This window comes from Osmia lignaria, unplaced genomic scaffold (assembly GCF_051020975.1).
Source record: "Osmia lignaria lignaria isolate PbOS001 unplaced genomic scaffold, iyOsmLign1 scaffold0005, whole genome shotgun sequence".
NCBI classification, from domain to species: Eukaryota; Metazoa; Arthropoda; class Insecta; order Hymenoptera; family Megachilidae; genus Osmia; species Osmia lignaria.
Genome location: NW_027478162.1, coordinates 23,880,102 through 23,952,190, shown reverse-complemented (window position 1 = coordinate 23,952,190; position 72,089 = coordinate 23,880,102).

Below are 72,089 nucleotides of genomic sequence, written 5' to 3'. Positions count from 1 at the left end.
TGCAGAGTTATCTCGAAGAAAGGGGCCACGGTGTTTCTGTATCTCTATTATGTTGGTGCGGCTTCGGAACTTTTAAATATCTCGATACATCTCGAGAACTACGCATCTGATCAAATAATATCATAGAACATAAAAAGTAGGAAACTTAATTCTCTACAAATAAGGTCTCTTAACATTTTGCCATAGCTCGCTTCGTTTCCGAGATATTTGCAGATTTATCTCAAGGGAAGGGGTCTGACGGACATATTTCGAGATATTTCTTCTTCTTGTTGTTCTTCTTCTGCACAGCTAAGCTGGAAGTGGCATTTGCAGCTCGCAATAGTGCAGAGCTATCTCAAAGGAAGGGGCCACGGTGTTTCTGTATCTCTATTATGTTGGTGCGGCTTCGGAACTTTTAAATATCTTGATATATCTCGAGAACTACGCATCTGATCAAATAATATCATAGAACATAAAAAGTAGGAAACTTAATTCTCTACAAGAAAGGTCTCTTAACATTTTGCCATAGCTCGCTTCGTTTCCGAGATATTTGCAGATATATCTCAAGGGAAGGGGCCTGACGGACATATTTCGAGATATTTCTTCTTCTTGTTGTTCTTCTTCTGCACAGCTAAACTGGAAGTGGCATTTCCAGCTCGCAATAGTGCAGAGTTATCTGAAAGAAAGGGGCCACGGTGTTTCTGTATCTCTATTATGTTGGTGCGGCTTCGGAACTTTTAAATATCTTGATATATCTCGAGAACTACCCATCTGATCAAAAAATATCATAGAACATAAAAAGTAGGAAACTTAATTCTCTACAAATAAGGTCTCTTAACATTTTGCCATAGCTCGCTTCGTTTCCGAGATATTTGCAGATTTATCTCAAGGGAAGGGGCCTGACGGACATATTTCGAGATATTTCTTCTTCTTGTTGTTCTTCTTCTGCACAGCTAAGCTGGAAGTGGCATTTGCAGCTCGCAATAGTGCAGAGTTATCTGAAAGAAAGGGGCCACGGTGTTTCTGTATCTCTATTATGTTGGTGCGGCTTCGGAACTTTTAAATATCTTGATATATCTCGAGAACTACGCATCTGATCAAAAAATAGCATAGAACATAAAAAGTAGGAAACTTAATTCTCTACAAAAAAGGTCTCTTAACATTTTGCCATAGCTCGCTTCGTTTCCGAGATATTTGCAGATTTATCTCGAGGGAAGGGGCCTGACGGACATATTTCGAGATATTTCTTCTTCTTGTTGTTCTTCTTCTGCACAGCTAAGCTGGAAGTGGCATTTGCAGCTCGCAATAGTGCAGAGTTATCTCAAAGAAAGGGGCCACGGTGTTTCTGTATCTCTATTATGTTGGTGCGGCTTCGGAACTTTTAAATATCTTGATATATCTCGAGAACTACGCATCTGCTCAAAAAATATCATAGAACATAAAAAGTAGGAAACTTAATTCTCTACAAAAAAGGTCTCTTAACATTTTGCCATAGCTCGCTTCGTTTCCGAGATATTTGCAGATTTATCTCGAGGGAAGGGGCCTGACGGACATATTTCGGGATATTTCTTCTTCTTGTTGTTCTTCTTCTGCACAGCTAAACTGGAAGTGGCATTTCCAGCTCGCAATAGTGCAGAGTTATCTCAAAGAAAGGGGCCACGGTGTTTCTGTACCTCTATTATGTTGGTGCGGCTTCGGAACTTTTAAATATCTTGATATATCTCGAGAACTACGCATCTGATCAAAAAATATCATAGAACATAAAAAGTAGGAAACTTAATTCTCTACAAAAAAGGTCTCTTAACATTTTGCCATAGCTCGCTTCGTTTCCGAGATATTTGCAGATTTATCTCAAGGGAAGGGGCCTGACGGACATATTTCGAGATATTTCTTCTTCTTGTTGTTCTTCTTCTGCACAGCTAAGCTGGAAGTGGCATTTGCAGCTCGCAATAGTGCAGAGTTATATGAAAGAAAGGGGCCACGGTGTTTCTGTATCTCTATTATGTTGGTGCGGCTTCGGAACTTTTAAATATCTTGATATATCTCGAGAACTACGCATCTGATCAAAAAATAGCATAGAACATAAAAAGTAGGACACTTAATTCTCTACAAAAAAGGTCTCTTAACATTTTGCCATAGCTCGCTTCGTTTCCGAGATATGTGCAGATTTATCTCGAGGGAAGGGGCCTGACGGACATATTTCGAGATATTTCTTCTTCTTGTTGTTCTTCTTCTGCACAGCTAAGCTGGAAGTGGCATTTGCGGCTCGCACTAGTGCAGAGTTATCTCAAAGAAAGGGGCCACGGTGTTTCTGTATCTCTATTATGTTGGTGCGGCTTCGGAACTTTTAAATATCTCGATATATCTCGAAAACTACGCTTCTGATCAAAAAATATCATAGAACATAAATTGTAGGAAACATAATTTTCTACAAAAAAGGTCTCTTAAGATTTTGCCATAGCTCGTTTGGTTTCCGAGATATTTGCAGATATATCTCAAGGGAAGGGGCCTGACGGACATATTTCGAGATATTTCTTCTTCTTGTTGTTCTTCTTCTGCACAGCCAAACTGGAAGTGGCATTTCCAGCTCGCAATAGTGCAGAGTTATCTCAAAGAAAGGGGCCACGGTGTTTCTGTATCTCTATTATGTTGGTGCGGCTTCGGAACTTTTAAATATCTTGATATATCTCGAGAACTACGCATCTGATCAAAAAGTATCATAGAACATAAAAAGTAGGAAACTTAATTCTCTACAAAAAAGGTCTCTTAACATTTTGCCATAGCTCGCTTCGTTTCCGAGATATTTGCAGATATATCTCAAGGGAAGGGGCCTGACGGACATATTTCGAGATATTTCTTCTTCTTGTTGTTCTTCTTCTGCACAGCTAAACTGGAAGTGGCATTTCCAGCTCGCAATAGTGCAGAGTTATCTCAAAGAAAGGGGCCACGGTGTTTCTGTATCTCTATTATGTTGGTGCGGCTTCGGAACTTTTAAATATCTTGATATATCTCGAGAACTACGCATCTGATCAAAAAGTATCATAGAACATAAAAAGTAGGAAACTTAATTCTCTACAAAAAAGGTCTCTTAACATTTTGCCATAGCTCGCTTCGTTTCCGAGATATTTGCAGATATATCTCAAGGGAAGGGGCCTGACGGACATATTTCGAGATATTTCTTCTTCTTGTTGTTCTTCTTCTGCACAGCTATACTGGAAGTGGCATTTCCAGCTCGCAATAGTGCAGAGTTATCTGAAAGGAAGGGGCCACGGTGTTTCTGTATCTCTATTATGTTGGTGCGGCTTCGTAACTTTTAAATATCTTGATATATCTCGAGAACTACGCATCTGATCAAAAAATATCCTAGAACATAAAAAGCAGGAAACTTAATTCTCTACAAATAAGGTCTCTTAAGATTTTGCCATAGCTCGTTTCGTTTCCGAGATATTTGCAGATATATCTCAAGGGAAGGGGCCTGACGGACATATTTCGATATATTTCTTCTTCTTGTTGTTCTTCTTCTGCACAGCTAAACTGGAAGTGGCATTTCCAGCTCGCAATAGTGCAGAGTTATCTCAAAGAAAGGGGCCATGGTGTTTCTGTATCTCTATTATGTTGGTGCGGCTTCGGAACTTTTAAATATCTTGATATATCTCGAGAACTACGCATCTGATCAAAAAATATCATAGAACATAAAAGGTAGGAAACTTAATTCTGTACAAAAAAGGTCTCTCAACATTTTGCCATAGCTCGCTTCGTTTCCGAGATATTTGCAGATTTATCTCAAGGGAAGGGGCCTGACGGACATATTTCGAGATATTTCTTCTTCTTGTTGTTCTTCTTCTGCACAGCTAAGCTGGAAGTGGCATTTGCAGCGCGCAATAGTGCAGAGTTATCTCAAAGAAAGGGGCCACGGTGTTTCTGTATCTCTATTATGTTGGTGCGGCTTCGGAACTTTTAAATATCTTGATATATCTCGAGAACTACGCGTCTGATCAAAAAATATCATAGAACATAAAAAGTAGGAAACCTAATTTTCTACAAAAAAGGTCTCTTAACATTTTGCCGTAACTCGCTTCGTTTCCGAGATATTTGCAGATTTATCTCAAAGGAAGGGGCCTGACGGACATATTTCGAAATACTTCTTCTTCTTGTTGTTCTTCTTCTGCACAGCTAAGCTGGAAGTGGCATTTGCAGCTCGCAATAGAGCAGAGTGATCTCAAAGAAAGGGGCCACGGTGTTTCTGTATCTCTATTATGTTGGTGCGGCTTCGGATCTTTTAAATATCTCGATATATCTCGAAAACTACGCTTCTGATCAAAAAATATCATAGAACGTAAATTGTAGGGAACATAATTCTCTACAAAAAAGGTCTCTTAACATTTTGCCATAGCTCGCTTCGTTTCCGAGATATTTGCAGATTTATCTCAAGGGAAGGGGCCTGACGGACATATTTCGAGATATTTCTTCTTCTTGTTGTTCTTCTTCTGCACAGCTAAACTGGAAGTGGCATTTGCAGCTCGCAATAGTGCAGAGTTATCTCAAAGAAAGGGGCCGCGGTGTTTCTGTATCTCTATTATGTTGGTGCGGCTTCGGAACTTTTAAATATCTTGATACATCTCGAGAACTCCGCATCTGATCAAAAAATATCATAGAACATAAAAAGTAGGAAACTTAATTCTCTACAAAAAAGGTCTCTTCACATTTTGCCATAGCTCGCTTCGTTTCCGAGATATTTGCAGATTTATCTCAAGGGAAGGGGCCTGACGGACATATTTCGAGATATTTCTTCTTCTTGTTGTTCTTCTTCTGCACAGCTAAGCTGGACGTGGCATTTACAGCTCGCAATAGTGCAGAGTTATCTCAAAGAAAGGGGCCACGGTGTTTCTGTATCTCTATTATGTTGGTGCGGCTTCGGAACTTTTAAATATCTCGATATATCTCGAAAACTACGCTTCTGATCAAAAAATATCATAGAGCATAACATGTAGGAAACATAATTCTCTACAAAAAAGGTCTCTTAACATTTTACCATAGCTCGCTTCGTTTCCGAGATATTTGCCGATATATCTCAAGGGAAGGGGCCTGACGGACATATTTCGAGATATTTCTGCTTCTTGTTGTTCTTCTTCTGCACAGCTAAACTGGAAGTGGCATTTCCAGCTCGCAATAGTGCAGAGTTATCTGAAAGAAAGGGGCCGCGGTGTTTCTGTATCTCTATTATGTTGGTGCGGCTTCGGAACTTTTAAATATCTTGATATATCTCGAGAACTACGCATCTGATCAAAAAATATCATAGAACATAAAAAGTAGGAAACTTAATTCTCTACAAAAAAGGTCTCTTAACATTTTAACATAGCTCGCTTCGTTTCCGAGATATTTGCAGATATATCTCAAGGGAAGGGGCCTGACGGACATATTTCGAGATATTTCTTCTTCTTGTTGTTCTTCTTCTGCACAGCTAAGCTGGAAGTGGCATTTGCAGCTCGCAATAGTGCAGAGTTATATCAAAGAAAGGGGCCACGCTGTTTCTGTATCTCTATTATGTTGGTGCGGCTTCGGAACTTTTAAATATCTCGATATATCTCGAAAACTGCGATACTGATCAAAAAATATCATAGAACGTAAATTGTAGGAAACATAATTCTCTACAAAAAAGGTCTCTTAACATTTTGCCATAGCTCGCTTCGTTTCCGAGATATTTGCAGATTTATCTCAAGGGAAGGGGCCTGACGGACATATTTCGAGATATTTCTTCTTCTTGTTGTTCTTCTTCTGCACAGCTAAGCTGGACGTGGCATTTACAGCTCGCAATAGTGCAGAGTTATCTCAAAGAAAGGGGCCACGGTGTTTCTGTATCTCTATTATGTTGGTGCGGCTTCGGAACTTTTAAATATCTTGATATATCTCGAGAACTACGCATCTGATCGAAAAATATCATAGAACATAAAAAGTAGGAAACTTAATTCTCTACAAAAAAGGTCTCTTAACATTTTAACATAGCTCGCTTCGTTTCCGAGATATTTGCAGATATATCTCAAGGGAAGGGGCCTGACGGACATATTTCGAGATATTTCTTCTTCTTGTTGTTCTTCTTCTGCACAGCTAAGCTGGACGTGGCATTTACAGCTCGCAATAGTGCAGAGTTATCTCAAAGAAAGGGGCCACGGTGTTTCTGTATTTCTATTATGTTGGTGCGGCTTCGGAACTTTTAAATATCTTGATATATCTCGAGAACTACGCATCTGATCAAATAATATCATAGAACATAAAAAGTAGGAAACTTAATTCTCTACAAATAAAGTCTCTTAACATTTTGCCATAGCTCGCTTCGTTTCCGAGATATTTGCAGATTTATCTCAAGGGAAGGGGCCTGACGGACATATTTCGAGATATTTCTTCTTCTTGTTGTTCTTCTTCTGCACAGCTAAGCTGGAAGTGGCATTTGCAGCTCGCAATAGTGCAGAGTTATCTCAAAGAAAGGGGCCACGGTGTTTCTGTATCTCTATTATGTTGGTGCGGCTTCGGAACTTTTAAATATCTTGATATATCTCGAGAACTACGCATCTGATCAAAAAATATCATAGAACATAAAAAGTAGGAAACTTAATTCTCTACAAAAAAGGTCTCTTAACATTTTGCCATAGCTCGCTTCGTTTCCGAGATATTTGCAGATATATCTCAAGGGAAGGGGCCTGACGGACATATTTCGAGACATTTCTTCCTCTTGTTGTTCTTCTTCTGCACAGCTAAACTGGAAGTGGCATTTCCAGCTCGCAATAGTGCAGAGTTATCTCAAAGAAAGGGGCCACGGTGTTTCTGTATCTCTATTATGTTGGTGCGGCTTCGGAACTTTTAAATATCTTGATATATCTCGAGAACTACGCATCTGATCAAAAAATATCATAGAACATAAAAAGTAGGAAATTTAATTCTCTACAAAAAAGGTCTCTCAACATTTTGCCATAGCTCGCTTCGTTTCCGAGATATTTGCAGATATATCTCAAGGGAAGGGGCCTGACGGACATATTTCGAGATATTTCTTCTTCTTGTTGTTCTTCTTCTGCACAGCTAAGCTAGAAGTGGCATTTGCAGCTCGCAATAGTGCAGAGTTATCTCAAAGAAAGGGGCCACGGTGTTTCTGTACCTCTATTATATTTGTGCAGCTTCGGAACTTTTAAATATCTTGATATATCTCGAGAACTACGCATCTGATCAAAAAATATCATAGAACATAAAAAGTAGGAAACTTAATTCTCTACAAAAAAGGTCTCCTAACATTTTGCCGTAGCTCGCTTCGTTTCCGAGATATTTGCAGATTTATCTCAAGGGAAGGGGCCTGACGGACATATTTCGAGATATTTCTTCTTCTTGTTGTTCTTCTTCTGCACAGCTAAACTGGAAGTGGCATTTCCAGCTCTCAATAGTGCAGAGTTATCTCAAAGAAAGGGGCCACGGTGTTTCTGTATCTCTATTATGTTGGTGCGGCTTCGGAACCTTTAAATATCTTGATATATCTCGAGAACTACGCATCTGATCAAAAAATATCGTAGAACATAAAAAGTAGGAAACTTAATTCTCTACAAAAAAGGTCTCTCAACATTTTGCCATAGCTCGCTTCGTTTCCGAGATATTTGCAGATATATCTCAAGGGAAGGGGCCTGACGGACATATTTCGAGATATTTCTTCTTCTTGTTGTTCTTCTTCTGCACAGCTAAGCTAGAAGTGGCATTTGCAGCTCGCAATAGTGCAGAGTTATCTCAAAGAAAGGGGCCACGGTGTTTCTGTATCTCTATTATGTTGGTGCGGCTTCGGAACTTTTAAATATCTTGATATATCTCGAGAACTACGCATCTGATCAAAAAATATCATAGAACATAAAAAGTAGGAAACTTAATTCTCTACAATAAAGTCTCTTAACATTTTGCCATAGCTCGCTTCGTTTCCGAGATATTTGCAGATTTATCTCAAGGGAAGGGGCCTGACGGACATATTTCGAGACATTTCTTCCTCTTGTTGTTCTTCTTCTGCACAGCTAAACTGGAAGTGGCATTTCCAGCTCGCAATAGTGCAGAGTTATCTCAAAGAAAGGGGCCACGGTGTTTCTGTATCTCTATTATGTTGGTGCGGCTTCGGAACTTTTAAATATCTTGATATATCTCGAGAACTACGCATCTGATCAAAAAATATCATAGAACATAAAAAGTAGGAAATTTAATTCTCTACAAAAAAGGTCTCTCAACATTTTGCCATAGCTCGCTTCGTTTCCGAGATATTTGCAGATATATCTCAAGGGAAGGGGCCTGACGGACATATTTCGAGATATTTCTTCTTCTTGTTGTTCTTCTTCTGCACAGCTAAGCTAGAAGTGGCATTTGCAGCTCGCAATAGTGCAGAGTTATCTCAAAGAAAGGGGCCACGGTGTTTCTGTACCTCTATTATATTTGTGCAGCTTCGGAACTTTTAAATATCTTGATATATCTCGAGAACTACGCATCTGATCAAAAAATATCATAGAACATAAAAAGTAGGAAACTTAATTCTCTACAAAAAAGGTCTCCTAACATTTTGCCGTAGCTCGCTTCGTTTCCGAGATATTTGCAGATTTATCTCAAGGGAAGGGGCCTGACGGACATATTTCGAGATATTTCTTCTTCTTGTTGTTCTTCTTCTGCACAGCTAAACTGGAAGTGGCATTTCCAGCTCTCAATAGTGCAGAGTTATCTCAAAGAAAGGGGCCACGGTGTTTCTGTATCTCTATTATGTTGGTGCGGCTTCGGAACCTTTAAATATCTTGATATATCTCGAGAACTACGCATCTGATCAAAAAATATCGTAGAACATAAAAAGTAGGAAACTTAATTCTCTACAAAAAAGGTCTCTCAACATTTTGCCATAGCTCGCTTCGTTTCCGAGATATTTGCAGATATATCTCAAGGGAAGGGGCCTGACGGACATATTTCGAGATATTTCTTCTTCTTGTTGTTCTTCTTCTGCACAGCTAAGCTAGAAGTGGCATTTGCAGCTCGCAATAGTGCAGAGTTATCTCAAAGAAAGGGGCCACGGTGTTTCTGTATCTCTATTATGTTGGTGCGGCTTCGGAACTTTTAAATATCTTGATATATCTCGAGAACTACGCATCTGATCAAAAAATATCATAGAACATAAAAAGTAGGAAACTTAATTCTCTACAAATAAAGTCTCTTAACATTTTGCCATAGCTCGCTTCGTTTCCGAGATATTTGCAGATTTATCTCAAGGGAAGGGGCCTGACGGACATATTTCGAGATATTTCTTCTTCTTGTTGTTCTTCTTCTGCACAGCTAAGCTGGAAGTGGCATTTGCAGCTCGCAATAGTGCAGAGTTATCTCAAAGAAAGGGGCCACGGTGTTTCTGTATCTCTATTATGTTGGTGCGGCTTCGGAACTTTTAAATATCTTGATATATCTCGAGAACTACGCATCTGATCAAAAAATATCATAGAACATAAAAAGTAGGAAACTTAATTCTCTACAAAAAAGGTCTCTTAACATTTTGCCATAGCTCGCTTCGTTTCCGAGATATTTGCAGATATATCTCAAGGGAAGGGGCCTGACGGACATATTTCGAGATATTTCTTCTTCTAGTTGTTCTTCTTCTGCACAGCTAAGCTGGAAGTGGCATTTCCAGCTCGCAATAGTGCAGAGTTATCTCAAAGAAAGGGGCCACAGTGTTTCTGAATCTCTATTATGTTGGTGCGGCTTCGGAACTTTTAAATATCTCTATATATCTCGAAAACTACGCTTCTGATCAAAAAATATCATAGTACATAAATTGTAGGAAACATAATTCTCTACAAAAAACGTCTCTTAACATTTTGCCATAGCTCGCTTCGTTTCCGAGATATTTGCAGATTCAGCTCAAAGGAACGGGCCTGACGGACATATTTCGAGATATTTCTTCTTCTTGTTGTTCTTCTTCTGCACAGCTAAGCTAGAAGTGGCATTTGCAGCTCGCAATAGTGCAGAGTTATCTCAAAGAAAGGGGCCACGGTGTTTCTGTATCTCTATTATGTTGGTGCGGCTTCGGAACTTTTAAATATCTTGATATATCTCGAGAACTACGCATCTGATCAAAAAATATCGTAGAACATAAAAAGTAGGAAACTTAATTCTTTACAAAAAAGGTCTCTTAACATTTTGCCATAGCTCGCTTCGTTTCCGAGATATTTGCAGATATATCTCAAGGGAAGGGGCCTGACGGACATATTTCGAGATATTTCTTCTTCTTGTTGTTCTTCTTCTGCACAGCTAAACTGGAAGTGGCATTTCCAGCTCTCAATAGTGCAGAGTTATCTCAAAGAAAGGGGCCACGGTGTTTCTGTATCTCTATTATGTTGGTGCGGCTTCGGAACCTTTAAATATCTTGATATATCTCGAGAACTACGCATCTGATCAAAAAATATCGTAGAACATAAAAAGTAGGAAACTTAATTCTCTACAAAAAAGGTCTCTCAACATTTTGCCATAGCTCGCTTCGTTTCCGAGATATTTGCAGATATATCTCAAGGGAAGGGGCCTGACGGACATATTTCGAGATATTTCTTCTTCTTGTTGTTCTTCTTCTGCACAGCTAAGCTAGAAGTGGCATTTGCAGCTCGCAATAGTGCAGAGTTATCTCAAAGAAAGGGGCCACGGTGTTTCTGTATCTCTATTATGTTGGTGCGGCTTCGGAACTTTTAAATATCTTGATATATCTCGAGAACTACGCATCTGATCAAAAAATATCATAGAACATAAAAAGTAGGAAACTTAATTCTCTACAAAAAAGGTCTCTTAACATTTTGCCATAGCTCGCTTCGTTTCCGAGATATTTGCAGATATATCTCAAGGGAAGGGGCCTGACGGACATATTTCGAGATATTTCTTCTTCTTGTTGTTCTTCTTCTGCACAGCTAAGCTAGAAGTGGCATTTGCAGCTCGCAATAGTGCAGAGTTATCTCAAAGAAAGGGGCCACGGTGTTTCTGTATCTCTATTATGTTGGTGCGGCTTCGGAACTTTTAAATATCTTGATATATCTCGAGAACTACGCATCTGATCAAAAAATATCGTAGAACATAAAAAGTAGGAAACTTAATTCTTTACAAAAAAGGTCTCTTAACATTTTGCCATAGCTCGCTTCGTTTCCGAGATATTTGCAGATATATCTCAAGGGAAGGGGCCTGACGGACATATTTCGAGATATTTCTTCTTCTTGTTGTTCTTCTTCTGCACAGCTAAGCTAGAAGTGGCATTTGCAGCTCGCAATAGTGCAGAGTTATGTCAAAGAAAGGGGCCACGGTGTTTCTGTATCTCTATTATGTTGGTGCGGCTTCGGAACTTTTAAATATCTTGATATATCTCGAGAACTACGCATCTGATCAAAAAATATCATAGAACAGAAAAAGTAGGAAACTTAATTCTCTACAAAAAAGGTCTCCTAACATTTTGCCATAGCTCGCTTCGTTTCCGAGATATTTGCAGATTTATCTCAAGGGAAGGGGCCTGACGGACATATTTCGAGATATTTCTTCTTCTTGTTGTTCTTCTTCTGCACAGCTAAACTGGAAGTGGCATTTCCAGCTCTCAATAGTGCAGAGTTATCTCAAAGAAAGGGGCCACGGTGTTTCTGTATCTCTATTATGTTGGTGCGGCTTCGGAACTTTTAAATATCTTGATATATCTCGAGAACTACGCATCTGATCAAAAAATATCATAGAACATAAAAAGTAGGAAACTTAATTCTCTACAAAAAAGGTCTCTTAACATTTTGCCATAGCTCGCTTCGTTTCCGAGATATTTGCAGATATATCTCAAGGGAAGGGGCCTGACGGACATATTTCGAGATATTTCTTCTTCTTGTTGTTCTTCTTCTGCACAGCTAAGCTAGAAGTGGCATTTGCAGCTCGCAATAGTGCAGAGTTATCTCAAAGAAAGGGGCCACGGTGTTTCTGTATCTCTATTATGTTGGTGCGGCTTCGGAACTTTTACATATCTTGATATATCTCGAGAACTACGCATCTGATCAAAAAATATCATAGAACATAAAAAGTAGGAAACTTAATTCTCTACAAAAAAGGTCTCTTAACATTTTGCCATAGCTCGCTTCGTTTCCGAGATATTTGCAGATATATCTCAAGGGAAGGGGCCTGACGGACATATTTCGAGATATTTCTTCTTCTTGTTGTTCTTCTTCTGCACAGCTAAGCTGGAAGTGGCATTTGCAGCTCGCAATAGTGCAGAGTTATCTCAAAGAAAGGGGCCACGGTGTTTCTGTATTTCTATTATGTTGGTGCGGCTTCGGAACTTTTAAATATCTTGATATATCTCGAGAACTACGCATCTGATCAAAAAATATCATAGAACATAAAAAGTAGGAAACTTAATTCTCTACAAAAAACGTCTCTTAACATTTTGCCATAGCTCGCTTCGTTTCCGAGATATTTGCAGATTTATCTCAAGGGAAGGGGCCTGACGGACATATTTCGAGATATTTCTTCTTCTTGTTGTTCTTCTTCTGCACAGCTAAACTGGAAGTGGCATTTCCAGCTCGCAATAGTGCAGAGTTATCTCAAAGAAAGGGGCCACGGTGTTTCTGTATCTCTATTATGTTGGTGCGGCTTCGGAACTTTTAAATATCTTGATATATCTCGAGAACTACGCATCTGATCAAAAAATATCATAGAACATAAAAAGTAGGAAACTTAATTCTCTACAAAAAAGGTCTGTCAACATTTTGCCATAGCTCGCTTCGTTTCCGAGATATTTGCAGATTTATCTCAAGGGAAGGGGCCTGACGGACATATTTCGAGATATTTCTTCTTCTTGTTGTTCTTCTTCTGCACAGCTAAACTGGAAGTGGCATTTCCAGCTCTCAATAGTGCAGAGTTATCTCAAAGAAAGGGGCCACGGTGTTTCTGTATCTCTATTATGTTGGTGCGGCTTCGGAACTTTTAAATATCTTGATATATCTCGAGAACTACGCATCTGATCAAAGAATATCGTAGAACATAAAAAGTAGGAAACTTAATTCTCTACAAAAAAGGTCTCTTAACATTTTGCCATAGCTCGCTTCGTTTCCGAGATATTTGCAGATATATCTCAAGGGAAGGGGCCTGACGGACATATTTCGAGATATTTCTTCTTCTTGTTGTTCTTCTTTTGCACAGCTAAGCTGGAAGTGGCATTTGCAGCTCGCAGTAGTGCAGAGTTATCTCAAAGAAAGGGGCCACGGTGTTTCTGTATCTCTATTATGTTGGTGCGGCTTCGGAACTTTTAAATATCTTGATATATCTCGAGAACTACGCATCTGATCAAAAAATATCGTAGAACATAAAAAGTAGGAAACTTAATTCTCTACAAAAAAGGTCTCTTAACATTTTGCCATAGCTCGCTTCGTTTCCGAGATATTTGCAGATTTATCTCAAGGGAAGGGGCCTGACGGACATATTTCGAGATATTTCTTCTTCTTGTTGTTCTTCTTCTGCACAGCTAAACTGGAAGTGGCATTTCCAGCTCGCAATAGTGCAGAGTTATCTCAAAGAAAGGGGCCACGGTGTTTCTGTATCTCTATTATGTTGGTGCGGCTTCGGAACTTTTAAATATCTTGATATATCTCGAGAACTACGCATCTGATCAAAAAATATCATAGAACATAAAAAGTAGGAAACTTAATTCTCTACAAAAAAGGTCTGTCAACATTTTGCCATAGCTCGCTTCGTTTCCGAGATATTTGCAGATTTATCTCAAGGGAAGGGGCCTGACGGACATATTTCGAGATATTTCTTCTTCTTGTTGTTCTTCTTCTGCACAGCTAAACTGGAAGTGGCATTTCCAGCTCTCAATAGTGCAGAGTTATCTCAAAGAAAGGGGCCACGGTGTTTCTGTATCTCTATTATGTTGGTGCGGCTTCGGAACTTTTAAATATCTTGATATATCTCGAGAACTACGCATCTGATCAAAGAATATCGTAGAACATAAAAAGTAGGAAACTTAATTCTCTACAAAAAAGGTCTCTTAACATTTTGCCATAGCTCGCTTCGTTTCCGAGATATTTGCAGATATATCTCAAGGGAAGGGGCCTGACGGACATATTTCGAGATATTTCTTCTTCTTGTTGTTCTTCTTTTGCACAGCTAAGCTGGAAGTGGCATTTGCAGCTCGCAGTAGTGCAGAGTTATCTCAAAGAAAGGGGCCACGGTGTTTCTGTATCTCTATTATGTTGGTGCGGCTTCGGAACTTTTAAATATCTTGATATATCTCGAGAACTACGCATCTGATCAAAAAATATCGTAGAACATAAAAAGTAGGAAACTTAATTCTCTACAAAAAAGGTCTCTTAACATTTTGCCATAGCTCGCTTCGTTTCCGAGATATTTGCAGATTTATCTCAAGGGAAGGGGCCTGACGGACATATTTCGAGATATTTCTTCTTCTTGTTGTTCTTCTTCTGCACAGCTAAACTGGAAGTGGCATTTCCAGCTCGCAATAGTGCAGAGTTATCTCAAAGAAAGGGGCCACGGTGTTTCTGTATCTCTATTATGTTGGTGCGGCTTCGGAACTTTTAAATATCTCGATATATCTCGAAAACAACACTTCTGATCAAAAAATATCATAGAACATGAATTGTAGGAGACATAATTCTCTACAAAAAAGGTCTCTTAACATTTTGCCATAGCTCGCTTCGTTTCCGAGATATTTGCAGATACATCTCAAGGGACGGGGCCTGACGGACATATTTCGAGATATTTCTTCTTCTTGTTGTTCTTCTTTTGCACAGCTAAGCTGGAAGTGGCATTTGCAGCTCGCAGTAGTGCAGAGTTATCTCAAAGAAAGGGGCCACGGTGTTTCTGTATCTCTATTATGTTGGTGCGGCTTCGGAACTTTTAAATATCTTGATATATCTCGAGAACTACGCATCTGATCAAAAAATATCGTAGAAAATAAAAAGTAGGAAACTTAATTCTCTACAAAAAAGGTCTCTTAACATTTTGCCATAGCTCGCTTCGTTTCCGAGATATTTGCAGATTTATCTCAAGGGAAGGGGCCTGACGGACATATTTCGAGATATTTCTTCTTCTTGTTGTTCTTCTTCTGCACAGCTAAACAGGAAGTGGCATTTCCAGCTCGCAATAGTGCAGAGTTATCTCAAAGAAAGGGGCCACGGTGTTTCTGTATCTCTATTATGTTGGTGCGGCTTCGGAACTTTTAAATATCTTGATATATCTCGAGAACTACGCATCTGATCAAAAAATATCATAGAACATAAAAAGTAGGAAACTTAATTCTCTACAAAAAAGGTCTCTCAACATTTTGCCATAGCTCGCTTCCTTTCCGAGATATATGCAGATTTATCTCAAGGGAAGGGGCCTGACGGACATATTTCGAGATATTTCTTCTTCTTGTTGTTCTTCTTCTGCACAGCTAAGCTGGAAGTGGCATTTGCAGCTCGCAATAGTGCAGAGTTATCTCAAAGAAAGGGGCCACGGTGTTTCTGTATCTCTATTATGTTGGTGCGGCTTCGGAACTTTTAAATATCTCGATATATCTCGAAAACTACGCTTCTGATCAAAAAATATCATACAACATAAAAAGTAGAATACTTAATTCTCTACAAAAAAGGTCTCTTAACATTTTGCCATAGCTCGCTTCGTTTCCGAGATATTTGCAGATTTATCTCAAGGGAAGGGGCCTGACGGACATATTTCGAGATATTTCTTCTTCTTGTTGTTCTTCTTCTGCACAGCTAAACTGGAAGTGGCATTTCCAGCTCTCAATAGTGCAGAGTTATCTCAAAGAAAGGGGCCACGGTGTTTCTGTATCTCTATTATGTTGGTGCGGCTACGGAACTTTTAAATATCTTGATATATCTCGAGAACTACGCATCTGATCAAAAAATATCGTAGAACATAAAAAGTAGGAAACTTAATTCTCTACAAAAAAGGTCTCTTAACATTTTGCCATAGCTCGCTTCGTTTCCGAGATATTTGCAGATATATCTCAAGGGACGGGGCCTGACGGACATATTTCGAGATATTTCTTCTTCTTGTTGTTCTTCTTTTGCACAGCTAAGCTGGAAGTGGCATTTGCAGCTCGCAGTAGTGCAGAGTTATCTCAAAGAAAGGGGCCACGGTGTTTCTGTATCTCTATTATGTTGGTGCGGCTTCGGAACTTTTAAATATCTTGATATATCTCGAGAACTACGCATCTGATCAAAAAATATCGTAGAACATAAAAAGTAGGAAACTTAATTCTCTACAAAAAAGGTCTCTTAACATTTTGCCATAGCTCGCTTCGTTTCCGAGATATTTGCAGGTATATCTCAAGGGAAGGGGCCTGACGGACATATTTCGAGATATTTCTTCTTCTTGTTGTTCTTCTTCTGCACAGCTAAGCTGGAAGTGGCATTTGCAGCTCGCAATAGTGCAGAGTTATCTCAAAGAAAGGGGCCACGGTGTTTCTGTATCTCTATTATGTTGGTGCGGCTTCGGAACATTTAAATATCTTGATATATCTCCCGAACTACGCATCTGATCAAAAAATATCATAGAACATAAAAAGTAGGAAACTTAATTCTCTACAAAAAACGTCTCTTAACATTTTGCCATAGCTCGCTTCGTTTCCGAGATATTTGCAGATTTATCTCAAGGGAAGGGGCCTGACGGACATATTTCGAGATATTTCTTCTTCTTGTTGTTCTCCTTCTGCACAGCTAAGCTGGAAGTGGCATTTGCAGCTCGCAATAGTGCAGAGTTATCTCAAAGAAAGGGGCCATGGTGTTTCTGTATCTCTATTATGTTGGTGCGGCTTCGGAACTTTTAAATATCTTGATATATCTCGAGAACTACGCATCTGATCAAAAAATATCATAGAACATAAAGAGTAGGAAACTTAATTCTCTACAAAAAAGGTCTCTTAACATTTTGCCATAGCTCGCTTCGTTTTCGAGATATTTGCAGATATATCTCAAGGGAAGGGGCCTGACGGACATATTTCGAGATATTTCTTCTTCTTGTTGTTCTTCTTCTGCACAGCTAAGCTGGAAGTGGCATTTGCGGCTCGCACTAGTGCGGAGTTATCTCAAAGAAAGGGGCCACGGTGTTTCTGTATCTCTATTATGTTGGTGCGGCTTCGCATCTTTTAAATATCTCGATATATTTCGAGAACTACGCATCTGATCAAAAAATATCATAGAACATAAAAAGTAGCAATCTTAATTCTCTACAAAAAAGGTCTCTCAACATTTTGCCATAGCTCGCTTCGTTTCCGAGATATTTGCAGATATATCTCAAGGGAAGGGGCCTGACGGACATATTTCGAGATATTTCTTCTTCTTGTTGTTCTTCTTCTGCACAGCTAAGCTGGAAGTGGCATTTGCAGCTCGCAATAGTGCAGAGTTATCTCAAAGAAAGGGGCCACGGTGTTTCTGTATTTCTATTATGTTGGTGCGGCTTCGGAACTTTTAAATATCTTGATATATCTCGAGAACTACGCATCTGATCAAAAAATATCATAGAACATAAAAAGGAGGAAACTTAATTCTCTACAAAAAAGGTTTCTTAACATTTTGCCATAGCTCGTTTCGTTTCCGAGATATTTGCAGATTTATCTCAAGGGAAGGGGCCTGACGGACATATTTCGAGATATTTCTTCTTCTTGTTGTTCTTCTTCTGCACAGCTAAACTGGAAGTGGCATTTCCAGCTCGCAATAGTGCAGAGTTATCTCAAAGAAAGGGGCCGCGGTGTTTCTGAATCTCTATTATGTTGGTGCGGCTTCGGAACTTTTAAATATCTTGATATATCTCGAGAACTACGCATCTGATCAAAAAATATCATAGAACATAAAAAGTAGGAAACGTAATTCTCTACAAAAAAGGTCTCTTAACATTTTGCCATAGCTCGCTTCGTTTCCGAGATATTTGCAGACTTATCTCAAGGGAAGGAGCCTGACGGACATATTTCGAGATATTTCTTCTTCTTGTAGTTCTTCTTCTGCACAGCTAAACTGGAAGTGGCATTTCCAGCTCGCAATAGTGCAGAGTTATCTCAATGAAAGGGGCCACGGTGTTTCTGTATCTCTATTATGTTGGTGCGGCTTCGGAACTTTTAAATATCTTGATATATCTCGAGAACTACGCATCTGATCAAAAAATATCATAGAACATAAAAAGTAGGAAACTTAATTCTCTACAAAAAACGTCTCTTAACATTTTGCCATAGCTCGCTTCGTTTCCGAGATATTTGCAGATTTATCTCAAGGGAAGGGGCCTGACGGACATATTTCGAGATATTTCTTCTTCTTGTTGTTCTTCTTCTGCACAGCTAAACTGGAAGTGGCATTTCCAGCTCGCAATAGTGCAGAGTTATCTCAAAGAAAGGGGCCACGGTGTTTCTGTATCTCTATTATGTTGGTGCGGCTTCGGAACTTTTAAATATCTCGATATATCTCGAAAACAACACTTCTGATCAAAAAATATCATAGAACATGAATTGTAGGAAACATAATTCTCTACAAAAAAGGTCTCTTAACATTTTGCCATAGCTCGCTTCGTTTCCGAGATATTTGCAGATACATCTCAAGGGACGGGGCCTGACGGACATATTTCGAGATATTTCTTCTTCTTGTTGTTCTTCTTCTGCACAGCTAAGCTGGAAGTGGCATTTGCAGCTCGCAATAGTGCAGAGTTATCTCAAAGAAAGAGGCCACGGTGTTTCTGTACCTCTATTATGTTGGTGCAGCTTCGGAACTTTTAAATATCTTGATATATCTCGAGAACAACGCATCTGATAAAAAAATATCATAGAACATAAAAAGTAGAAAACTTAATTCTCTACAAAAAAGGTCTCTTAACATTTTGCCATAGCTCGCTTCGTTTCCGAGATATTTGCAGATTTATCTCAAGGGAAGGGGCCTAACGGACATATTTCGCGATATTTCTTTTTCTTGTTGTTCTTCTTCTGCACAGCTAAGCTGGAAGTGGCATTTGCAGCTCGCAATAGTGCAGAGTTATCTCAAAGAAAGGGGCCACGGTGTTTCTGTATCTCTATTATGTTGTTGCGGCTTCGGAACTTTTAAATATCTTGATATATCTCGAAAACTACGCTTGTGATCAAAAAATATCATAGAACATAAAAAGTAGGAAACATAATTCTCTACAAAAGAGGTCTCTTACCATTTTGCCATAGCTCGCTTCGTTTCCGAGATATTTGCAGATTTATCTCAAGGGAAGGGGCCTGACGGACATATTTCGAGATATTTCTTCTTCTTGTTGTTCTTCTTCTGCACAGCTAAACTGGAAGTGGCATTTCCAGCTCGCAATAGTGCAGAGTTATCTCAAAGAAAGGGGCCACGGTGTTTCTGTATCTCTATTATGTTGTTGCGGCTTCGGAACTTTTAAATATCTTGATATATCTCGAAAACTACGCTTCTGATCAAAAAATATCATAGAACATAACTTGTAGCAAACATAATTCGCTACAAAAAAGGTCTCTTACCATTTTGCCATAGCTCGCTTCGTTTCCGAGATATTTGCAGATATATCTCAAGGGAAGGGGCCTGACGGACATATTTCGAGATATTTCTTCTTCTTGTTGTTCTTCTTCTGCACAGCTAAACTGGAAGTGGCATTTCCAGCTCGCAATAGTGCAGAGTTATCTGAAAGAAAGGGGCCACGGTGTTTCTGTATCTCTATTATGTTGGTGCGGCTTCGGAACTTTTAAATATCTTGATATATCTCGAGAACTACGCATCTGATCAAAAAATATCATAGAACATAAAAAGTAGGAAACTTAATTCTCTACAAATAAGGTCTCTTAACATTTTGCCATAGCTCGCTTCGTTTCCGAGATATTTGCAGATTTATCTCGAGGGAAGGGGCCTGACGGACATATTTCGAGATATTTCTTCTTCTTGTTGTTCTTCTTCTGCACAGCTAAACTGGAAGTGGCATTTGCAGCTCGCAATAGTGCAGAGTTATCTCAAAGAAAGGGGCCACGGTGTTTCTGTATCTCTATTATGTTGGTGCGGCTTCGGAACTTTTAAATATCTTGATATATCTCGAGAACTACGCATCTGATCAAAAAATATCATAGAACATAAAAAGTAGGAAACTTAATTCTCTACAAAAAAGGTCTCTTAACATTTTGCCATAGCTCGCTTCGTTTCCGAGATATTTGCAGATTTATCTCAAGGGAAGGGGCCTGACGGACATATTTCGAGATATTTCTTCTTCTTGTTGTTCTTCTTCTGCACAGCTAAGCTGGAAGTGGCATTTACAGCTCGCAATAGTGCAGAGTTATCTCAAAGAAAGGGGCCACGGTGTTTCTGTATCTCTGTTATGTTGGTGCGGCTTCGGAACTTTTAAATATCTTGATATATCTCGAGAACTACGCATCTGATCAAAAAATATCATAGAACATAAAAAGTAGGAAACTTAATTCTCTACAAAAGAGGTCTCTTAACATTTTGCCATAGCTCGCTTCGTTTCCGAGATATTTGCAGATCTATCTCAAGGGAAGGGGCCTGACGGACATATTTCGAGATATTTGTTCTTCTTGTTGTTCTTCTTCTGCACAGCTAAACTGGAAGTGGCATTTCCAGCTCGCAATAGTGCAGAGTTATCTCAAAGAAAGGGGCCACGGTGTTTCTGTATCTCTATTATGTTGGTGCGGCTTTGGAACTTTTAAATATCTTGATATATCTCGAGAACTACGCATCTGATCAAAAAATATCATAGAACATAAAAAGTAGGAAACTTAATTCTCTACAAATAAAGTCTCTTAACATTTTGCCATAGCTCGCTTCGTTTCCGAGATATTTGCAGATTTATCTCAAGGGAAGGGGCCTGACGGACATATTTCGAGATATTTCTTCTTCTGGTTGTTCTTCTTCTGCACAGCTAAGCTGGAAGTGGCATTTGCAGCTCGCAATAGTGCTGAGTTATCTCAAAGAATGGGGCCACGGTGTTTCTGTATCTCTATTATGTTGGTGCGGCTTCGGAACTTTTAAATATCTTGATATATCTCGAGAACTACGCGTCCAATCAAAAAATATCATAGAATATAAAAAGTAGGAAACTTAATTCTCTACAAAAAAGGTCTCTTAACATTTTGCCATAGCTCGCTTCGTTTCCGAGATATGTGCAGATTTATCTCAAGGGAAGGGGCCTGACGGACATATTTCGAGATATTTCTTCTTCTTGTTGTTCTTCTTCTGCACAGCTAAGCTGGAAGTGGCATTTGCGCCTCGCACTAGTGCACAGTTATCTCAACGAAAGGGGCCACGGTGTTTCTGTATCTCTATTATGTTGGTGAGGTTTCGGAACTTTTAAATATCTCGATATATCTCGAAAACTACGCTTCTGATCAAAAAATATCATAGAACGTAAATCGTAGGAAACATAATTCTCTACAAAAAAGGTCTCTTAACATTTTGCCATAGCTCGTTTCCTTTCCGAGATATTTGCAGATATATCTCAAGGGAAGGGGCCTGACGGACATATTTCGAGATATTTGTTCTTCTTGTTGTTCTTCTTCTGCACAGCTAAACTGGAAGTGGCATTTCCAGCTCGCAATAGTGCAGAGTTATCTCAAAGAAAGGGGCCACGGTGTTTCTGTATCTCTCTTATGTTGGTGCGGCATCGGAACTTTTAAATATCTTGATATATCTCGAGAACTACGCATCTGATCAAAAAATATCATAGAACATAAAAAGTAGGAAACTTAATTCTCTACAAATAAAGTCTCTTAACATTTTGCCATAGCTCGCTTCGTTTCCGAGATATTTGCAGATTTATCTCAATTGAAGGGGCCTGACGGACATATTTCGAGATATTTCTTCTTCTGGTTGTTCTTCTTCTGCACAGCTAAGCTGGAAGTGGCATTTGCAGCTCGCAATAGTGCAGAGTTATCTCAAAGAAAGGGGCCACGGTGTTTCTGTATCTCTATTATGTTGGTGCGGCTTCGGAACTTTTAAATATCTTGGTATATCTCGAGAACTACGCGTCCAATCAAAAAATATCATAGAATATAAAAAGTAGGAAACTTAATTCTCTACAAAAAAGGTCTCTTAACATTTTGCCATAGCTCGCTTCGTTTCCGAGATATGTGCAGATTTATCTCAAGGGAAGGGGCCTGACGGACATATTTCGAGATATTTCTTCTTCTTGTTGTTCTTCTTCTGCACAGCTAAGCTGGAAGTGGCATTTGCGCCTCGCACTAGTGCACAGTTATCTGAACGAAAGGGGCCACGGTGTTTCTGTATCTCTATTATGTTGGTGCGGCTTCGGAACTTTTAAATATCTCGATATATCTCGAAAACTACGCTTCTGATCAAAAAATATCATACAACATAAATTGTAGGAAACATAATTCTCTACAAAAAAGGTCTCTTAACATTTTGCCATAGCTCGTTTCCTTTCCGAGATATTTGCAGATATATCTCAAGGGAAGGGGCCTGACGGACATATTTCGAGATATTTCTTCTTCTTGTTGTTCTTCTTCTGCACAGCTAAACTGGAAGTGGCATTTCCAGCTCGCAATAGTGCAGAGTTATCTCAAAGAAAGGGGCCACGGTGTTTCTGTATCTCTATTATGTTGGTGCGGCTTCGGAACTTTTAAATATCTTGATATATCTCGAGAACTACGCATCTGATCAAAAAATATCATAGAACATAAAAAGTAGGAAACTTAATTCTCTACAAAAAAGGTCTCTTAACATTTTGCCATAGCTCGCTTCGTTTCCGAGATATTTGCAGATATATCTCAAGGGAAGGGGCCTGACGGACATATTTCGAGATATTTCTTCTTCTTGGTGTTCTTCTTCTGCACAGCTAAGCTGGAAGTGGCATTTGCGCCTCGCACTAGTGCACAGTTATCTGAACGAAAGGGGCCACGGTGTTTCTGTATCTCTATTATGTTGGTGCGGCTTCGGAACTTTTAAATATCTCGATATATCTCGAAAACTACGCATCTGATCAAAAAATATCATACAACATAAAAAGTAGGAAACTTAATTCTCTACAAAAAAGGTCTCTTAACATTTTGCCATAGCTAGCTTCGTTTTCGAGATATTTGCAGATTTATCTCAAGGGAAGGGGCCTGACGGACATATTTCGAGATATTTCTTCTTCTTGTTGTTCTTCTTCTGCACAGCTAAGCTGGAAGTGGCATTTGCAGGTCGCAATAGTGCAGAGTTATCTCAAAGAAAGGGGCCACGGTGTTTCTGTATCTCTATTATGTTGGTGCGGCTTCGGAACTTTTAAATATCTCGATATATCTCGAAAACTACGCTTCTGATCAAAAAATGTCATAGAACATAAATTATAGGAAACATAATTCTCTACAAAAAAGGTCTCTTAACATTTTGCTATAGCTCGCTTCGTTTCCGAGATATTTGCAGATTTATCTCAAGGGGAGGGGCTTGACGGACATATTTCGAGATATTTCTTCTTCTTGTTGTTCTTCTTCTGCACAGCTAAACTGGAAGTGGCATTTCCAGCTCGCAATAGCGCAGAGTTATCTCAAAGAAAGGGGCCACGGTGTTTCTGTATCTCTATTATGTTGGTGCGGCTTCGGAACTTTTAAATATCTCGATATATCTCGAAAACTACGCTTCTGATCAAAAAATATCATAGAACATAAATTATAGGAAACATAATTCTCTACAAAAAAGGTCTCTTAACATTTTGCCATAGCTCGCTTCGTTTCCGAGATATTTGCAGATTTATCTCAAGGGAAGGGGCCTGACGGACATATTTCGAGATATTTCTTCTTCTTGTTGTTCTTCTTCTGCACAGCTAAGCTGGAAGTGGCATTTGCAGGTCGCAATAGTGCAGAGTTATCTCAAAGAAAGGGGCCACGGTGTTTCTGTATCTCTATTATGTTGGTGCGGCTTCGGAACTTTTAAATATCTCGAAAACTACGCTTCTGATCAAAAAATATCATAGAACATAAATTATAGGAAACATAATTCTCTACAAAAAAGGTCTCTTAACATTTTACCATAGCTAGCTTCGTTTTCGAGATATTTGTAGATTTATCTCAAGGGAAGGGGCCTGACGGACATATTTCGAGATATTTCTTCTTCTTGTTGTTCTTCTTCTGCACAGCTAAGCTGGAAGTGGCATTTGCAGGTCGCAATAGTGCAGAGTTATCTCAAAGAAAGGGGCCACGGTGTTTCTGTATCTCTATTATGTTGGTGCGGCTTCGGAACTTTTAAATATCTCGATATATCTCGAAAACTACGCTTCTGATCAAAAAATATCATAGAACATAAATTATAGGAAACATAATTCTCTACAAAAAAGGTCTCTTAACATTTTGCCATAGCTCGCTTCTTTTCCGAGATATTTGCAGATATATCTCAAGGGAAGGGGCCTGACGGACATATTTCGAGATATTTCTTCTTCTTGTTGTTCCTCTTCTGCACAGCTAAGCTGGAAGTGGCATTTGCAGCTCACAATAGTGCAGAGTTATCTCAAAGAAAGAGGCCACGGTGTTTCTGTATCTCTATTATGTTGGTGCGGCTTCGGAACTTTTAAATATCTCGATATATCTCGAGAACTACGCATCTGATCAAAAAATATCATACAACATAAAAAGTAGGAAACTTAATTCTCTACAAAAAAGGTCTCTTAACATTTTGCCATAGCTAGCTTCGTTTTCGAGATATTTGTAGATTTATCTCAAGGGAAGGGGCCTGACGGACATATTTCGAGATATTTCTTCTTCTTGTTGTTCTTCTTCTGCACAGCTAAGCTGGAAGTGGCATTTGCAGGTCGCAATAGTGCAGAGTTATCTCAAAGAAAGGGGCCCTGGTGTTTCTGTATCTCTATGTTGGTGCGGCTTCGGAACTTTTAAATATCTCGATATATCTCGAAAACTACGCTTCTGATCAAAAAATATCATAGAACATAAATTATAGGAAACATAATTCTCTACAAAAAAGGTCTCTTAACATTTTGCCATAGCTCGCTTCTTTTCCGAGATATTTGCAGATATATCTCAAGGGAAGGGGCCTGACGGACATATTTCGAGATATTTCTTCTTCTTGTTGTTCCTCTTCTGCACAGCTAAGCTGGAAGTGGCATTTGCAGCTCACAATAGTGCAGAGTTATCTCAAAGAAAGAGGCCACGGTGTTTCTGTATCTCTATTATGTTGGTGCGGCTTCGGAACTTTTAAATATCTCGATATATCTCGAGAACTACGCATCTGATCAAAAAATATCATACAACATAAAAAGTAGGAAACTTAATTCTCTACAAAAAAGGTCTCTTAACATTTTGCCATAGCTCGCTTCGTTTCCGAGATATTTGCAGATTTATCTCAAGGGAAGGGGCCTGACGGACATATTTCGAGATATTTCTTCTTCTTGTTGTTCCTCTTCTGCACAGCTAAGCTGGAAGTGGCATTATCAGCTCGCAATAGTGCAGAGTTATCTCAAAGATAGAGGCCACGGTGTTTCTGTACCTCTATTATGTTGGTGCAGCTTCGGAACTTTTAAACATCTTGATATATCTCGAGAACTACGCATCTGATAAAAAAATATCATAGAACATAAAAAGTAGGAAACCTAATTTTCTACAAAAAAGGTCTGTTAACATTTTGCCGTAGCTCGCTTCGTTTCCGAGATATTTGCAGATTTATCTCAAGGGAAGGGGCCTGACGGACATATTTCGAAATATTTCTTATTCTTGTTGTTCTTCTTCTGCACAGCTAAGCTGGAAGTGGCATTTGCAGCTCGCAATAGTGCAGAGTTATCTCAAAGAAAGGGGCCACGGTGTTTCTGTACCTCTATTATGTTGGTGCAGCTTCGGAGCTTTTAAATATCTTGATATATCTCGAGAACTACGCATCTGATCAAAAAATATCATAGAACATAAAAAGTAGGAAACTTAATTCTCTACAAAAAAGGTATCTTAACATTTTGCCATAGCTCGCTTCGTTTCCGCGATATTTGCATATTTATCTCAAGGGAAGGGCCTGACGGACATATTTCGAGATATTTCTTCTTCTGGTTGTTCTTCTTCTGCACAGCTAAGCTGGAAGTGGCATTTGCAGCTCGCAATAGTGCAGAGTTATCTCAAAGAAAGGGGCCACGGTGTTTCTGTATCTCTATTATGTTGGTGCGGCTTCGGAACTTTTAAATATCTTGATATATCTCGAGAACTACGCGTCCAATCAAAAAATATCATAGAATATAAAAAGTAGGAAACTTAATTCTCTACAAAAAAGGTCTCTTAACATTTTGCCATAGCTCGCTTCGTTTCCGAGATATGTGCAGATTTATCTCAAGGGAAGGGGCCTGACGGACATATTTCGAGATATTTCTTCTTCTTGTTGTTCTTCTTCTGCACAGCTAAGCTGGAAGTGGCATTTGCGCCTCGCACTAGTGCACAGTTATCTGAACGAAAGGGGCCACGGTGTTTCTGTATCTCTATTATGTTGGTGCGGCTTCGGAACTTTTAAATATCTCGATATATCTCGAAAACTACGCATCTGATCAAAAAATATCATACAACATAAAAAGTAGGAAACTTAATTCTCTACAAAAAAGGTCTCTTAACATTTTGCCATAGCTAGCTTCGTTTTCGAGATATTTGCAGATTTATCTCAAGGGAAGGGGCCTGACGGACATATTTCGAGATATTTCTTCTTCTTGTTGTTCTTGTTCTGCACAGCTAAGCTGGAAGTGGCATTTGCAGGTCGCAATAGTGCAGAGTTATCTCAAAGAAAGGGGCCACGGTGTTTCTGTATCTCTATTATGTTGGTGCGGCTTCGGAACTTTTAAATATCTCGATATATCTCGAAAACTACGCTTCTGATCAAAAAATATCATAGAACATAAATTATAGGAAACATAATTCTCTACAAAAAAGGTCTCTTAACATTTTGCCATAGCTCGCTTCGTTTCCGAGATATTTGCAGATTTATCTCAAGGGAAGGGGCCTGACGGACATATTTCGAGATATTTTTTCTTCTTGTTGTTCTTCTTCTGCACAGCTAAGCTGGAAGTGGCATTTGCAGGTCGCAATAGTGCAGAGTTATCTCAAAGAAAGGGGCCACGGTGTTTCTGTATCTCCATTATGTTGGTGCGGCTTCGGAACTTTTAAATATCTCGAAAACTACGCTTCTGATCAAAAAATATCATAGAACATAAATTATAGGAAACATAATTCTCTACAAAAAAGGTCTCTTAACATTTTACCATAGCTAGCTTCGTTTTCGAGATATTTGTAGATTTATCTCAAGGGAAGGGGCCTGACGGACATATTTCGAGATATTTCTTCTTCTTGTTGTTCTTCTTCTGCACAGCTAAACTGGAAGTGGCATTTCCAGCTCGCAATAGTGCAGAGTTATCTCAAAGAAAGGGGCCACGGTGTTTCTGTATCTCTATTATGTTGGTGCGGCTTCGGAACTTTTAAATATCTTGATATATCTCGAGAACTACGCATCTGATCAAAAAATATCATAGAACATAAAAAGTAGGAAACTTAATTCTCTACAAATAAAGTCTCTTAACATTTTGCCATAGCTCGCTTCGTTTCCGAGATATTTGCAGATTTATCTCAAGGGAAGGGGCCTGACGGACATATTTCGAGATATTTCTTCTTCTGGTTGTTCTTCTTCTGCACAGCTAAGCTGGAAGTGGCATTTGCAGCTCGCAATAGTGCTGAGTTATCTCAAAGAATGGGGCCACGGTGTTTCTGTATCTCTATTATGTTGGTGCGGCTTCGGAACTTTTAAATATCTTGATATATCTCGAGAACTACGCGTCCAATCAAAAAATATCATAGAATATAAAAAGTAGGAAACTTAATTCTCTACAAAAAAGGTCTCTTAACATTTTGCCATAGCTCGCTTCGTTTCCGAGATATGTGCAGATTTATCTCAAGGGAAGGGGCCTGACGGACATATTTCGAGATATTTCTTCTTCTTGTTGTTCTTCTTCTGCACAGCTAAGCTGGAAGTGGCATTTGCGCCTCGCACTAGTGCACAGTTATCTCAACGAAAGGGGCCACGGTGTTTCTGTATCTCTATTATGTTGGTGAGGTTTCGGAACTTTTAAATATCTCGATATATCTCGAAAACTACGCTTCTGATCAAAAAATATCATAGAACGTAAATCGTAGGAAACATAATTCTCTACAAAAAAGGTCTCTTAACATTTTGCCATAGCTCGTTTCCTTTCCGAGATATTTGCAGATATATCTCAAGGGAAGGGGCCTGACGGACATATTTCGAGATATTTGTTCTTCTTGTTGTTCTTCTTCTGCACAGCTAAACTGGAAGTGGCATTTCCAGCTCGCAATAGTGCAGAGTTATCTCAAAGAAAGGGGCCACGGTGTTTCTGTATCTCTCTTATGTTGGTGCGGCATCGGAACTTTTAAATATCTTGATATATCTCGAGAACTACGCATCTGATCAAAAAATATCATAGAACATAAAAAGTAGGAAACTTAATTCTCTACAAATAAAGTCTCTTAACATTTTGCCATAGCTCGCTTCGTTTCCGAGATATTTGCAGATTTATCTCAAGGGAAGGGGCCTGACGGACATATTTCGAGATATTTCTTCTTCTGGTTGTTCTTCTTCTGCACAGCTAAGCTGGAAGTGGCATTTGCAGCTCGCAATAGTGCAGAGTTATCTCAAAGAAAGGGGCCACGGTGTTTCTGTATCTCTATTATGTTGGTGCGGCTTCGGAACTTTTAAATATCTCGATATATCTCGAAAACTACGCTTCTGATCAAAAAATATCATAGAACATAAATTATAGGAAACATAATTCTCTACAAAAAAGGTCTCTTAATATTTTGCCATAGCTCGCTTCTTTTCCGAGATATTTGCAGATATATCTCAAGGGAAGGGGCCTGACGGACATATTTCGAGATATTTCTTCTTCTTGTTGTTCCTCTTCTGCACAGCTAAGCTGGAAGTGGCATTTGCAGCTCACAATAGTGCAGAGTTATCTCAAAGAAAGAGGCCACGGTGTTTCTGTATCTCTATTATGTTGGTGCGGCTTCGGAACTTTTAAATATCTCGATATATCTCGAGAACTACGCATCTGATCAAAAAATATCATACAACATAAAAAGTAGGAAACTTAATTCTCTACAAAAAAGGTCTCTTAACATTTTGCCATAGCTAGCTTCGTTTTCGAGATATTTGTAGATTTATCTCAAGGGAAGGGGCCTGACGGACATATTTCGAGATATTTCTTCTTCTTGTTGTTCTTCTTCTGCACAGCTAAGCTGGAAGTGGCATTTGCAGGTCGCAATAGTGCAGAGTTATCTCAAAGAAAGGGGCCACGGTGTTTCTGTATCTCTATTATGTTGGTGCGGCTTCGGAACTTTTAAATATCTCGATATATCTCGAAAACTACGCTTCTGATCAAAAAATATCATAGAACATAAATTATAGGAAACATAATTCTCAACAAAAAAGGTCTCTTAACATTTTGCCATAGCTCGCTTCTTTTCCGAGATATTTGCAGATATATCTCAAGGGAAGGGGCCTGACGGACATATTTCGAGATATTTCTTCTTCTTGTTGTTCCTCTTCTGCACAGCTAAGCTGGAAGTGGCATTTGCAGCTCACAATAGTGCAGAGTTATCTCAAAGAAAGAGGCCACGGTGTTTCTGTATCTCTATTATGTTGGTGCGGCTTCGGAACTTTTAAATATCTCGATATATCTCGAGAACTACGCATCTGATCAAAAAATATCATACAACATAAAAAGTAGGAAACTTAATTCTCTACAAAAAAGGTCTCTTAACATTTTGCCATAGCTAGCTTCGTTTTCGAGATATTTGTAGATTTATCTCAAGGGAAGGGGCCTGACGGACATATTTCGAGATATTTCTTCTTCTTGTTGTTCTTCTTCTGCACAGCTAAGCTGGAAGTGGCATTTGCAGGTCGCAATAGTGCAGAGTTATCTCAAAGAAAGGGGCCCTGGTGTTTCTGTATCTCTATTATGTTGGTGCGGCTTCGGAACTTTTAAATATCTCGATATATCTCGAAAACTACGCTTCTGATCAAAAAATATCATAGAACATAAATTATAGGAAACATAATTCTCTACAAAAAAGGTCTCTTAACATTTTGCCATAGCTCGCTTCTTTTCCGAGATATTTGCAGATATATCTCAAGGGAAGGGGCCTGACGGACATATTTCGAGATATTTCTTCTTCTTGTTGTTCTTCTTCTGCACAGCGAAGCTGGAAGTGGCATTTGCAGCTCGCAATAATGCAGAGTTATCTCAAAGAAAGGGGCCACGGTGTTTCTGTATCTCTATTATGTTGGTGCGGCTTCGGAACTTTTAAATATCTTGATATATCTCGAGAACTACGCATCTGATCAAAAAATATCATAGAACATAAATAGTAGGAAACTTAATTCTCTACAAAAAAGGTCTCTCAACATTTTGCCATAGCTCGCTTCGTTTCCGAGATATTTGCAGATTTATCTCAAGGGAAGGGGCCTGACGGACATATTTCGAGATATTTCTTCTTCTTGTTGTTCCTCTTCTGCACAGCTAAGCTGGAAGTGGCATTATCAGCTCGCAATAGTGCAGAGTTATCTCAAAGATAGAGGCCACGGTGTTTCTGTACCTCTATTATGTTGGTGCAGCTTCGGAACTTTTAAACATCTTGATATATCTCGAGAACTACGCATCTGATAAAAAAATATCATAGAACATAAAAAGTAGGAAACCTAATTTTCTACAAAAAAGGTCTGTTAACATTTTGCCGTAGCTCGCTTCGTTTCCGAGATATTTGCAGATTTATCTCAAGGGAAGGGGCCTGACGGACATATTTCGAAATATTTCTTATTCTTGTTGTTCTTCTTCTGCACAGCTAAGCTGGAAGTGGCATTTGCAGCTCGCAATAGTGCAGAGTTATCTCAAAGAAAGGGGCCACGGTGTTTCTGTACCTCTATTATGTTGGTGCAGCTTCGGAGCTTTTAAATATCTTGATATATCTCGAGAACTACGCATCTGATCAAAAAATATCATAGAACATAAAAAGTAGGAAACTTAATTCTCTACAAAAAAGGTATCTTAACATTTTGCCATAGCTCGCTTCGTTTCCGCGATATTTGCATATTTATCTCAAGGGAAGGGCCTGACGGACATATTTCGAGATATTTCTTCTTCTTGTTGTTCTTCTTCTGCACAGCTAAGCTGAAAGTGGCATTTGCAGGTCGCAATAGTGCAGAGTTATCTCAACGAAAGGGGCCACGGTGTTTCTGTATCTCTATTGTGTTGGTGCGGCTTCGGAACTTTTAAATATCTCGATATATCTCGAAAACTACGCTTCTGATCAAAAAATATCATAGAACGTAAATTGTAGGAAACATAATTCTCTACAAAAAAGGTCTCTTACCATTTTGCCATAGCTCGCTTCGTTTCCGAGATATTTGCAGATTTATCTCAAGGGAAGGGGTCTGACGGACATATTTCGAGATATTTCTTCTTCTTGTTGTTCTTCTTCTGCACAGCTAAGCTCGAAGTGGCATTTGCAGCTCGCAATAGTGCAGAGTTATCTCAACGAAAGGGGCCACGGTGTTTCTGTATCTCTATTATGTTGGTGCGGCTTCGGAACTTTTAAATATCTCGATATATCTCGAAAACTACGCTTCTGATCAAAAAATATCATAGAACATAAAAAGTAGGAAACTTAATTCTCTACAAAAAAGGTATGTTAACATTTTGCCATAGCTGGCATCGTTTCCGAGATATTTGCAGATTTATCTCAAGGGAAGGGGCCTGACGGACATATTTCGAAATATTTCTTATTCTTGTTGTTCTTCTTCTGCACAGCTAAGCTGGAAGTGGCATTTGCAGCTCGCAATAGTGCAGAGTTATCTCAAAGAAAGGGGCCATGGTGTTTCTGTATCTCTATTATGTTGGTGCGGCTTCGGAACTTTTAAATATCTTGATATATCTCGAGAACTACGCATCTGATCAAAAAATATCATACAACATAAAAAGTAGGAAACTTAATTCTCTACAAAAAAGGTCTCTTAACATTTTGCCATAGCTAGCTTCGTTTTCGAGATATTTGTAGATTTATCTCAAGGGAAGGGGCCTGACGGACATATTTCGAGATATTTCTTCTTCTTGTTGTTCTTCTTCTGCACAGCTAAGCTGGAAGTGGCATTTGCAGGTCGCAATAGTGCAGAGTTATCTCAAAGAAAGGGGCCACGGTGTTTCTGTATCTCTATTATGTTGGTGCGGCTTCGGAACTTTTAAATATCTCGATATATCTCGAAAACTACGCTTCTGATCAAAAAATATCATAGAACATAAATTATAGGCAACATAATTCTCTACAAAAAAGGTCTCTTAACATTTTGCCATAGCTCGCTTCGTTTCCGAGATATTTGCAGATTTATCTCAAGGGAAGGGGCCTGACGGACATATTTCGAGATATTTCTTCTTCTTGTTGTTCTTCTTCTGCACAGCTAAGCTGGAAGTGGCATTTGCAGGTCGCAATAGTGCAGAGTTATCTCAAAGAAAGGGGCCACGGTGTTTCTGTATCTCTATTATGTTGGTGCGGCTTCGGAACTTTTAAATATCTCGACAACTACGCTTCTGATCAAAAAATATCATAGAACATAAATTATAGGAAACATAATTCTCTACAAAAAAGGTCTCTTAACATTTTACCATAGCTAGCTTCGTTTTCGAGATATTTGTAGATTTATCTCAAGGGAAGGGGCCTGACGGACATATTTCGAGATATTTCTTCTTCTTGTTGTTCCTCTTCTGCACAGCTAAGCTGGAAGTGGCATTATCAGCTCGCAATAGTGCAGAGTTATCTCAAAGATAGAGGCCACGGTGTTTCTGTACCTCTATTATGTTGGTGCAGCTTCGGAACTTTTAAACATCTTGATATATCTCGAGAACTACGCATCTGATAAAAAAATATCATAGAACATAAAAAGTAGGAAACCTAATTTTCTACAAAAAAGGTCTGTTAACATTTTGCCGTAGCTCGCTTCGTTTCCGAGATATTTGCAGATTTATCTCAAGGGAAGGGGCCTGACGGACATATTTCGAAATATTTCTTATTCTTGTTGTTCTTCTTCTGCACAGCTAAGCTGGAAGTGGCATTTGCAGCTCGCAATAGTGCAGAGTTATCTCAAAGAAAGGGGCCACGGTGTTTCTGTACCTCTATTATGTTGGTGCAGCTTCGGAGCTTTTAAATATCTTGATATATCTCGAGAACTACGCATCTGATCAAAAAATATCATAGAACATAAAAAGTAGGAAACTTAATTCTCTACAAAAAAGGTATCTTAACATTTTGCCATAGCTCGCTTCGTTTCCGCGATATTTGCATATTTATCTCAAGGGAAGGGCCTGACGGACATATTTCGAGATATTTCTTCTTCTTGTTGTTCTTCTTCTGCACAGCTAAGCTGAAAGTGGCATTTGCAGGTCGCAATAGTGCAGAGTTATCTCAACGAAAGGGGCCACGGTGTTTCTGTATCTCTATTGTGTTGGTGCGGCTTCGGAACTTTTAAATATCTCGATATATCTCGAAAACTACGCTTCTGATCAAAAAATATCATAGAACGTAAATTGTAGGAAACATAATTCTCTACAAAAAAGGTCTCTTACCATTTTGCCATAGCTCGCTTCGTTTCCGAGATATTTGCAGATTTATCTCAAGGGAAGGGGTCTGACGGACATATTTCGAGATATTTCTTCTTCTTGTTGTTCTTCTTCTGCACAGCTAAGCTCGAAGTGGCATTTGCAGCTCGCAATAGTGCAGAGTTATCTCAACGAAAGGGGCCACGGTGTTTCTGTATCTCTATTATGTTGGTGCGGCTTCGGAACTTTTAAATATCTCGATATATCTCGAAAACTACGCTTCTGATCAAAAAATATCATAGAACATAAAAAGTAGGAAACTTAATTCTCTACAAAAAAGGTATGTTAACATTTTGCCATAGCTGGCATCGTTTCCGAGATATTTGCAGATTTATCTCAAGGGAAGGGGCCTGACGGACATATTTCGAAATATTTCTTATTCTTGTTGTTCTTCTTCTGCACAGCTAAGCTGGAAGTGGCATTTGCAGCTCGCAATAGTGCAGAGTTATCTCAAAGAAAGGGGCCATGGTGTTTCTGTATCTCTATTATGTTGGTGCGGCTTCGGAACTTTTAAATATCTTGATATATCTCGAGAACTACGCATCTGATCAAAAAATATCATACAACATAAAAAGTAGGAAACTTAATTCTCTACAAAAAAGGTCTCTTAACATTTTGCCATAGCTAGCTTCGTTTTCGAGATATTTGTAGATTTATCTCAAGGGAAGGGGCCTGACGGACATATTTCGAGATATTTCTTCTTCTTGTTGTTCTTCTTCTGCACAGCTAAGCTGGAAGTGGCATTTGCAGGTCGCAATAGTGCAGAGTTATCTCAAAGAAAGGGGCCACGGTGTTTCTGTATCTCTATTATGTTGGTGCGGCTTCGGAACTTTTAAATATCTCGATATATCTCGAAAACTACGCTTCTGATCAAAAAATATCATAGAACATAAATTATAGGCAACATAATTCTCTACAAAAAAGGTCTCTTAACATTTTGCCATAGCTCGCTTCGTTTCCGAGATATTTGCAGATTTATCTCAAGGGAAGGGGCCTGACGGACATATTTCGAGATATTTCTTCTTCTTGTTGTTCTTCTTCTGCACAGCTAAGCTGGAAGTGGCATTTGCAGGTCGCAATAGTGCAGAGTTATCTCAAAGAAAGGGGCCACGGTGTTTCTGTATCTCTATTATGTTGGTGCGGCTTCGGAACTTTTAAATATCTCGACAACTACGCTTCTGATCAAAAAATATCATAGAACATAAATTATAGGAAACATAATTCTCTACAAAAAAGGTCTCTTAACATTTTACCATAGCTAGCTTCGTTTTCGAGATATTTGTAGATTTATCTCAAGGGAAGGGGCCTGACGGACATATTTCGAGATATTTCTTCTTCTTGTTGTTCCTCTTCTGCACAGCTAAGCTGGAAGTGGCATTATCAGCTCGCAATAGTGCAGAGTTATCTCAAAGATAGAGGCCACGGTGTTTCTGTACCTCTATTATGTTGGTGCAGCTTCGGAACTTTTAAACATCTTGATATATCTCGAGAACTACGCATCTGATAAAAAAATATCATAGAACATAAAAAGTAGGAAACCTAATTTTCTACAAAAAAGGTCTGTTAACATTTTGCCGTAGCTCGCTTCGTTTCCGAGATATTTGCAGATTTATCTCAAGGGAAGGGGCCTGACGGACATATTTCGAAATATTTCTTATTCTTGTTGTTCTTCTTCTGCACAGCTAAGCTGGAAGTGGCATTTGCAGCTCGCAATAGTGCAGAGTTATCTCAAAGAAAGGGGCCACGGTGTTTCTGTACCTCTATTATGTTGGTGCAGCTTCGGAGCTTTTAAATATCTTGATATATCTCGAGAACTACGCATCTGATCAAAAAATATCATAGAACATAAAAAGTAGGAAACTTAATTCTCTACAAAAAAGGTATCTTAACATTTTGCCATAGCTCGCTTCGTTTCCGCGATATTTGCATATTTATCTCAAGGGAAGGGCCTGACGGACATATTTCGAGATATTTCTTCTTCTTGTTGTTCTTCTTCTGCACAGCTAAGCTGAAAGTGGCATTTGCAGGTCGCAATAGTGCAGAGTTATCTCAACGAAAGGGGCCACGGTGTTTCTGTATCTCTATTGTGTTGGTGCGGCTTCGGAACTTTTAAATATCTCGATATATCTCGAAAACTACGCTTCTGATAAAAAAATATCATAGAACGTAAATTGTAGGAAACATAATTCTCTACAAAAAAGGTCTCTTACCATTTTGCCATAGCTCGCTTCGTTTCCGAGATATTTGCAGATTTATCTCAAGGGAAGGGGTCTGACGGACATATTTCGAGATATTTCTTCTTCTTGTTGTTCTTCTTCTGCACAGCTAAGCTCGAAGTGGCATTTGCAGCTCGCAATAGTGCAGAGTTATCTCAACGAAAGGGGCCACGGTGTTTCTGTATCTCTATTATGTTGGTGCGGCTTCGGAACTTTTAAATATCTCGATATATCTCGAAAACTACGCTTCTGATCAAAAAATATCATAGAACATAAAAAGTAGGAAACTTAATTCTCTACAAAAAAGGTATGTTAACATTTTGCCATAGCTGGCATCGTTTCCGAGATATTTGCAGATTTAGCTCAAGGGAAGGGGCCTGACGGACATATACCGAGATATTTCTTCTTCTTGTTGTTCTTCTTCTGCACAGCTAAGCTGGAAGTGGCATTTGCAGCTCGCAATAGTGCAGAGTTATCTCAAAGAAAGGGGCCATGGTGTTTCTGTATCTCTATTATGTTGGTGCGGCTTCGGAACTTTTAAATATCTTGATATATCTCGAGAACTACGCATCTGATCAAAAAATATCATACAACATAAAAAGTAGGAAACTTAATTCTCTACAAAAAAGGTCTCTTAACATTTTGCCATAGCTAGCTTCGTTTTCGAGATATTTGTAGATTTATCTCAAGGGAAGGGGCCTGACGGACATATTTCGAGATATTTCTTCTTCTTGTTGTTCTTCTTCTGCACAGCTAAGCTGGAAGTGGCATTTGCAGGTCGCAATAGTGCAGAGTTATCTCAAAGAAAGGGGCCACGGTGTTTCTGTATCTCTATTATGTTGGTGCGGCTTCGGAACTTTTGAATATCTCGATATATCTCGAAAACTACGCTTCTGATCAAAAAATATCATAGAACATAAATTATAGGCAACATAATTCTCTACAAAAAAGGTCTCTTAACATTTTGCCATAGCTCGCTTCGTTTCCGAGATATTTGCAGATTTATCTCAAGGGAAGGGGCCTGACGGACATATTTCGAGATATTTCTTCTTCTTGTTGTTCTTCTTCTGCACAGCTAAGCTGGAAGTGGCATTTGCAGGTCGCAATAGTGCAGAGTTATCTCAAAGAAAGGGGCCACGGTGTTTCTGTATCTCTATTATGTTGGTGCGGCTTCGGAACTTTTAAATATCTCGAAAACTACGCTTCTGATCAAAAAATATCATAGAACATAAATTATAGGAAACATAATTCTCTACAAAAAAGGTCTCTTAACATTTTACCATAGCTAGCTTCGTTTTCGAGATATTTGTAGATTTATCTCAAGGGAAGGGGCCTGACGGACATATTTCGAGATATTTCTTCTTCTTGTTGTTCTTCTTCTGCACAGCTAAGCTGGAAGTGGCATTTGCAGGTCGCAATAGTGCAGAGTTATCTCAAAGAAAGGGGCCACGGTGTTTCTGTATCTCTATTATGTTGGTGCGGCTTCGGAACTTTTAAATATCTCGATATATCTCGAAAACTACGCTTCTGATCAAAAAATATCATAGAACATAAATTATAGGAAACATAATTCTCTACAAAAAAGGTCTCTTAACATTTTGCCATAGCTCGCTTCTTTTCCGAGATATTTGCAGATATATCTCAAGGGAAGGGGCCTGACGGACATATTTCGAGATATTTCTTCTTCTTGTTGTTCCTCTTCTGCACAGCTAAGCTGGAAGTGGCATTTGCAGCTCACAATAGTGCAGAGTTATCTCAAAGAAAGAGGCCACGGTGTTTCTGTATCTCTATTATGTTGGTGCGGCTTCGGAACTTTTAAATATCTCGATATATCTCGAGAACTACGCATCTGATCAAAAAATATCATACAACATAAAAAGTAGGAAACTTAATTCTCTACAAAAAAGGTCTCTTAACATTTTGCCATAGCTAGCTTCGTTTTCGAGATATTTGTAGATTTATCTCAAGGGAAGGGGCCTGACGGACATATTTCGAGATATTTCTTCTTCTTGTTGTTCTTCTTCTGCACAGCTAAGCTGGAAGTGGCATTTGCAGCTCACAATAGTGCAGAGTTATCTCAAAGAAAGAGGCCACGGTGTTTCTGTATCTCTATTATGTTGGTGCGGCTTCGGAACTTTTAAATATCTCGATATATCTCGAGAACTACGCATCTGATCAAAAAATATCATACAACATAAAAAGTAGGAAACTTAATTCTCTACAAAAAAGGTCTCTTAACATTTTGCCATAGCTCGCTTCGTTTCCGAGATATTTGCAGATGTATCTCAAGGGAAGGGGTCTGACGGACATATTTCGAGATATTTCTTCTTCTTGTTGTTCTTCTTCTGCACAGCTAAGCTGGAAGTGGCATTTGCAGCTCGCAATAGTGCAGAGTTATCTCAAAGAAAGGGGCCACGGTGTTTCTGTATCTCTATTATGTTGGTGCGGCTTCGGATCTTTTAAATATCTCGATATATCTCGAAAACTACGCATCTGATCAAAAAATATCATAGAACATAAATTGTAGGAAACATAATTCTCTACAAAAAAGGTCTCTTAACATTTTGCCATAGCTCGCTTGGTTTCCGAGATATTTGCAGATTTATCTCAAGGGAAGGGGTCTGACGGACATATTTCGAGATATTTCTTCTTCTTGTTGTTCTTCTTCTGCACAGCTAAACTGGAAGTGGCATTTCCAGCTCGCAATAGCGCAGAGTTATCTCAAAGAAAGGGGCCACGGTGTTTCTGTATCTCTATTATGTTGGTGCGGCTTCGGAACTTTTAAATATCTTGATATATCTCGAGAACTACGCATCTGATCAAAAAATATCATAGAACATAAAAAGTGGGAAACTTAATTCTCTACAAAAAAGGTCTCTTAACATTTTGCCATAGCTCGCTTGGTTTCCGAGATATTTGCAGATTTATATCAAGGGAAGGGGCCTGACGGACATATTTCGAGATATTTCTTCTTCTTGTTGTTCTTCTTATGCACAGCTAAGCTGGAAGTGGCATTTGCAGCTCGCAATAGTGCAGAGTTACCTCAAAGAAAGGGGCCACGGTGTTTCTGTACCTGTATTATGTTGGTGCCGCTTCGGAACTTTTAAATATCTGGATATATCTCGAGAACTACGCATCTGATCAAAAAATATCATACAACATAAAAAGTAGGAAACTTAATTCTCTACAAAAAAGGTCTCTTAACATTTTGCCATAGCTCGCTTCGTTTCCGAGATATTTGCAGATTTATCTCAAGGGAAGGGGCCTGACGGACATATTTCGAGATATTTCTTCTTCTTGTTGTTCTTCTTCTGCACAGCTAAACTGGAAGTGGCATTTCCAGCTCGCAATAGCGCAGAGTTATCTCAAAGAAAGGGGCCACGGTGTTTCTGTATCTCTATTATGTTGGTGCGGCTTCGAAACTTTTAAATATCTCGATATATCTCGAAAACTACGCTTCTGATCAAAAAATATCATAGAACATAAATTATAGGAAACATAATTCTCTACAAAAAAGGTCTCTCAACATTTTGCTATAGCTCGCTTCGTTTCCGAGATATTTGCAGATTTATCTCAAGGGAAGGGTCCTGACGGACATATTTCGGGATATTTCTTCTTCTTGTTGTTCTTCTTCTGCACAGCTAAACTGGAAGTGGCATTTCCAGCTCGCAATAGTGCAGAGTTATCTCAAAGAAAGGGGCTACGGTGTTTCTGTATCTCTATTATGTTGGTGCGGCTTCGGAACTTTTAAATATCTTGATATATCTCGAGAACTACGCATCTGGTCGAAAAATATCATAGAACGTAAAAAGTAGGAAACTTAATTCTCTACAAAAAAGGTCTCTTAACATTTTGCCATAGCTCGCTTCTTTTCCGAGATATTTGCAGATTTATCTCAAGGGAAGGGGACTGACGGACATATTTCGAGATATTTCTTCTTCTTGTTGTTCTTCTTCTGCACAGCTAAGCTGGAAGTGGCATTTGCAGCTCGCAGTAGTGCAGAGTTATCTCAAAGAAAGGGGCCACGTTGTTTCTGTATCTCTATTATGTTGGTGCGGCTTCGGAACTTTTAAATATCTTGATATATCTCGAGAACTACGCATCTGGTCGAAAAATATCATAGAACGTAAAAAGTAGGAAACTTAATTCTCTACAAAAAAGGTCTCTTAACATTTTGCCATAGCTCGCTTCTTTTCCGAGATATTTGCAGATTTATCTCAAGGGAAGGGGACTGACGGACATATTTCGAGATATTTCTTCTTCTTGTTGTTCTTCTTCTGCACAGCTAAGCTGGAAGTGGCATTTGCAGCTCGCAATAGTGCAGAGTTACCTCAAAGAAAGGGGCCACGGTGTTTCTGTATCTCTATTATGTTGGTGCGGCTTCGGAACTTTTAAATATCTTGATATATCTCGAGAACTACGCATCTGATCAAAAAATATCATAGAACATAAAAAGTGGGAAACTTAATTCTCTACAAAAAAGGTCTCTTAACATTTTGCCATAGCTCGCTTGGTTTCCGAGATATTTGCAGATTTATATCAAGGGAAGGGGCCTGACGGACATATTTCGAGATATTTCTTCTTCTTGTTGTTCTTCTTATGCACAGCTAAACTGGAAGTGGCATTTGCAGCTCGCAATAGTGCAGAGTTACCTCAAAGAAAGGGGCCACGGTGTTTCTGTACCTGTATTATGTTGGTGCCGCTTCGGAACTTTTAAATATCTGGATATATCTCGAGAACTACGCATCTGATCAAAAAATATCATACAACATAAAAAGTAGGAAACTTAATTCTCTACAAAAAAGGTCTCTTAACATTTTGCCATAGCTCGCTTCGTTTCCGAGATATTTGCAGATTTATCTCAAGGGAAGGGGCCTGACGGACATATTTCGAGATATTTCTTCTTCTTGTTGTTCTTCTTCTGCACAGCTAAACTGGAAGTGGCATTTCCAGCTCGCAATAGCGCAGAGTTATCTCAAAGAAAGGGGCCACGGTGTTTCTGTATCTCTATTATGTTGGTGCGGCTTCGAAACTTTTAAATATCTCGATATATCTCGAAAACTACGCTTCTGATCAAAAAATATCATAGAACATAAATTATAGGAAACATAATTCTCTACAAAAAAGGTCTCTCAACATTTTGCTATAGCTCGCTTCGTTTCCGAGATATTTGCAGATTTATCTCAAGGGAAGGGTCCTGACGGACATATTTCGGGATATTTCTTCTTCTTGTTGTTCTTCTTCTGCACAGCTAAACTGGAAGTGGCATTTCCAGCTCGCAATAGTGCAGAGTTATCTCAAAGAAAGGGGCTACGGTGTTTCTGTATCTCTATTATGTTGGTGCGGCTTCGGAACTTTTAAATATCTTGATATATCTCGAGAACTACGCATCTGGTCGAAAAATATCATAGAACGTAAAAAGTAGGAAACTTAATTCTCTACAAAAAAGGTCTCTTAACATTTTGCCATAGCTCGCTTCTTTTCCGAGATATTTGCAGATTTATCTCAAGGGAAGGGGACTGACGGACATATTTCGAGATATTTCTTCTTCTTGTTGTTCTTCTTCTGCACAGCTAAGCTGGAAGTGGCATTTGCAGCTCGCAATAGTGCAGAGTTACCTCAAAGAAAGGGGCCACGGTGTTTCTGTATCTCTATTATGTTGGTGCGGCTTCGGAACTTTTAAATATCTTGATATATCTCGAGAACTACGCATCTGATCAAAAAATATCATAGAACATAAAAAGTGGGAAACTTAATTCTCTACAAAAAAGGTCTCTTAACATTTTGCCATAGCTCGCTTGGTTTCCGAGATATTTGCAGATTTATATCAAGGGAAGGGGCCTGACGGACATATTTCGAGATATTTCTTCTTCTTGTTGTTCTTCTTATGCACAGCTAAACTGGAAGTGGCATTTGCAGCTCGCAATAGTGCAGAGTTACCTCAAAGAAAGGGGCCACGGTGTTTCTGTACCTGTATTATGTTGGTGCCGCTTCGGAACTTTTAAATATCTGGATATATCTCGAGAACTACGCATCTGATCAAAAAATATCATACAACATAAAAAGTAGGAAACTTAATTCTCTACAAAAAAGGTCTCTTAACATTTTGCCATAGCTCGCTTCGTTTCCGAGATATTTGCAGATTTATCTCAAGGGAAGGGGCCTGACGGACATATTTCGAGATATTTCTTCTTCTTGTTGTTCTTCTTCTGCACAGCTAAACTGGAAGTGGCATTTCCAGCTCGCAATAGCGCAGAGTTATCTCAAAGAAAGGGGCCACGGTGTTTCTGTATCTCTATTATGTTGGTGCGGCTTCGGAACTTTTAAATATCTCGATATATCTCGAAAACTACGCTTCTGATCAAAAAATATCATAGAACATAAATTATAGGAAACATAATTCTCTACAAAAAAGGTCTCTCAACATTTTGCTATAGCTCGCTTCGTTTCCGAGATATTTGCAGATTTATCTCAAGGGAAGGGTCCTGACGGACATATTTCGGGATATTTCTTCTTCTTGTTGTTCTTCTTCTGCACAGCTAAACTGGAAGTGGCATTTCCAGCTCGCAATAGTGCAGAGTTATCTCAAAGAAAGGGGCTACGGTGTTTCTGTATCTCTATTATGTTGGTGCGGCTTCGGAACTTTTAAATATCTTGATATATCTCGAGAACTACGCATCTGGTCGAAAAATATCATAGAACGTAAAAAGTAGGAAACTTAATTCTCTACAAAAAAGGTCTCTTAACATTTTGCCATAGCTCGCTTCTTTTCCGAGATATTAGCAGATTTATCTCAAGGGAAGGGGACTGACGGACATATTTCGAGATATTTCTTCTTCTTGTTGTTCTTCTTCTGCACAGCTAAGCTGGAAGTGGCATTTGCAGCTCGCAGTAGTTGCAGAGTTATCTCAACGAAAGGGGCCACGGTGTTTCTGTATCTCTATTATGTTGGTGCGGCTTCGGAACTTTTAAATATCTTGATATATCTCGAGAACTACGCATCTGATCAAAAAATATCATAGAACATAAAAAGTGGGAAACTTAATTCTCTACAAAAAAGGTCTCTTAACATTTTGCCATAGCTCGCTTGGTTTCCGAGATATTTGCAGATTTATCTCAAGGGAAGGGGCCTGACGGACATATTTCGAGATATTTCTTCTTCTTGTTGTTCTTCTTCTGCACAGCTAAGCTGGAAGTGGCATTTGCAGCTCGCAATAGTGCAGAGTTACCTCAAAGAAAGGGGCCACGGTGTTTCTGTATCTCTATTATGTTGGTGCGGCTTCGGAACTTTTAAATATCTTGATATATCTCGAGAACTACGCATCTGATCAAAAAATATCATAGAACATAAAAAGTAGGAAACTTAATTCTCTACAAAAAAGGTCTCTTAACATTTTGCCATAGCTCGCTTCGTTTCCGAGATATTTGCAGATTTATCTCAAGGGAAGGGGCCTGACGGACATATTTCGAGATATTTCTTCTTCTTGTTGTTCTTCTTCTGCAGAGCTAAGCTGGACGTGGCATTTACAGCTCGCAATAGTGCAGAGTTATCTCAAAGAAAGGGGCCACGGTGTTTCTGTATCTCTATTATGTTGGTGCGGCTTCGGAACTTTTAAATATCTTGATATATCTCGAGAACTACGCATCTGGTCGAAAAATATCATAGAACGTAAAAAGTAGGAAACCTAATTCTCTACAAAAAAGGTCTCTTAACATTTTGCCATAGCTCGCTTCTTTTCCGAGATATTTGCAGATTTATCTCAAGGGAAGGGGACTGACGGACATATTTCGAGATATTTCTTCTTCTTGTTGTTCTTCTTCTGCACAGCTAAGCTGGAAGTGGCATTTGCAGCTCGCAGTAGTGCAGAGTTATCTCAAAGAAAGGGGCCACGTTGTTTCTGTATCTCTATTATGTTGGTGCGGCTTCGGAACTTTTAAATATCTTGATATATCTCGAGAACTACGCATCTGGTCGAAAAATATCATAGAACGTAAAAAGTAGGAAACTTAATTCTCTACAAAAAAGGTCTCTTAACATTTTGCCATAGCTCGCGTCTTTTCCGAGATATTTGCAGATTTATCTCAAGGGAAGGGGACTGACGGACATATTTCGAGATATTTCTTCTTCTTGTTGTTCTTCTTCTGCACAGCTAAGCTGGAAGTGGCATTTGCAGCTCGCAGTAGTGCAGAGTTATCTCAAAGAAAGGGGCCACGGTGTTTCTGTATCTCTATTATGTTGGTGCGGCTTCGGAACTTTTAAATATCTTGATATATCTCGAGAACTACGCATCTGATCAAAAAATATCATAGAACATAAAAAGTGGGAAACTTAATTCTCTACAAAAAAGGTCTCTTAACATTTTGCCATAGCTCGCTTGGTTTCCGAGATATTTGCAGATTTATCTCAAGGGAAGGGGCCTGACGGACATATTTCGAGATATTTCTTCTTCTTGTTGTTCTTCTTCTGCACAGCTAAGCTGGAAGTGGCATTTGCAGCTCGCAATAGTGCAGAGTTACCTCAAAGAAAGGGGCCACGGTGTTTCTGTATCTCTATTATGTTGGTGCGGCTTCGGAACTTTTAAATATCTTGATATATCTCGAGAACTACGCATCTGATCAAAAAATATCATAGAACATAAAAAGTAGGAAACTTAATTCTCTACAAAAAAGGTCTCTTAACATTTTGCCATAGCTCGCTTCTTTTCCGAGATATTTGCAGATTTATCTCAAGGGAAGGGGACTGACGGACATATTTCGAGATATTTCTTCTTCTTGTTGTTCTTCTTCTGCACAGCTAAGCTGGAAGTGGCATTTGCAGCTCGCAGTAGTGCAGAGTTATCTCAAAGAAAGGGGCCACGGTGTTTCTGTATCTCTATTATGTTGGTGCGGCTTCGGAACTTTTAAATATCTTGATATATCTCGAGAACTACGCATCTGGTCGAAAAATATCATAGAACGTAAAAAGTAGGAAACTTAATTCTCTACAAAAAAGGTCTCTTAACATTTTGCCATAGCTCGCTTCTTTTCCGAGATATTTGCAGATTTATCTCAAGGGAAGGGGACTGACGGACATATTTCGAGATATTTCTTCTTCTTGTTGTTCTTCTTCTGCACAGCTAAGCTGGAAGTGGCATTTGCAGCTCGCAGTAGTGCAGAGTTATCTCAAAGAAAGGGGCCACGGTGTTTCTGTATCTCTATTATGTTGGTGCGGCTTCGGAACTTTTAAATATCTTGATATATCTCGAGAACTACGCATCTGATCAAAAAATATCATAGAACATAAAAAGTAGGAAACTTAATTCTCTACAAATAAAGTCTCTTAACATTTTGCCATAGCTCGCTTCGTTTCCGAGATATTTGCAGATTTATCTCAAGGGAAGAGGCCTGACGGACATATTTCGAGATATTTCTTCTTCTTGTTGTTCTTCTTATGCACAGCTAAGCTGGAAGTGGCATTTGCAGCTCGCAATAGTGCAGAGTTATCTCAAAGAAAGGGGCCACGGTGTTTCTGTATCTCTATTATGTTGGTGCGGCTTCGGAACTTTTAAATATCTTGATATATCTCGAGAACTACGCATCTGATCAAAAAATATAATAGAACATAAAAAGTAGGAAACTTAATTCTCTACAAAAAAGGTCTCTTAACATTTTGCCATAGCTCGCTTCGTTTCCGAGATATTTGCAGATTTATCTCAAGGGAAGGGGCCTGACGGACATATTTCGAGATATTTCTTCTTCTTGTTGTTCTTCTTCTGCACAGCTAAGCTGGAAGTGGCATTTGCAGCGCGCAATAGTGCAGAGTTATCTCAAAGAAAGGGGCCACGGTGTTTCTGTATCTCTATTATGTTGGTGCGGCTTCGGAACTTTTAAATATCTCGATATATCTCGAAAACTACGCTTCTGATCAAAAAATATCATAGAACCTGAATTGTAGGAAACATAATTCTCTACAAAAAACGTCTCTTAACATTTTGCCATAGCTCGCTTCGTTTCCGAGATATTTGCAGATTCAGCTCAAAGGAACGGGCCTGATGGACATATTTCGAGATATTTCTTCTTCTTGTTGTTCTTCTTCTGCACAGCTAAGCTGGAAGTGGCATTTGCAGCTCGCAATAGTGCAGAGTTATCTCAAAGAAAGGGGCCACGGTGTTTCTGTATCTCTATTATGTTGGTGCGGCTTCGGAACTTTTAAATATCTTGATATATCTCGAGAACTACGCATCTGATCAAAAAATATCATAGAACATAAAAAGTAGGAAACTTAATTCTCTACAAAAAAGGTATCTTAACATTTTGCCATAGCTCGCTTCGTTTCCGAGATATTTGCAGATTTATCTCAAGGGAAGGGGCTTGACGGACATATTTCGAGATATTTCTTCTTCTTGTTGTTCTTCTTATGCACAGCTAAGCTGGAAGTGGCATTTGCAGCTCGCAATAGTGCAGAGTTACCTCAAAGAAAGGGGCCACGGTGTTTCTGTATCTCTATTATGTTGGTGCCGCTTCGGAACTTTTAAATATGTGGATATATCTCGAGAACTACGCATCTGATCAAAAAATATCGTACAACATAAAAAGTAGGAAACTTAATTCTCTACAAAAAAGGTCTGTTAACATTTTGCCATAGCTCGCTTCGTTTCCGAGATATTTGCAGATTTATCTCAAGGGAAGGGGCCTGACGGACATATTTCGAGATATTTCTTCTTCTTGTTGTTCTTCTTCTGCACAGCTAAGCTGGAAGTGGCATTTGCAGCGCGCAATAGTGCAGAGTTATCTCAAAGAAAGGGGCCACGGTGTTTCTGTATCTCTATTATGTTGGTGCGGCTTCGGAACTTTTAAATATCTCGATATATCTCGAAAACTACGCTTCTGATCAAAAAATATCATAGAACCTAAATTGTAGCAAACATAATTCTCTACAAAAAACGTCTCTTAACATTTTGCCATAATTCGCTTCGTTTCCGAGATATTTGCAGATTCAGCTCAAAGGAACGGGCCTGATGGACATATTTCGAGATATTTCTTCTTCTTGTTGTTCTTCTTCTGCACAGCTAAGCTGGAAGTGGCATTTGCAGCTCGCAATAGTGCAGAGTTATCTCAAAGAAAGGGGCCACGGTGATTCTGTATCTCTATTATGTTGGTGCGGCTTCGGAACTTTTAAATATCTCGATATATCTCGAAAACTACGCTTCTGATCAAAAAATATCATAGAACATAAATTATAGGAAACATAATTCTCTACAAAAAAGGTCTCTTAACATTTTGCCATAGCTCGCTTCGTTTCCGAGATATTTGCAGATTTATCTCAAGGGAAGGGGCCTGACGGACATATTTCGCGATATTTCTTTTTCTTGTTGTTCTTCTTCTGCACAGCTAAGCTGGAAGTGGCATTTGCAGCTCGCAATAGTGCAGAGTTATCTCAAAGAAAGGGGCCACGGTGTTTCTGTATCTCTATTATGTTGGTGCGGCTTCGGATCTTTTAAATATCTCGATATATCTCGAAAACTACGCATCTGATCAAAAAATATCATAGAACATAAAAAGTAGGAAACTTAATTCTCTACAAAAAAGGTCTCTTAACATTTTGCCATAGCTCGCTTCGTTTCCGAGATATTTGCAGATTTATCTCAAGGGAAGGGGCCTGACGGACATATTTCGAGATATTTCTTCTTCTTGTTGTTCTTCTTCTGCACAGCTAAGCTGGAAGTGGCATTTGCAGCTCGCAGTAGTGCAGAGTTATCTCAAAGAAAGGGGCCACGGTGTTTCTGTATCTCTATTATGTTGGTGCGGCTTCGGAACTTTTAAATATCTTGATATATCTCGAGAACTACGCATCTGATGAAAAAATATCATAGAACATAAAAAGTAGGAAACTTAATTCTCTACAAAAAAGGTCTCTTAACATTTTGCCATAGCTCGCTTCTTTTCCGAGATATTTGCAGATTTATCTCAAGGGAAGGGGACTGACGGACATATTTCGAGATATTTCTTCTTCTTGTTGTTCTTCTTCTGCACAGCTAAGCTGGACGTGGCATTTACAGCTCGCAATAGTGCAGAGTTATCTCAAAGGAAGGGGCCACGGTGTTTCTGTATCTCTATTATGTTGGTGCGGCTTCGGAACTTTTAAATATCTTGATATATCTCGAGAACTACGCATCTGATCAAAAAATATCATACAACATAAAAAGTAGGAAACTTAATTCTCTACAAAAAAGGTCTCTTAACATTTTGCCATAGCTAGCTTCGTTTTCGAGATATTTGCAGATTTATCTCAAGGGAAGGGGCCTGACGGACATATTTCGAGATATTTCTTCTTCTTGTTGTTCTTCTTCTGCACAGCTAAGCTGGACGTGGCATTTACAGCTCGCAATAGTGCAGAGTTATCTCAAAGGAAGGGGCCACGGTGTTTCTGTATCTCTATTATGTTGGTGCGGCTTCGGAACTTTTAAATATCTTGATATATCTCGAGAACTACGCATCTGATCAAAAAATATCATACAACATAAAAAGTAGGAAACTTAATTCTCTACAAAAAAGGTCTCTTAACATTTTGCCATAGCTAGCTTCGTTTTCAAGATATTTGCAGATTTATCTCAAGGGAAGGGGCCTGACGGACATATTTCGAGATATTTCTTCTTCTTGTTGTTCTTCTTCTGCACAGCTAAGCTGGAAGTGGCATTTGCAGCTCGCAGTAGTGCAGAGTTATCTCAAAGAAAGGGGCCACGGTGTTTCTGTATCTCTATTATGTTGGTGCGGCTTCGGAACTTTTAAATATCTTGATATATCTCGAGAACTACGCATCTGGTCGAAAAATATCATAGAACGTAAAAAGTAGGAAACTTAATTCTCTACAAAAAAGGTCTCTTAACATTTTGCCATAGCTCGCTTCTTTTCCGAGATATTTGCAGATTTATCTCAAGGGAAGGGGACTGACGGACATATTTCGAGATATTTCTTCTTCTTGTTGTTCTTCTTCTGCACAGCTAAGCTGGAAGTGGCATTTGCGGCTCGCAGTAGTGCAGAGTTATCTCAAAGAAAGGGGCCACGGTGTTTCTGTATCTCTATTATGTTGGTGCGGCTTCGGAACTTTTAAATATCTTGATATATCTCGAGAACTACGCATCTGGTCGAAAAATATCATAGAACGTAAAAAGTAGGAAACTTAATTCTCTACAAAAAAGGTCTCTTAACATTTTGCCATAGCTCGCTTCTTTTCCGAGATATTTGCTGATTTATCTCAAGGGAAGGGGACTGACGGACATATTTCGAGATATTTCTTCTTCTTGTTGTTCTTCTTCTGCACAGCTAAGCTGGAAGTGGCATTTGCAGCTCGCAGTAGTGCAGAGTTATCTCAAAGAAAGGGGCCACGGTGTTTCTGTATCTCTATTATGTTGGTGCGGCTTCGGAACTTTTAAATATCTTGATATATCTCGAGAACTACGCATCTGGTCGAAAAATATCATAGAACGTAAAAAGTAGGAAACTTAATTCTCTACAAAAAAGGTCTCTTAACATTTTGCCATAGCTCGCTTCTTTTCCGAGATATTTGCAGATTTATCTCAAGGGAAGGGGACTGACGGACATATTTCGAGATATTTCTTCTTCTTGTTGTTCTTCTTCTGCACAGCTAAGCTGGAAGTGGCATTTGCGGCTCGCAGTAGTGCAGAGTTATCTCAAAGAAAGGGGCCACGGTGTTTCTGTATCTCTATTATGTTGGTGCGGCTTCGGAACTTTTAAATATCTTGATATATCTCGAGAACTACGCATCTGGTCGAAAAATATCAATGAACGTAAAAAGTAGAAAACTTAATTCTCTACAAAAAAGGTCTCTTAACATTTTGCCATAGCTCGCTTCGTTTCCGAGATATTTGCAGATTCAGCTCAAAGGAACAGGCCTGACGGACATATTTCGAGATATATCTTCTTCTTGTTGTTCTTCTTCTGCACAGCTAAGCTGGAAGTGGCATTTGCAGTTCGCAATAATGCAGAGTTATCTCAAAGAAAGGGGCCACGGTGTTTCTGTATCTCTATTATGTTGGTGCGGCTTCGGAACTTTTAAATATCTCGATATATCTCGAAAACTACGCTTCTGATCAAAAAATATCATAGAACATAAATTATAGGAAACATAATTCTCTACAAAAAAGGTCTCTTAACATTTTGCCATAGCTCGCTTCGTTTCCGAGATATTTGCAGATTTATCTCAAGGGAAGGGGCCTGACGGACATATTTCGCGATATTTCTTTTTCTTGTTGTTCTTCTTCTGCACAGCTAAGCTGGAAGTGGCATTTGCAGCTCGCAATAGTGCAGAGTTATCTCAAAGAAAGGGGCCACGGTGTTTCTGTATCTCTATTATGTTGGTGCGGCTTCGGATCTTTTAAATATCTCGATATATCTCGAAAACTACGCATCTGATCAAAAAATATCATAGAACATAAAAAGTAGGAAACTTAATTCTCTACAAAAAAGGTCTCTTAACATTTTGCCATAGCTCGCTTCGTTTCCGAGATATTTGCAGATTTATCTCAAGGGAAGGGGCCTGACGGACATATTTCGAGATATTTCTTCTTCTTGTTGTTCTTCTTCTGCACAGCTAAGCTGGACGTGGCATTTACAGCTCGCAATAGTGCAGAGTTATCTCAAAGGAAGGGGCCACGGTGTTTCTGTATCTCTATTATGTTGGTGCGGCTTCGGAACTTTTAAATATCTTGATATATCTCGAGAACTACGCATCTGATCAAAAAATATCATAGGACATAAAAAGTAGGAAACTTAATTCTCTACAAAAAAGGTCTCTTAACATTTTGCCATAGCTAGCTTCGTTTTCGAGATATTTGCAGATTTATCTCAAGGGAAGGGGCCTGACGGACATATTTCGAGATATTTCTTCTTCTTGTTGTTCTTCTTCTGCACAGCTAAGCTGGAAGTGGCATTTGCAGCTCGCAGTAGTGCAGAGTTATCTCAAAGAAAGGGGCCACGGTGTTTCTGTATCTCTATTATGTTGGTGCGGCTTCGGAACTTTTAAATATCTTGATATATCTCGAGAACTACGCATCTGGGCGAAAAATATCATAGAACGTAAAAAGTAGGAAACTTAATTCTCTACAAAAAAGGTCTCTTAACATTTTGCCATAGCTCGCTTCTTTTCCGAGATATTTGCAGATTTATCTCAAGGGAAGGGGACTGACGGACATATTTCGAGATATTTCTTCTTCTTGTTGTTCTTCTTCTGCACAGCTAAGCTGGAAGTGGCATTTGCAGCTCGCAGTAGTGCAGAGTTATCTCAAAGAAAGGGGCCACGGTGTTTCTGTATCTCTATTATGTTCGTGCGGCTTCGGAACTTTTAAATATCTTGATATATCTCGAGAACTACGCATCTGATCAAAAAATATCATAGAACATAAAAAGTAGGAAACTTAATTCTCTACAAAAAAGGTCTCTTAACATTTTGCCATAGCTCACTTCGTTTCCGAGATATTTGCAGATGTATCTCGAGGGAAGGGGCCTAACGGACATATTTCGAGATATTTCTTCTTCTTGTTGTTCTTCTTCTGCACAGCTAAGCTGGAAGTGGCATTTGCAGTTCGCAATAGTGCAGAGTTATCTCAAAGAAAGAGGCCACGGTGTTTCTGTATCTCTATTATGTTCGTGCGGCTTCGGAACTTTTAAATATCTCGATATATCTCGAAAACTACGCTTCTGATCAAAAAATATCATAGAACATAAATTGTAGCAAACATGATTCTCTACAAAAAATGTTTCTTAACATTTTGCCATAGCTCGCTTCGTTTCCGAGATATTTGCAGATTCAGCTCAAAGGAACGGGCCTGACGGACATATTTCGAGATATTTCTTCTTCTTGTTGTTCTTCTTCTGCGCAGCTAAGCTGGAAGTGGCATTTGCAGTTCGCAATAGTGCAGAGTTATCTCAAAGAAAGAGGCCACGGTGTTTCTGTATCTCTATCATGTTCGTGCGGCTTCGGAACTTTTAAATATCTTGAGATATCTCGAGAAGTACGCATCTGATCAAAAAATATCATAGAACATAAAAAGTAGGAAACTTAATTCTCTACAGAAAAGGTCTCTTAACATTTCGCCATAGCTCGCTTCGTTTCCGAGATATTTGCAGATTTATCTCAAGGGAAGGGGCCTGACGGACATATTTCGAGATATTTCTTCTTCTTGTTGTTCTTCTTCTGCACAGCTAAACTGGAAGTGGCATTTCCAGCTCGCAATAGTGCAGAGTTATCTCAAAGAAAGGGGCCACGGTGTTTGTGTATCTCTATTATGTTGGTGCGGCTTCGGAACTTTTAAATATCTTGATATATCTCGAGAACTACGCATCTGATCAAAAAATATCATAGAACATAAAAAGTAGGAAACTTAATTCTCTACAAATAAAGTCTCTTAACATTTTGCCATAGCTCGCTTCGTTTCCGAGATATTTGCAGATTTATCTCAAGGGAAGAGGCCTGACGGACATATTTCGAGATATTTCTTCTTCTTGTTGTTCTTCTTCTGCACAGCTAAGCTGGAAGTGGCATTTGCGGCTCGCACTAGTGCAGAGTTATCTCAAAGAAAGGGGCCACGGTGTTTCTGAATCTCTATTATGTTGGTGCGGCTTCGGAACTTTTAAATATCTCGATATATCTCGAAAACTACGCTTCTGATCAAAAAATATCATAGAACATAAATTGTAGGAAACATAATTCTCTACAAAAAACGTCTCTTAACATTTTGCCATAGCTCGCTTCGTTTCCGAGATATTTGCAGATTCAGCTCAAAGGAACGGGCCTGACGGACATATTTCGAGATATTTCTTCTTCTTGTTGTTCTTCTTCTGCACAGCTAAGCTGGAAGTGGCATTTGCAGTTCGCAATAATGCAGAGTTATCTCAAAGAAAGGGGCCACGGTGTTTCTGTATCTCTATTATGTTGGTGCGGCTTCGGAACTTTTAAATATCTTGATATATCTCGACAACTACGCATCTGATCAAAAAATATCATAGAACATAAAAAGTAGGAAACTTAATTCTCTACAAAAAAGGTCTCTCAACATTTTGCCATAGCTCGCTTCGTTTCCGAGATATTTGCAGATTTATCTCGAGGGAAGGGGCCTGACGGACATATTTCGAGATATTTCTTCTTCTTGTTGTTCTTCTTCTGCACAGCTAAGCTGGAAGTGGCATTTGCGGCTTGCACTAGTGCAGAGTTATCTCAAAGAAAGGGGCCACGGTGTTTCTGTATCTCTATTATGTTGGTGCGGCTTCGGAACTTTTAAATATCTCGATATATCTCGAAAACTACGCTTCTGATCAAAAAATATCATAGAACATAAATTGTAGGAAACATAATTCTCTACAAAAAAGGTCTCTTAAGATTTTGCCATAGCTCGTTTGGTTTCCGAGATATTTGCAGATATATCTCAAGGGAAGGGGCCTGACGGACATATTTCGAGATATTTCTTCTTCTTGTTGTTCTTCTTCTGCACAGCTAAGCTGAAAGTGGCATTTGCAGCTCGCAATAGTGCAGAGTTATCTCAAAGAAAGGGGCCACGGTGTTTCTGTATCTCTATTATGTTGGTGCGGCTTCGGAACTTTTAAATATCTTGATATATGTCGAGAACTACGCATCTGATCAAAAAATATCGTAGAACATAAAAAGTAGGAAACTTAATTCTCTACAAATAAAGTCTCTTAACATTTTGCCATAGCTCGCTTCGTTTCAGAGATATTTGCAGATTTATCTCAAGGGAAGAGGCCTGACGGACATATTTCGAGATATTTCTTCTTCTTGTTGTTCTTCTTCTGCACAGCTAAGCTGGAAGTGGCATTTGCGGCTCGCACTAGTGCAGAGTTATCTCAAAGAAAGGGGCCACGGTGTTTCTGAATCTCTATTATGTTGGTGCGGCTTCGGAACTTTTAAATATCTCGATATATCTCGAAAACTACGCTTCTGATCAAAAAATATCATAGAACATAAATTGTAGGAAACATAATTCTCTACAAAAAACGTCTCTCAACATTTTGCCATAGCTCGCTTCGTTTCCGAGATATTTGCAGATTCAGCTCAAAGGAACGGGCCTGACGGACATATTTCGAGATATTTCTTCTTCTTGTTGTTCTTCTTCTGCACAGCTAAGCTGGAAGTGGCATTTGCAGTTCGCAATAATGCAGAGTTATCTCAAAGAAAGGGGCCACGGTGTTTCTGTATCTCTATTATGTTGGTGCGGCTTCGGAACTTTTAAATATCTTGATATATCTCGAGAACTACGCATCTGATCAAAAAATATCATACAACATAAAAAGTAGGAAACTTAATTCTCTACAAAAAAGGTCTCTTAACATTTTGCCACAGCTAGCTTCGTTTTCGAGATATCTGCAGATTTATCTCAAGGGAAGGGGCCTGACGGACATATTTCGAGATATTTCTTCTTCTTGTTGTCCTTCTTCTGCACAGCTAAGCTGGAAGTGGCATTTGCAGCTCGCAGTAGTGCAGAGTTATCTCAAAGAAAGGGGCCACGGTGTTTCTGTATCTCTATTATGTTGGTGCGGCTTCGGAACTTTTAAATATCTTGATATATCTCCAGAACTACGCATCTGATCAAAAAATATCATAGAACATAAAAAGTAGGAAACTTAATTCTCTACAAAAAAGGTCTCTTAACATTTTGCGATAGCTCGCTTCGTTTCCGAGATATTTGCAGATGTATCTCGAGGGAAGGGGCCTGACGGACATATTTCGAGATATTTCTTCTTCTTGTTGTTCTTCTTCTGCACAGCTAAGCTGGAAGTGGCATTTGCGGCTCGCACTAGTGCAGAGTTATCTCAAAGAAAGGGGCCACGGTGTTTCTGTATCTCTATTATGTTGGTGCGGCTTCGGAACTTTTAAATATCTCGATATATCTCGAAAACTACGCTTCTGATCAAAAAATATCATAGAACATAAATTGTAGGAAACATAATGCTCTACAAAAAAGGTCTCTTAAGATTTTGCCATAGCTCGTTTCGTTTCCGAGATATTTGCAGATATATCTCAAGGGAAGGGGCCTGACGGACATATTTCGAGATATTTCTTCTTCTTGTTGTTCTTCTTCTGCACAGCTAAGCTGGAAGTGGCATTTGCAGCTCGCAATAGTGCAGAGTTATCTCAAAGAAAGGGGCCACGGTGTTTCTGTATCTCTATTATGTTGGTGCGGCTTCGGAACTTTTAAATATCTTGATATATCTCGAGAACTACGCATCTGATCAAAAAATATCATAGAACACAAAAAGTAGGAAACTTAATTCTCTACAAATAATGTCTCTTAACATTTTGCCATAGCTCGCTTCGTTTCAGAGATATTTGCAGATTTATCTCAAGGGAAGAGGCCTGACGGACATATTTCGAGATATTTCTTCTTCTTGTTGTTCTTCTTCTGCACAGCTAAGCTGGAAGTGACATTTGCGGCTCGCACTAGTGCAGAGTTATCTCAAAGAAAGGGGCCACGGTGTTTCTGAATCTCTATTATGTTGGTGCGGCTTCGGAACTTTTAAATATCTCGATATATCTCGAAAACTACGCTTCTGATCAAAAAATATCATAGAACATAAATTGTAGGAAACATAATTCTCTACAAAAAACGTCTCTTAACATTTTGCCATAGCTCGCTTCGTTTCCGAGATATTTGCAGATTCAGCTCAAAGGAACGGGCCTGACGGACATATTTCGAGATATTTCTTCTTCTTGTTGTTCTTCTTCTGCACAGCTAAGCTGGAAGTGGCATTTGCAGTTCGCAATAATGCAGAGTTATCTCAAAGAAAGGGGCCACGGTGTTTCTGTATCTCTATTATGTTGGTGCGGCTTCGGAACTTTTAAATATCTTGATATATCTCGAGAACTACGCATCTGATCAAAAAATATCATACAACATAAAAAGTAGGAAACTTAATTCTCTACAAAAAAGGTCTCTTAACATTTTGCCACAGCTAGCTTCGTTTTCGAGATATCTGCAGATTTATCTCAAGGGAAGGGGCCTGACGGACATATTTCGAGATATTTCTTCTTCTTGTTGTCCTTCTTCTGCACAGCTAAGCTGGAAGTGGCATTTGCAGCTCGCAGTAGTGCAGAGTTATCTCAAAGAAAGGGGCCACGGTGTTTCTGTATCTCTATTATGTTGGTGCGGCTTCGGAACTTTTAAATATCTTGATATATCTCCAGAACTACGCATCTGATCAAAAAATATCATAGAACATAAAAAGTAGGAAACTTAATTCTCTACAAAAAAGGTCTCTTAACATTTTGCGATAGCTCGCTTCGTTTCCGAGATATTTGCAGATGTATCTCGAGGGAAGGGGCCTGACGGACATATTTCGAGATATTTCTTCTTCTTGTTGTTCTTCTTCTGCACAGCTAAGCTGGAAGTGGCATTTGCGGCTCGCACTAGTGCAGAGTTATCTCAAAGAAAGGGGCCACGGTGTTTCTGTATCTCTATTATGTTGGTGCGGCTTCGGAACTTTTAAATATCTCGATATATCTCGAAAACTACGCTTCTGATCAAAAAATATCATAGAACATAAATTGTAGGAAACATAATTCTCTACAAAAAAGGTCTCTTAAGATTTTGCCATAGCTCGTTTCGTTTCCGAGATATTTGCAGATATATCTCAAGGGAAGGGGCCTGACGGACATATTTCGAGATATTTCTTCTTCTTGTTGTTCTTCTTCTGCACAGCTAAGCTGGAAGTGGCATTTGCAGCTCGCAATAGTGCAGAGTTATCTCAAAGAAAGGGGCCACGGTGTTTCTGTATCTCTATTATGTTGGTGCGGCTTCGGAACTTTTAAATATCTTGATATATCTCGAGAACTACGCATCTGATCAAAAAATATCATAGAACACAAAAAGTAGGAAACTTAATTCTCTACAAAAAAGGTCTCTTAACATTTTGCCATAGCTCGCTTCGTTTCCGAGATATTTGCAGATTTATCACAAGGGAAGGGGCCTGACGGACATATTTCGAGATATTTCTTCTTCTTGTTGTTCTTCTTCTGCACAGCTAAACTGGAAGTGGCATTTGCAGCTCGCAATAGTGCAGAGTTATCTCAAAGAAAGGGGCCACGGTGTTTCTGTATCTCTATTATGTTGGTGCGGCTTCGGAACTTTTAAATATCTTGATATATCTCGAGAACTACGCATCTGATCAAAAAATATCATAGAACATAAAAAGTAGGAAACTTAATTCTCTACAAAAAAGGTCTCTCAACATTTTGCCATAGCTCGCTTCGTTTCCGAGATATTTGCAGATTTATCTCGAGGGAAGGGGCCTGACGGACATATTTCGAGATATTTCTTCTTCTTGTTGTTCTTCTTCTGCACAGCTAAGCTGGAAGTGGCATTTGCGGCTCGCACTAGTGCAGAGTTATCTCAAAGAAAGGGGCCACGGTGTTTCTGTATCTCTATTATGTTGGTGCGGCTTCGGAACTTTTAAATATCTCGATATATCTCGAAAACTACGCTTCTGATCAAAAAATATCATAGAACATAAATTGTAGGAAACATAATTCTCTACAAAAAAGGTCTCTTAAGATTTTGCCATAGCTCGTTTGGTTTCCGAGATATTTGCAGATATATCTCAAGGGAAGGGGCCTGACGGACATATTTCGAGATATTTCTTCTTCTTGTTGTTCTTCTTCTGCACAGCTAAGCTGAAAGTGGCATTTGCAGCTCGCAATAGTGCAGAGTTATCTCAAAGAAAGGGGCCACGGTGTTTCTGTATCTCTATTATGTTGGTGCGGCTTCGGAACTTTTAAATATCTTGATATATCTCGAGAACTACGCATCTGATCAAAAAATATCGTAGAAAATAAAAAGTAGGAAACTTAATTCTCTACAAAAAAGGTCTCTTAACATTTTGCCATAGCTCGCTTCGTTTCCGAGATATTTGCAGATTTATCTCAAGGGAAGGGGCCTGACGGACATATTTCGAGATATTTCTTCTTCTTGTTGTTCTTCTTCTGCACAGCTAAACAGGAAGTGGCATTTCCAGCTCGCAATAGTGCAGAGTTATCTCAAAGAAAGGGGCCACGGTGTTTCTGTATCTCTATTATGTTGGTGCGGCTTCGGAACTTTTAAATATCTTGATATATCTCGAGAACTACGCATCTGATCAAAAAATATCATAGAACATAAAAAGTAGGAAACTTAATTCTCTACAAAAAAGGTCTCTCAACATTTTGCCATAGCTCGCTTCCTTTCCGAGATATATGCAGATTTATCTCAAGGGAAGGGGCCTGACGGACATATTTCGAGATATTTCTTCTTCTTGTTGTTCTTCTTCTGCACAGCTAAGCTGGAAGTGGCATTTGCAGCTCGCAATAGTGCAGAGTTATCTCAAAGAAAGGGGCCACGGTGTTTCTGTATCTCTATTATGTTGGTGCGGCTTCGGAACTTTTAAATATCTCGATATATCTCGAAAACTACGCTTCTGATCAAAAAATATCATACAACATAAAAAGTAGAATACTTAATTCTCTACAAAGAAGGTCTCAACATTTTGCCATAGCTCGCTTCGTTTCCGAGATATTTGCAGATTTATCTCAAGGGAAGGGGCCTGACGGACATATTTCGAGATATTTCTTCTTCTTGTTGTTCTTCTTCTGCACAGCTAAACTGGAAGTGGCATTTCCAGCTCTCAATAGTGCAGAGTTATCTCAAAGAAAGGGGCCACGGTGTTTCTGTATCTCTATTATGTTGGTGCGGCTACGGAACTTTTAAATATCTTGATATATCTCGAGAACTACGCATCTGATCAAAAAATATCGTAGAACATAAAAAGTAGGAAACTTAATTCTCTACAAAAAAGGTCTCTTAACATTTTGCCATAGCTCGCTTCGTTTCCGAGATATTTGCAGATATATCTCAAGGGAAGGGGCCTGACGGACATATTTCGAGATATTTCTTCTTCTTGTTGTTCTTCTTCTGCACAGCTAAGCTAGAAGTGGCATTTGCAGCTCGCAATAGTGCAGAGTTATCTCAAAGAAAGGGGCCACGGTGTTTCTGTATCTCTATTATGTTGGTGCGGCTTCGGAACTTTTACATATCTTGATATATCTCGAGAACTACGCATCTGATCAAAAAATATCATAGAACATAAAAAGTAGGAAACTTAATTCTCTACAAAAAAGGTCTCTTAACATTTTGCCATAGCTCGCTTCGTTTCCGAGATATTTGCAGATATATCTCAAGGGAAGGGGCCTGACGGACATATTTCGAGATATTTCTTCTTCTTGTTGTTCTTCTTCTGCACAGCTAAGCTGGAAGTGGCATTTGCAGCTCGCAATAGTGCAGAGTTATCTCAAAGAAAGGGGCCACGGTGTTTCTGTATTTCTATTATGTTGGTGCGGCTTCGGAACTTTTAAATATCTTGATATATCTCGAGAACTACGCATCTGATCAAAAAATATCATAGAACATAAAAAGTAGGAAACTTAATTCTCTACAAAAAACGTCTCTTAACATTTTGCCATAGCTCGCTTCGTTTCCGAGATATTTGCAGATTTATCTCAAGGGAAGGGGCCTGACGGACATATTTCGAGATATTTCTTCTTCTTGTTGTTCTTCTTCTGCACAGCTAAACTGGAAGTGGCATTTCCAGCTCGCAATAGTGCAGAGTTATCTCAAAGAAAGGGGCCACGGTGTTTCTGTATCTCTATTATGTTGGTGCGGCTTCGGAACTTTTAAATATCTCGATATATCTCGAAAACAACACTTCTGATCAAAAAATATCATAGAACATGAATTGTAGGAAACATAATTCTCTACAAAAAAGGTCTCTTAACATTTTGCCATAGCTCGCTTCGTTTCCGAGATATTTGCAGATACATCTCAAGGGACGGGGCCTGACGGACATATTTCGAGATATTTCTTCTTCTTGTTGTTCTTCTTCTGCACAGCTAAACTGGAAGTGGCATTTCCAGCTCGCAATAGTGCAGAGTTATCTCAAAGAAAGGGGCCACGGTGTTTCTGTATCTCTATTATGTTGGTGCGGCTTCGGAACTTTTAAATATCTCGATATATCTCGAAAACTACGCTTCTGATCAAAAAATATCATACAACATAAAAAGTAGAATACTTAATTCTCTACAAAAAAGGTCTCTTAACATTTTGCCATAGCTCGCTTCGTTTCCGAGATATTTGCAGATTTATCTCAAGGGAAGGGGCCTGACGGACATATTTCGAGATATTTCTTCTTCTTGTTGTTCTTCTTCTGCACAGCTAAACTGGAAGTGGCATTTCCAGCTCTCAATAGTGCAGAGTTATCTCAAAGAAAGGGGCCACGGTGTTTCTGTATCTCTATTATGTTGGTGCGGCTACGGAACTTTTAAATATCTTGATATATCTCGAGAACTACGCATCTGATCAAAAAATATCGTAGAACATAAAAAGTAGGAAACTTAATTCTCTACAAAAAAGGTCTCTTAACATTTTGCCATAGCTCGCTTCGTTTCCGAGATATTTGCAGATATATCTCAAGGGAAGGGGCCTGACGGACATATTTCGAGATATTTCTTCTTCTTGTTGTTCTTCTTCTGCACAGCTAAGCTAGAAGTGGCATTTGCAGCTCGCAATAGTGCAGAGTTATCTCAAAGAAAGGGGCCACGGTGTTTCTGTATCTCTATTATGTTGGTGCGGCTTCGGAACTTTTACATATCTTGATATATCTCGAGAACTACGCATCTGATCAAAAAATATCATAGAACATAAAAAGTAGGAAACTTAATTCTCTACAAAAAAGGTCTCTTAACATTTTGCCATAGCTCGCTTCGTTTCCGAGATATTTGCAGATATATCTCAAGGGAAGGGGCCTGACGGACATATTTCGAGATATTTCTTCTTCTTGTTGTTCTTCTTCTGCACAGCTAAGCTGGAAGTGGCATTTGCAGCTCGCAATAGTGCAGAGTTATCTCAAAGAAAGGGGCCACGGTGTTTCTGTATTTCTATTATGTTGGTGCGGCTTCGGAACTTTTAAATATCTTGATATATCTCGAGAACTACGCATCTGATCAAAAAATATCATAGAACATAAAAAGTAGGAAACTTAATTCTCTACAAAAAACGTCTCTTAACATTTTGCCATAGCTCGCTTCGTTTCCGAGATATTTGCAGATTTATCTCAAGGGAAGGGGCCTGACGGACATATTTCGAGATATTTCTTCTTCTTGTTGTTCTTCTTCTGCACAGCTAAACTGGAAGTGGCATTTCCAGCTCGCAATAGTGCAGAGTTATCTCAAAGAAAGGGGCCACGGTGTTTCTGTATCTCTATTATGTTGGTGCGGCTTCGGAACTTTTAAATATCTCGATATATCTCGAAAACAACACTTCTGATCAAAAAATATCATAGAACATGAATTGTAGGAAACATAATTCTCTACAAAAAAGGTCTCTTAACATTTTGCCATAGCTCGCTTCGTTTCCGAGATATTTGCAGATACATCTCAAGGGACGGGGCCTGACGGACATATTTCGAGATATTTCTTCTTCTTGTTGTTCTTCTTCTGCACAGCTAAACTGGAAGTGGCATTTCCAGCTCGCAATAGTGCAGAGTTATCTCAAAGAAAGGGGCCACGGTGTTTCTGTATCTCTATTATGTTGGTGCGGCTTCGGAACTTTTAAATATCTCGATATATCTCGAAAACAACACTTCTGATCAAAAAATATCATAGAACATGAATTGTAGGAAACATAATTCTCTACAAAAAAGGTCTCTTAACATTTTGCCATAGCTCGCTTCGTTTCCGAGATATTTGCAGATACATCTCAAGGGACGGGGCCTGACGGACATATTTCGAGATATTTCTTCTTCTTGTTGTTCTTCTTTTGCACAGCTAAGCTGGAAGTGGCATTTGCAGCTCGCAGTAGTGCAGAGTTATCTCAAAGAAAGGGGCCACGGTGTTTCTGTATCTCTATTATGTTGGTGCGGCTTCGGAACTTTTAAATATCTTGATATATCTCGAGAACTACGCATCTGATCAAAAAATATCGTAGAACATAAAAAGTAGGAAACTTAATTCTCTACAAAAAAGGTCTCTTAACATTTTGCCATAGCTCGCTTCGTTTCCGAGATATTTGCAGGTATATCTCAAGGGAAGGGGCCTGACGGACATATTTCGAGATATTTCTTCTTCTTGTTGTTCTTCTTCTGCACAGCTAAGCTGGAAGTGGCATTTGCAGCTCGCAATAGTGCAGAGTTATCTCAAAGAAAGGGGCCACGGTGTTTCTGTATCTCTATTATGTTGGTGCGGCTTCGGAACATTTAAATATCTTGATATATCTCCCGAACTACGCATCTGATCAAAAAATATCATAGAACATAAAAAGTAGGAAACTTAATTCTCTACAAAAAACGTCTCTTAACATTTTGCCATAGCTCGCTTCGTTTCCGAGATATTTGCAGATTTATCTCAAGGGAAGGGGCCTGACGGACATATTTCGAGATATTTCTTCTTCTTGTTGTTCTTCTTCTGCACAGCTAAGCTGGAAGTGGCATTTGCAGCTCGCAATAGTGCAGAGTTATCTCAAAGAAAGGGGCCATGGTGTTTCTGTATCTCTATTATGTTGGTGCGGCTTCGGAACTTTTAAATATCTTGATATATCTCGAGAACTACGCATCTGATCAAAAAATATCATAGAACATAAAGAGTAGGAAACTTAATTCTCTACAAAAAAGGTCTCTTAACATTTTGCCATAGCTCGCTTCGTTTTCGAGATATTTGCAGATATATCTCAAGGGAAGGGGCCTGACGGACATATTTCGAGATATTTCTTCTTCTTGTTGTTCTTCTTCTGCACAGCTAAGCTGGAAGTGGCATTTGCGGCTCGCACTAGTGCGGAGTTATCTCAAAGAAAGGGGCCACGGTGTTTCTGTATCTCTATTATGTTGGTGCGGCTTCGCATCTTTTAAATATCTCGATATATTTCGAGAACTACGCATCTGATCAAAAAATATCATAGAACATAAAAAGTAGCAATCTTAATTCTCTACAAAAAAGGTCTCTCAACATTTTGCCATAGCTCGCTTCGTTTCCGAGATATTTGCAGATATATCTCAAGGGAAGGGGCCTGACGGACATATTTCGAGATATTTCTTCTTCTTGTTGTTCTTCTTCTGCACAGCTAAGCTGGAAGTGGCATTTGCAGCTCGCAATAGTGCAGAGTTATCTCAAAGAAAGGGGCCACGGTGTTTCTGTATTTCTATTATGTTGGTGCGGCTTCGGAACTTTTAAATATCTTGATATATCTCGAGAACTACGCATCTGATCAAAAAATATCATAGAACATAAAAAGGAGGAAACTTAATTCTCTACAAAAAAGGTTTCTTAACATTTTGCCATAGCTCGTTTCGTTTCCGAGATATTTGCAGATTTATCTCAAGGGAAGGGGCCTGACGGACATATTTCGAGATATTTCTTCTTCTTGTTGTTCTTCTTCTGCACAGCTAAACTGGAAGTGGCATTTCCAGCTCGCAATAGTGCAGAGTTATCTCAAAGAAAGGGGCCGCGGTGTTTCTGAATCTCTATTATGTTGGTGCGGCTTCGGAACTTTTAAATATCTTGATATATCTCGAGAACTACGCATCTGATCAAAAAATATCATAGAACATAAAAAGTAGGAAACGTAATTCTCTACAAAAAAGGTCTCTTAACATTTTGCCATAGCTCGCTTCGTTTCCGAGATATTTGCAGACTTATCTCAAGGGAAGGAGCCTGACGGACATATTTCGAGATATTTCTTCTTCTTGTAGTTCTTCTTCTGCACAGCTAAACTGGAAGTGGCATTTCCAGCTCGCAATAGTGCAGAGTTATCTCAATGAAAGGGGCCACGGTGTTTCTGTATCTCTATTATGTTGGTGCGGCTTCGGAACTTTTAAATATCTTGATATATCTCGAGAACTACGCATCTGATCAAAAAATATCATAGAACATAAAAAGTAGGAAACTTAATTCTCTACAAAAAACGTCTCTTAACATTTTGCCATAGCTCGCTTCGTTTCCGAGATATTTGCAGATTTATCTCAAGGGAAGGGGCCTGACGGACATATTTCGAGATATTTCTTCTTCTTGTTGTTCTTCTTCTGCACAGCTAAACTGGAAGTGGCATTTCCAGCTCGCAATAGTGCAGAGTTATCTCAAAGAAAGGGGCCACGGTGTTTCTGTATCTCTATTATGTTGGTGCGGCTTCGGAACTTTTAAATATCTCGATATATCTCGAAAACAACACTTCTGATCAAAAAATATCATAGAACATGAATTGTAGGAAACATAATTCTCTACAAAAAAGGTCTCTTAACATTTTGCCATAGCTCGCTTCGTTTCCGAGATATTTGCAGATACATCTCAAGGGACGGGGCCTGACGGACATATTTCGAGATATTTCTTCTTCTTGTTGTTCTTCTTCTGCACAGCTAAGCTGGAAGTGGCATTTGCAGCTCGCAATAGTGCAGAGTTATCTCAAAGAAAGAGGCCACGGTGTTTCTGTACCTCTATTATGTTGGTGCAGCTTCGGAACTTTTAAATATCTTGATATATCTCGAGAACAACGCATCTGATAAAAAAATATCATAGAACATAAAAAGTAGAAAACTTAATTCTCTACAAAAAAGGTCTCTTAACATTTTGCCATAGCTCGCTTCGTTTCCGAGATATTTGCAGATTTATCTCAAGGGAAGGGGCCTAACGGACATATTTCGCGATATTTCTTTTTCTTGTTGTTCTTCTTCTGCACAGCTAAGCTGGAAGTGGCATTTGCAGCTCGCAATAGTGCAGAGTTATCTCAAAGAAAGGGGCCACGGTGTTTCTGTATCTCTATTATGTTGTTGCGGCTTCGGAACTTTTAAATATCTTGATATATCTCGAAAACTACGCTTGTGATCAAAAAATATCATAGAACATAAAAAGTAGGAAACATAATTCTCTACAAAAGAGGTCTCTTACCATTTTGCCATAGCTCGCTTCGTTTCCGAGATATTTGCAGATTTATCTCAAGGGAAGGGGCCTGACGGACATATTTCGAGATATTTCTTCTTCTTGTTGTTCTTCTTCTGCACAGCTAAACTGGAAGTGGCATTTCCAGCTCGCAATAGTGCAGAGTTATCTCAAAGAAAGGGGCCACGGTGTTTCTGTATCTCTATTATGTTGTTGCGGCTTCGGAACTTTTAAATATCTTGATATATCTCGAAAACTACGCTTCTGATCAAAAAATATCATAGAACATAACTTGTAGCAAACATAATTCTCTACAAAAAAGGTCTCTTACCATTTTGCCATAGCTCGCTTCGTTTCCGAGATATTTGCAGATATATCTCAAGGGAAGGGGCCTGACGGACATATTTCGAGATATTTCTTCTTCTTGTTGTTCTTCTTCTGCACAGCTAAACTGGAAGTGGCATTTCCAGCTCGCAATAGTGCAGAGTTATCTGAAAGAAAGGGGCCACGGTGTTTCTGTATCTCTATTATGTTGGTGCGGCTTCGGAACTTTTAAATATCTTGATATATCTCGAGAACTACGCATCTGATCAAAAAATATCATAGAACATAAAAAGTAGGAAACTTAATTCTCTACAAATAAGGTCTCTTAACATTTTGCCATAGCTCGCTTCGTTTCCGAGATATTTGCAGATTTATCTCGAGGGAAGGGGCCTGACGGACATATTTCGAGATATTTCTTCTTCTTGTTGTTCTTCTTCTGCACAGCTAAACTGGAAGTGGCATTTGCAGCTCGCAATAGTGCAGAGTTATCTCAAAGAAAGGGGCCACGGTGTTTCTGTATCTCTATTATGTTGGTGCGGCTTCGGAACTTTTAAATATCTTGATATATCTCGAGAACTACGCATCTGATCAAAAAATATCATAGAACATAAAAAGTAGGAAACTTAATTCTCTACAAAAAAGGTCTCTTAACATTTTGCCATAGCTCGCTTCGTTTCCGAGATATTTGCAGATTTATCTCAAGGGAAGGGGCCTGACGGACATATTTCGAGATATTTCTTCTTCTTGTTGTTCTTCTTCTGCACAGCTAAGCTGGAAGTGGCATTTACAGCTCGCAATAGTGCAGAGTTATCTCAAAGAAAGGGGCCACGGTGTTTCTGTATCTCTGTTATGTTGGTGCGGCTTCGGAACTTTTAAATATCTTGATATATCTCGAGAACTACGCATCTGATCAAAAAATATCATAGAACATAAAAAGTAGGAAACTTAATTCTCTACAAAAGAGGTCTCTTAACATTTTGCCATAGCTCGCTTCGTTTCCGAGATATTTGCAGATCTATCTCAAGGGAAGGGGCCTGACGGACATATTTCGAGATATTTGTTCTTCTTGTTGTTCTTCTTCTGCACAGCTAAACTGGAAGTGGCATTTCCAGCTCGCAATAGTGCAGAGTTATCTCAAAGAAAGGGGCCACGGTGTTTCTGTATCTCTATTATGTTGGTGCGGCTTTGGAACTTTTAAATATCTTGATATATCTCGAGAACTACGCATCTGATCAAAAAATATCATAGAACATAAAAAGTAGGAAACTTAATTCTCTACAAATAAAGTCTCTTAACATTTTGCCATAGCTCGCTTCGTTTCCGAGATATTTGCAGATTTATCTCAAGGGAAGGGGCCTGACGGACATATTTCGAGATATTTCTTCTTCTGGTTGTTCTTCTTCTGCACAGCTAAGCTGGAAGTGGCATTTGCAGCTCGCAATAGTGCTGAGTTATCTCAAAGAATGGGGCCACGGTGTTTCTGTATCTCTATTATGTTGGTGCGGCTTCGGAACTTTTAAATATCTTGATATATCTCGAGAACTACGCGTCCAATCAAAAAATATCATAGAATATAAAAAGTAGGAAACTTAATTCTCTACAAAAAAGGTCTCTCAACATTTTGCCATAGCTCGCTTCGTTTCCGAGATATGTGCAGATTTATCTCAAGGGAAGGGGCCTGACGGACATATTTCGAGATATTTCTTCTTCTTGTTGTTCTTCTTCTGCACAGCTAAGCTGGAAGTGGCATTTGCGCCTCGCACTAGTGCACAGTTATCTCAACGAAAGGGGCCACGGTGTTTCTGTATCTCTATTATGTTGGTGAGGTTTCGGAACTTTTAAATATCTCGATATATCTCGAAAACTACGCTTCTGATCAAAAAATATCATAGAACGTAAATCGTAGGAAACATAATTCTCTACAAAAAAGGTCTCTTAACATTTTGCCATAGCTCGTTTCCTTTCCGAGATATTTGCAGATATATCTCAAGGGAAGGGGCCTGACGGACATATTTCGAGATATTTGTTCTTCTTGTTGTTCTTCTTCTGCACAGCTAAACTGGAAGTGGCATTTCCAGCTCGCAATAGTGCAGAGTTATCTCAAAGAAAGGGGCCACGGTGTTTCTGTATCTCTCTTATGTTGGTGCGGCATCGGAACTTTTAAATATCTTGATATATCTCGAGAACTACGCATCTGATCAAAAAATATCATAGAACATAAAAAGTAGGAAACTTAATTCTCTACAAATAAAGTCTCTTAACATTTTGCCATAGCTCGCTTCGTTTCCGAGATATTTGCAGATTTATCTCAATTGAAGGGGCCTGACGGACATATTTCGAGATATTTCTTCTTCTGGTTGTTCTTCTTCTGCACAGCTAAGCTGGAAGTGGCATTTGCAGCTCGCAATAGTGCAGAGTTATCTCAAAGAAAGGGGCCACGGTGTTTCTGTATCTCTATTATGTTGGTGCGGCTTCGGAACTTTTAAATATCTTGGTATATCTCGAGAACTACGCGTCCAATCAAAAAATATCATAGAATATAAAAAGTAGGAAACTTAATTCTCTACAAAAAAGGTCTCTTAACATTTTGCCATAGCTCGCTTCGTTTCCGAGATATGTGCAGATTTATCTCAAGGGAAGGGGCCTGACGGACATATTTCGAGATATTTCTTCTTCTTGTTGTTCTTCTTCTGCACAGCTAAGCTGGAAGTGGCATTTGCGCCTCGCACTAGTGCACAGTTATCTGAACGAAAGGGGCCACGGTGTTTCTGTATCTCTATTATGTTGGTGCGGCTTCGGAACTTTTAAATATCTCGATATATCTCGAAAACTACGCTTCTGATCAAAAAATATCATACAACATAAATTGTAGGAAACATAATTCTCTACAAAAAAGGTCTCTTAACATTTTGCCATAGCTCGTTTCCTTTCCGAGATATTTGCAGATATATCTCAAGGGAAGGGGCCTGACGGACATATTTCGAGATATTTCTTCTTCTTGTTGTTCTTCTTCTGCACAGCTAAACTGGAAGTGGCATTTCCAGCTCGCAATAGTGCAGAGTTATCTCAAAGAAAGGGGCCACGGTGTTTCTGTATCTCTATTATGTTGGTGCGGCTTCGGAACTTTTAAATATCTTGATATATCTCGAGAACTACGCATCTGATCAAAAAATATCATAGAACATAAAAAGTAGGAAACTTAATTCTCTACAAAAAAGGTCTCTTAACATTTTGCCATAGCTCGCTTCGTTTCCGAGATATTTGCAGATATATCTCAAGGGAAGGGGCCTGACGGACATATTTCGAGATATTTCTTCTTCTTGGTGTTCTTCTTCTGCACAGCTAAGCTGGAAGTGGCATTTGCGCCTCGCACTAGTGCACAGTTATCTGAACGAAAGGGGCCACGGTGTTTCTGTATCTCTATTATGTTGGTGCGGCTTCGGAACTTTTAAATATCTCGATATATCTCGAAAACTACGCATCTGATCAAAAAATATCATACAACATAAAAAGTAGGAAACTTAATTCTCTACAAAAAAGGTCTCTTAACATTTTGCCATAGCTAGCTTCGTTTTCGAGATATTTGCAGATTTATCTCAAGGGAAGGGGCCTGACGGACATATTTCGAGATATTTCTTCTTCTTGTTGTTCTTCTTCTGCACAGCTAAGCTGGAAGTGGCATTTGCAGGTCGCAATAGTGCAGAGTTATCTCAAAGAAAGGGGCCACGGTGTTTCTGTATCTCTATTATGTTGGTGCGGCTTCGGAACTTTTAAATATCTCGATATATCTCGAAAACTACGCTTCTGATCAAAAAATATCATAGAACATAAATTATAGGAAACATAATTCTCTACAAAAAAGGTCTCTTAACATTTTGCTATAGCTCGCTTCGTTTCCGAGATATTTGCAGATTTATCTCAAGGGGAGGGGCTTGACGGACATATTTCGAGATATTTCTTCTTCTTGTTGTTCTTCTTCTGCACAGCTAAACTGGAAGTGGCATTTCCAGCTCGCAATAGCGCAGAGTTATCTCAAAGAAAGGGGCCACGGTGTTTCTGTATCTCTATTATGTTGGTGCGGCTTCGGAACTTTTAAATATCTCGATATATCTCGAAAACTACGCTTCTGATCAAAAAATATCATAGAACATAAATTATAGGAAACATAATTCTCTACAAAAAAGGTCTCTTAACATTTTGCCATAGCTCGCTTCGTTTCCGAGATATTTGCAGATTTATCTCAAGGGAAGGGGCCTGACGGACATATTTCGAGATATTTCTTCTTCTTGTTGTTCTTCTTCTGCACAGCTAAGCTGGAAGTGGCATTTGCAGGTCGCAATAGTGCAGAGTTATCTCAAAGAAAGGGGCCACGGTGTTTCTGTATCTCTATTATGTTGGTGCGGCTTCGGAACTTTTAAATATCTCGAAAACTACGCTTCTGATCAAAAAATATCATACAACATAAATTATAGGAAACATAATTCTCTACAAAAAAGGTCTCTTAACATTTTACCATAGCTAGCTTCGTTTTCGAGATATTTGTAGATTTATCTCAAGGGAAGGGGCCTGACGGACATATTTCGAGATATTTCTTCTTCTTGTTGTTCTTCTTCTGCACAGCTAAGCTGGAAGTGGCATTTGCAGGTCGCAATAGTGCAGAGTTATCTCAAAGAAAGGGGCCACGGTGTTTCTGTATCTCTATTATGTTGGTGCGGCTTCGGAACTTTTAAATATCTCGATATATCTCGAAAACTACGCTTCTGATCAAAAAATATCATAGAACATAAATTATAGGAAACATAATTCTCTACAAAAAAGGTCTCTTAACATTTTGCCATAGCTCGCTTCTTTTCCGAGATATTTGCAGATATATCTCAAGGGAAGGGGCCTGACGGACATATTTCGAGATATTTCTTCTTCTTGTTGTTCCTCTTCTGCACAGCTAAGCTGGAAGTGGCATTTGCAGCTCACAATAGTGCAGAGTTATCTCAAAGAAAGAGGCCACGGTGTTTCTGTATCTCTATTATGTTGGTGCGGCTTCGGAACTTTTAAATATCTCGATATATCTCGAGAACTACGCATCTGATCAAAAAATATCATACAACATAAAAAGTAGGAAACTTAATTCTCTACAAAAAAGGTCTCTTAACATTTTGCCATAGCTAGCTTCGTTTTCGAGATATTTGTAGATTTATCTCAAGGGAAGGGGCCTGACGGACATATTTCGAGATATTTCTTCTTCTTGTTGTTCTTCTTCTGCACAGCTAAGCTGGAAGTGGCATTTGCAGGTCGCAATAGTGCAGAGTTATCTCAAAGAAAGGGGCCCTGGTGTTTCTGTATCTCTATGTTGGTGCGGCTTCGGAACTTTTAAATATCTCGATATATCTCGAAAACTACGCTTCTGATCAAAAAATATCATAGAACATAAATTATAGGAAACATAATTCTCTACAAAAAAGGTCTCTTAACATTTTGCCATAGCTCGCTTCTTTTCCGAGATATTTGCAGATATATCTCAAGGGAAGGGGCCTGACGGACATATTTCGAGATATTTCTTCTTCTTGTTGTTCCTCTTCTGCACAGCTAAGCTGGAAGTGGCATTTGCAGCTCACAATAGTGCAGAGTTATCTCAAAGAAAGAGGCCACGGTGTTTCTGTATCTCTATTATGTTGGTGCGGCTTCGGAACTTTTAAATATCTCGATATATCTCGAGAACTACGCATCTGATCAAAAAATATCATACAACATAAAAAGTAGGAAACTTAATTCTCTACAAAAAAGGTCTCTTAACATTTTGCCATAGCTCGCTTCGTTTCCGAGATATTTGCAGATTTATCTCAAGGGAAGGGGCCTGACGGACATATTTCGAGATATTTCTTCTTCTTGTTGTTCCTCTTCTGCACAGCTAAGCTGGAAGTGGCATTATCAGCTCGCAATAGTGCAGAGTTATCTCAAAGATAGAGGCCACGGTGTTTCTGTACCTCTATTATGTTGGTGCAGCTTCGGAACTTTTAAACATCTTGATATATCTCGAGAACTACGCATCTGATAAAAAAATATCATAGAACATAAAAAGTAGGAAACCTAATTTTCTACAAAAAAGGTCTGTTAACATTTTGCCGTAGCTCGCTTCGTTTCCGAGATATTTGCAGATTTATCTCAAGGGAAGGGGCCTGACGGACATATTTCGAAATATTTCTTATTCTTGTTGTTCTTCTTCTGCACAGCTAAGCTGGAAGTGGCATTTGCAGCTCGCAATAGTGCAGAGTTATCTCAAAGAAAGGGGCCACGGTGTTTCTGTACCTCTATTATGTTGGTGCAGCTTCGGAGCTTTTAAATATCTTGATATATCTCGAGAACTACGCATCTGATCAAAAAATATCATAGAACATAAAAAGTAGGAAACTTAATTCTCTACAAAAAAGGTATCTTAACATTTTGCCATAGCTCGCTTCGTTTCCGCGATATTTGCATATTTATCTCAAGGGAAGGGCCTGACGGACATATTTCGAGATATTTCTTCTTCTGGTTGTTCTTCTTCTGCACAGCTAAGCTGGAAGTGGCATTTGCAGCTCGCAATAGTGCAGAGTTATCTCAAAGAAAGGGGCCACGGTGTTTCTGTATCTCTATTATGTTGGTGCGGCTTCGGAACTTTTAAATATCTTGATATATCTCGAGAACTACGCGTCCAATCAAAAAATATCATAGAATATAAAAAGTAGGAAACTTAATTCTCTACAAAAAAGGTCTCTTAACATTTTGCCATAGCTCGCTTCGTTTCCGAGATATGTGCAGATTTATCTCAAGGGAAGGGGCCTGACGGACATATTTCGAGATATTTCTTCTTCTTGTTGTTCTTCTTCTGCACAGCTAAGCTGGAAGTGGCATTTGCGCCTCGCACTAGTGCACAGTTATCTGAACGAAAGGGGCCACGGTGT